This window comes from Ranitomeya variabilis, chromosome 1 (assembly GCF_051348905.1).
Source record: "Ranitomeya variabilis isolate aRanVar5 chromosome 1, aRanVar5.hap1, whole genome shotgun sequence".
NCBI classification, from domain to species: Eukaryota; Metazoa; Chordata; class Amphibia; order Anura; family Dendrobatidae; genus Ranitomeya; species Ranitomeya variabilis.
The window spans coordinates 997,004,655-997,076,743 of NC_135232.1; the positions used below are offsets into that span (position 1 = coordinate 997,004,655).

Genomic DNA, 72,089 nt, shown 5'->3' on the forward strand with positions numbered 1-72,089 from the left:
GCTGCTGGTGTAGCTGCTGCAGGGAGACGACATGGTCATTCTGTGCCTTCTAGGTGCTTAAATGAAACACCTTCCTCTGGTGCACGCAGGTGACAGGACATTCTGCGTAATTCCATAGGCCCGAGTATTGCTGGATGAATGGTGAGGCCAAAACATGTTGTGGCAGTTTTTGATTGGATTGCTGAGTGCATCCAGTTTCTTCGCATTGTCTTCTATCTGGTCCCCTGCTGAAAGTGCAGAGCTGGCACCTCACCCCCTTGCAAATCAGCTAAGCAGCCTCCGTCCCAATTCATTCATCAGTCACTTATGCTTTTTAAGTGAAACAGATGGAGTGCATTGATACCCAAGCACTTGTTCAGTTTGCACTAGTCCTCCAGTCTATTCATTCTCACACAGTCAGCAGACCACCATAGCACATCTCTGATGGCAAAACACAGGTGCCAACTGCTGCGGCTTTCTGCAGTGTGCAGACTGGAAAGTTAGGGTAGTTGTGAGGAGTATGAAAGGAGAAGATGATGCAGGGGATGATGAGGTCATAGGTCCCACAAGGAGTGAAGGCCATCTATGTGACTTTCATTTTGGAGGAAGAGGAGGTGGTCATGCTCTATAGCAAAAGAGGGAGCAGGGTGCCAAAGCATAGCGGGTGGCCCCTAGCCAGTAGGTTTGCGGCTACTGCCCGCCTTATGGATGAACTGAGCACACCAAAGCCAGCTCCATGGGGTGGTATTTCTTCAGGCAATATGCTGATGACAAGAGATGGGTTGTTTGCAAGCTGTGGCGTCAGAACCTAAAGCGAGGCATAAATGTTCTGAACCTGAGCACCACATGCATGATGAGGCATCTGAATTCAAAGCACGAGCTGCAGTAGAATACACCAGAAAAAAACAAGAAATATGAGGCTCCTCCTGCTCCCTCGTCTGCTACCCTCTCAGCCTCTTCTTCCTAATCAACAGGGCCACCTGGCTCACCGCAAAGAGAGAATGTGCCAGCACCACCAAGCAGTTTCACAGAGCATCTCCACACTGCCATGGAAGTGTATATCCCCCAAGCACTCGAGAGAGATAAAGTACCCACCCATGTACTGAGTGACACTATTTCAATATTCCTGGCCTTTGAAGTGCTGCAATTCCAGCTGGAGATGGTCAGTTTTTAAAAAACTGATGGCGGTGGCTGTTCCACAGTATGTGCTTCCCAGCTGCCACTATTCCCCAGGCGAGCCATCCCTGCCCTACATACATGTGGACAAAATCAGGTGTGCACTGTGTAACAATCAGTGGCAAGTTTCACATAACCATTGATATGTGAACCAGTAAGCATGGGCAGGGACGTTATATCTCCCTAACTGCCCACTGGGTAAATGTAGTGGCAGCTAAGGCGGAAGGCAGAGGGTTGCTGGACATTTCTCTGTCCATGTTGCATCCTACTCCTCTTCCTCCACTGCTTCCTCATACTGTTAGTGTAACTCTTGCACCACCAACTTCAACACAGCCAGGGGTAAAAGACAGCAGGCTGTTATGAAATTAATTTGGGGGTAAAATCCTACACAGCGAAGGAGCCGTGTACAGGGATTAAACAGACCAATGAGTGGTTGGTGCTGTAGAACCTCAAGCCTGGCATGGAGCAACTAGTAGCAGCTCTGGGCCTAGCCGGTTTGACGCATATTGCATTGCATGGAGTATGTGCTAAATTTGGTGGTGCAGAGTGTCCTTAAAAATGATCCTGATATATCAGAGCTCCTGGCGAAAATGCGACTGTGTGCACTTTCGGCGTTCTCACGATGCTGCTTGGCGGTCTGCATTGCAGCGTCATTTCTGCCTTCCCGCTCAACACCTCATATGCAACGTACCCACAAGGTGGAACTCCACCAAGTATATGTTGGGGAGACTGAGCAGCAGTACGCACGGGTGGGTCGCTCTTCAGAACACCACTTCACCAACCAGTGGGCCTATATGCGGGATGTGTGTGCCGTGTTGCGCTGCTTCAAGTACCCCACAAACATGGCCAGTGCTGCTGACGCCATCATCAGCATTACTATCCTACTTCTACCCTCCATAATGGAATCCCAACAATTTTCCCCACACATTCCCCATTTTCAGCAACCACTGGAATAAAATTTGTTACCAATTTTACCTTCTGAGTTTTTCCAAATTTTTGTCACCCATGAATTGTCCAACAAATTTATATACAGGCAATAGATTTCCCAAAAACCCATGTCCATCATTTCCCATTCATAGATCCACGCAAATGTGCCTGGAATATTACACTAAACATGGGTTTGATTTAAAAAAAAAAAAAAGAGAGAAAAACTCTCCTGGGCAACATAATCTGTCCACAGTCCCCTTGTATTTGCAGCTGTCATGACCCGATCCTGCTTTGAAGTCCTAATGTGATTTCTTCATTTTAGTGACAATTCGTAACCCCCCCAAATAATTGACCCTAACTATAATGGTCTTAATAAATTAAGACCCTTAATTTCCCTCCTAAAACATTAATTTTTAAATTCGTATACCCCTGACCAAAATGAGCTTCAAGGGCCGTGATTCCTTCCACCAAGTCATTTCCTCCTTGCTCATCAAATATGGAATTAAATTCTACAAAATATGTGTAAAATTGTGAACTAGTGCTATTTTTTGCATTAAGAGGACCGTGAGTACACAGGCAACTATTACACGAGTATCCCCTATATACAATAGTAAATATAGGAAAACTGGCTGAACAGCAATCTAGTCTGAACTGGCGCATAACCAAAAAAGTCTTACATAGCAAATAGATAATGGCTGCACTCAATTTTACTGTGCTAAAGCAAGGAAATGTGCGATAGATGAAATGTGAATAGCATAATGGCTTGCCTATGGCTTTACCATGTTATTAGCCATAGGTAAGTGTTCACACTAGGCAGCCATCCGATCTGAGATTACCTTGACGTTTGGTGGATGGGCTCACAATTTTTGGCCAAATCTTGTGCTAAGCATCTCATGTGTTTTTTCATAGATTTCACAAGCCATTATGCTATTCACATTTCATGTATCGCACATTTCCTTGCTTTAGCACAGTAAAATTGAGTGCAGCCATTTATTTGCTATCCCCTATACAAATCCATCCATGCTTCAAATAAAAGGGCTAGTGGGGCAGTCTTTAAAAAAAAAACAGTGGGTTTTCCATCATAGTTGGTGTCCAGATGTTTGCAGAAGGAGAGCATCTTTTGCATCTGCAAGTGACCAACTTCTTGCAGTAAATTGGAATGACCAAAAAGAAGTCTACATGCTGACCACTCTGTATACAGACACCACTGTGATGGTCAGAGATGGGGGCACCATTAGAGACCGCAACAACCTGTGTAATGGACTACAATAAATTCATGGGAAGTGTAGACCTGTCAAACCAAGTGCTTCAACCATATCTGGTGAAGCGGAAGTCCAGGGCATGGCATAAAAAGGAAGCAATCTACCTAATGCAGATTGCTTCCAACAATAGCTTTGTTCTGTACAAAAAGTCTCTAGGAGCACTTGCTTTTCATAGACTTTCAGAGTGACATTTTATTTACCCCATCTCTGCCACTCCTACCCAAAACCCCCCAAAAGATAGCTGGTTTGTAGGAAGCACGATAGAAGGAGCGATTCCTGGTATTATTGATGACCCATGTGCCCATGACAACCAGGTATTTGTATGTCCCCTGTTTTGAGACCTACCACACGTCTTACAATTATTAAATTGACATGAATGACACCAAGGTATGTTTTTTTTTTTTATAATATATATATTTTGTTTGGTGGGCCCCAGTTGAGAGGACCTTTATAACATACCAAACTATTATTCAGACAAATTCTTGTCCACATGCCCACATCTGTATACTCCAGTATGTGGAGCCCCACAAAGGTTCTTGAAAATTCAGGTGACCTGACAATGCAATCTAGGACTTGATCATCACATACCAAACTATTAGGGTGGTCAAACGGCAATACAAATCAGAACGCAGTGCACAGACTTGGCCGGTGGCTCTCCCTACCCGAACTCAACGGCTTCATGTATTTCTATGGAGCTGTCATGCTTGGATGATTCCACTTTATATTAATTTGTGTGTAGCTCCTGAATAGTTAACAAATTTCCTGACAGCGATTTTGAAGTATTTGAGGGGTGCCGTTTTTAAAAGGGTTTCACTTTTTTAGGGAGTTTCCAATATATAGGTTCCTCAAACTCCATTTAAATCTTAATAGGTCCTTAAGGAAAGAGGCTTGATAAATTTATTGAAACCATAAAATAGCTGCTAAACTTTTAACCCTTCTAACATCCTAATAAAATAAAATTACTTTTGAAAAATAAAGCAGATGTAAAGTAGATGTATAGGAAATGTTATTTGTTAATTTGTACAGCATGACGACCTGAAAAAAATCACAGAAAAAGAAACAGCCATACCATCACCAAGTCAGATGCACTAGCAGAATGCAGTGAAAAACGCGTACCTGTGTGACTGGTGACCCATGCAAGCCTCATCCGAGTGCATTTTTAATACTAGGCTACTACCCACTCCATGAATTGGGGGGTTTGTGAATTGTTACCACATTAGTATTTAGCACCTCTGCTGCCCCTGCTTTTTTCATTCATATTTTGATTTTTCTTCTCTTTACGCTGTGTACTGATCAAATTAATTTATTTTACATTTGATAGATCAGACTTTTGCAAATCCAGTGATACCAAATATGTGTATTTTAATTGTTTTTTTCTTTTTAAAATCGATAAACTTTCATTGAACGCCAAATAACAGTTTAGAGCAGAATAATTATTTTACATGTTGTCATACAGTGTATATATACAGGAATAGTGCCTATGTGAAGGAGAGAATGGCTAATGAAATCAATTATTAAACCTAAGGGTACCGTCTCACTATACGATTTACCAACGATCACGACCTGCGATACGACCTGGCCGTGATCGTTGGTAAGTCGTTGTGTGGTCGCTGGGGAGCTGTCACACAGACCGCTCTCCAGCGACCAACGATGCCGAGGTTCGCTGGTAACCAGGGTAAACATCGGGTTACTAAGCGCAGGGCCGTGCTTAGTAACCCGATGTTTACCGTGGTTACCAGCGTAAAAGTAAAAAAAAAAAAAAACCGTACATACTCACCATCTGATGTCCGTCAGGTCCCTCGCCGTCCGCTTCCTGCTCTGACTGAGATCCGGCCGTACAGTGAGAGCAGAGTGCAGCGGTGACGTCACCGCTGTGATCTGCTCACTTTCCGGCCGGCAGTCAGTCAGAGCGGGAAGCAGACGGCAAGGGACCTGACGGACATCAGATGGTGAGTATGTACGGTTTGTTTGTTTTTTTACTTTTATGCTGGTAACCACGGTAAACATCGGGTTACTAAGCGCGGCCCTGCGCTTAGTAACCCGATGTTTACCCTGGTTACAAGCGAACGCATCGCTGGATCGCTGTCACACACAATGATCCAGCGATGACAGCGGGAGATCCAGCGACGAAAGAAAGTTTCAAACGATCTGCTACGACGTATGATTCTCAGCAGGGTCCCTGATCGCTGCTGCGTGTCAGACACTGCGAGATCGTAACTATATCGCTAGAACGTCACGAATCGTGCCGTCGTAGCGATAAAAATGCCACTGTGTGACGGTACCCTTACTGATCTGCCCTTTCTAACCAAGGACAGGGGTTCGTTTCAAGCATTAAAGTTTCACTACTGTTAGTGTTTTGGTTTTTTGCTGTGTTATAGCACCACCCAGTGGCGGTTAAATTTATTACCTGTGTTTTTCAGTAATAATCAGAGTGTTGCATTCTGGGTTACACCAAGGTATCATGGGATAGGGAATTCCCCATTTTCTCTCTGTGTATTTTCCCTGGACACAAGTTGCATCATCCTGTATGCTTTCCCTGCTAGTTATAAGTATCAGTTGTGCTGTTATTTGCCCAATACTTACCCAAATCATTTGTATTCTTATAGTTTTACCGCGCTCATGTTTACCAATAAACAAGTTAGACTACAGAAAACAGTCTGCTTATTTGGGAGACAGAAGTGGTTTATGCCGTATGTCGGATCACACACCGTATCAACGTGTATGAAGACAGAACAGTAAAACGGATACTAGACGCCGGGATGACAATAAAAGGAGGCTAGACGCCAGCGATAGCAAATAACACTTACGGAGCCGCTTGTACCATACCACACTGCCTGCAGATACAGCAGCGGCCGCCATACAGTCACAAGTACCGAGAGTGCAGCCCCCAACAAGCACGACACGTCTCAGTCCACGCTGAAGTCATCTCTACCCGCTCTGAGACGTCCTATAGCCTGCAAACGGACACAAAATGTCTGCAAGTTGAGCATCTTCACTCAGGACGAGGTCCCAAACAAGCCGCTCTAGCAAGTCTTCATCGAAAAGGTCTGTCACCCTCGCCCGAGCAGAAGCTGAGGCGGCAAAAGTAAGATCCTCCTTCGCAGCACAAGAGATGCAGTTAGTTAAGACAAGCAGAGCAAGAAGCAGAAAGAGCTCACCTGCAAGCAGATAGAGAAGCAGAAAGAGCCTGTCAAGAAGCAGAAAGAGCCCGCCTGCAAGCAGAGCAAGAAGCAGAGCAAGAAGCAGAAAGAGCACGCCTGCAAGCAAAGCAAGCAGCAGAAAGAGCCCGCCAAGAAGCAGAAAGAGCCCGCCAAGAAGCAGAGCAAGAAGCAGAAAGAGCCCGCCTGCAAGCCGATAGAGACGCAGAGGCAGCACGCCTGCGAGCGACCTTAGAAAGGCTTTCCGCTGAAAAAGAAGCAGCAGCCGCAATAGCCAAAGCTGAGTTCTTAGAAGCCGTGAAGTTTCCTGAATCCGAGCGAGGCAGCGACGTACGTGGACCAGACCTTGATCGACAGGACTCAGCCCAACGAATCTCAGAATATGTCCACCAACATCCTAAAATTGACGATAACTCTGATCTGTTACACCAACCAGCCTATACAGATTACCAGAGATCCTTCCTCCAAACACCGTACTGGAAGCAGGAAGGTATACTGCGAAACGACGTCGACCACCAATACCGTCCTACAGAACAGAAGGTACGGCCTCCTCCCAGACTGACAGGGACACCCTTCGCTTCGGAACGGTTTTATACAGACTTTCCTAAGCCAGAAGCTCCTACCAGGTATGAGGATGCACCACACCGCATGACAACAGCACACCAGCTCACGTTGGCACTGACTCAGCCACTATGAACTTTACAAGTCCCTTGGTCACCAGCTCTCGGCGGATAAAGAACCTTGCAAAGTTCACTGATCGAGCTGAAAGCTACAGAGCATGGCGAGCCTCTTTCCAGAACGCCATCAGAGACTTGCATCTTTCCAGTAGTGAAGAGTTAGATCTACTGGTTAAGTGGCTTGGGAGCGAGTCAGCTGAACACGCCAAAAGAATCAGGAACATTAACCTAAAGTACCCACACACTGGACTTCGCATGGTGTGGGAGAGACTCGAAGAATGTTATGGGTCAATAGAAGCTATAGAAAATGCTTTGTATAAAAGAATTGATGATTTCCCCAAGATAGCAAATAAGGGTTATCAAAAGCTCAGGGAACTGAGCGACTTGTTAATGGAGGTACATGCTGCTCAGGCAGAAGGTGACCTACCAGGGGTGGCATTCCTGGACACTGCCAGAGGTGTCAACACGCTTGTCGAAAAGCTCCCTTACAACTTACAAGAAAAGTGGGTCAGTCATGGGTCCCGTTACAAACAGGCTCATAAGGTACCATTTCCTCCTTTCAGAGTGTTTGTAGACTTTGTTGCTCAGCAAGCCAAAGTTAGAAATGACCCCAGTTTCGATTTCACTATGTCATGTACCACTGCCTCTGGTGTAAACACCAGTGGCAGTACACAAAACTAATGTTACCTCCACAGGGTTTCCTTACAGGGCAAGTAAGTCCTCTCCAGAAGAGGACAAACCGCAGGATCTCAGCAAACACTGCCCCCTACACAAGAAACCTCATCCTCTACTAAAATGTAGAGACTTCAGGGAGAAGTCTCTAGAAGACCGTAAGAGTTTCCTAAAAGAAAACAAGATATGCTTCAGATGCTGCGCGACGACCTCACACTTCGCCAAGAACTGTGAAACCAGTGTGAAATGTGCAGAATGTAGTAGTGTGGAGCACAACACGGCTTTACACCCTGGACCACCCTCAGGGGTATCCTCGCGAGTAGAAGAGTCTGCCGAAAAACAGATGGACACTGACATGGACACCCCAGTGGTCACTTCTCAGTGTACAGAGATCTGCAAGGAACTCGTAGCAGGAAGATCCTGCTCGAAGATCTGTCTTGTCAGAGTATTCCCAGCGAGCCAACGGGAAAAGGCAATCAAGGTATATGCGATCTTGGACGATCAGAGCAACAGGTCTCTAGCTAAGTCCTTTTTCTTCAACACCTTCAACATTGCTGGTCCCGGCTCTCCGTACTCCTTGAAGACATGTGCAGGTACTGTCGAGACGGCGGGGAGAAAAGCGACCGGATTCAAAGTAGAGTCTATAGACTGTCAAACCTGCTTATCCTTGCCATCAATACTGGAGTGCAACCAGATTCCCGACAACAGGTCTGAGATACCTACACCAGAGGTAGCAGCTCATCACACCCACTTGAGATGTATAGCTCACCTGATACCGGAACTGGATCAAGGAGCTCCTATCGTCTTACTCCTCGGAAGAGACATACATATACATACATATGGGTCCACAAGGCTAGAGGACAGATTAACGGCCCACAAAACGCCCCATATGCTCAGACTTGACCTAGGATGGGTCATTGTGGGAGACGTGTTTGGGTGGAGCACACAGGCCGACATCAGTCAACAGCATGCTCACCAATACCCTCGAGAATGGACGTCCGTCTCTCTTCCAGCCATGTGAGAGCAGTTTCCTGATTAAAGAATAGCCACACCACACCCCTCCACCTTGTCCGTTAGCTGATCCTTCCTGTGAGGACCATGCATGTGACGGTGAGCAAGATCATATAGGGTGCACAGTTTTCGACAGGACAAGAGAAGACAACCAGGTAGCAACGTCCATAGAGGACAGACTGTTCTTGGGCATTATGGAGCGAGAGATGGTAAGAGATGAATCAGAGAGTTGGGTCGCACCTTTACCATTCAAACCACAGAGGCAACACTTACCCAACAACAGAGAACTTGTCTACAGTCGATTTGTCTCCCTTACACGCAAACTGCAGAAGGCACCAGAAACAAGAGAACACTTCTTTACCTTCATGGAGAGAATATTCCAGAGTGGCCATGCGGAAATTGCACCTGTACTCCAAGATTCCGAGGAATGTTGGTACTTACCTATTTTCGGCGTGTATCATCCGAAGAAACCAGGTCAGATAAGAGTGGTATTTGACTCAAGTGCTAGATACGAAGGTGTTTCTCTAAATGACGTCTTTCTGTCTTGTCCAGACCTCAACAACAGACTTCTGGGAGTACTTCTTCATTTCCGCAAAGATGCAGTAGCATTTATGGCTGACATACAACAGATGTTTCACTGCTTCCTTGTTAAAGAAGAAAAACTACTTGAGGTTTTTCTGGTACCGCGATAATGACCCCTACAAGGACATCGTGGAATATCGTATGAAGGTACACATCTTTGGGAACAGCCCCTCCCCTGCTGTCGCTGTCTATGGCCTCAGACATTCAGCCAGAGAGGGTGAAGCAAAGTATGGATCGGATGTAAGATTGTTTGTAGAAAAGGATTTCTACGTAGATGATTGCCTGAAATCCACATCCACAGATGAGTCGGCAGTCAGTCTCCTGAAAAGGGCACAAGAAATGCTCGCTTCATCAAGTTTGAGGTTGCACAAAATTGCTTCCAACAGCCAAAAACTAATGGCAGCCTTTCCCTCTCAAGATTACTCAACCGATTTAAAAGACTTGGATTTAAGCACGGACTCCCTTCCCATGCAGCGGAGCCTGGGTTTACTCTGGGATTTGAAAAAGGATGTATTCACCTTCCAGATCAGCGAAGAAGAGAAACCCTTCACGCGTAGAGGCGTCCTGTCCGTGGTAAACAGCTTGTACGATCCTTTGGGATTTGTAACCCCTGTAACTATCCAAGGTAAAATGATGAGAGACTTCACCCAAGAGACGTCCAATTGAGATGATCCGCTTCCCAGCGAGAAAAGAGACTTGTGGGTGAGATGGAAGAACTCTTTAGAAGCCCTGTCGTCTCTACGTGGCACGACCATATGCTTCTGTGCCTTCAACAGAAATCAAGATGCAAAGGCTTTGTATCTTCTGCGATGCTTCAACCAAAGCAATTGCAGCAGTGGCGTATTTGAAAACTACCGACATCAATGAACAATGCCACGTAAGGCTTGTTATGAGCCGGACAAAACTGGCCCCACTCCGTGAACACACAGTACCCAGACTGGAACTCTGTGCAGCTGTGCTAGCAGTAGAGTTAGCTGAGCTTATCTCGACAGAGATGGACCTGGAGGTCAAGGAAGTCGAGTTCTACACGGACAGCAAGGTAGTGTTGGGGTACATTGGCAATGAAACTCGTCGCTTTTATGTCTGTCAGCAATCGGGTGCTAAGGATCAGGAGATCCACCGAACCTAAACGCTGCCACTATGTGTCCACAAACCACAATCCTGCGGACCACGCAACCAGATCCGTTGAAGCAAGTCACCTTAAGGACTTGACCTGGTTTACTGGCCCTACATTCTTATACCGTTCGACGCCATACATGGACAAGTCAAACATCTTTGAACTGGTAGATCCAGAGGCAGATGAGGAAATCCGCCCTCAGGTATCCGTTCTACGTACGGTGACTAAAGACAATCACCTCAAATTCCACCTTTTCCACAGGTTCTCAACTTGGAATTTGCTTGTTCGTGCCCTCGTTCGTTTAATTCCTCAGACCAGTTGCAGAACTTGTCTTACTGTTTTCGCCAAAAGAGCTGTGTGTGGCATCGGTTGATGCCAAGCGGGGAGTGTTCTGCCCTTTCTAACCAAGGACAGGGGTTCGTTTCAAGTTACTGTATGTAGTTACATGTAGAAGTTGCATCATCCTGTAGGCTTTCCCTGCTAGTTATAAGTATCAGTTGTGCTGTTATTTGCCCAATACTTACCCAAATCATATAGTTTTACCGCGCTCATGTTTACCAATAAACAAGTTAGACTACAGAGAACAGTCTGCTTATTTGGGAGACAGAAGTGGTTTATGCTGTATGTCGGATCACACACGGTATCAACGTGTATGAAGACAGAACACTTACAAAAGCCAGCTCAGATGTAATGTGGCAAGATGACGTCTATTTCCTGGAGCAACACCCTGGAAGGAATTTTTTGAATGTGATCAGTCATTGAACACTGGACATTGGATTAAATACCATATATGGAGTGGAGTTGGCATCGACCTGTCATAGACTGACACCATAGTTGTTCTGAAGTTGTACAACCCCCTCTTCCTGCTTGTTACACGATTCTTTGTTGTAAGACTAAAGTTCAGATGTGTGCTAGCCTTCGCCGAGGAAAGAGCATACATCCGACTCTGGTGTCTCTTTCTTTATGTGCGCACTTGGCTCATATTTTGGTCAGGAACAGGCAATCACAAAAGGTCTCACCTTAGGAGATCACCCCGACACCTATATAATCCAATTATTCATTCAAATAACCACCATACAGTTCTCCCCTTCACAAACCCAGAACTAACATCCCCTCTCTTCCACAGCGTGCATTATAATAAAACCAGACCCATTCTCAAATAGGTGTTTCTATTAGGCAATTAGACAAATGCATTATCCTACACCCAGACAGGTGCTAATCATAATTTACAGGATCAGTAAATTTAAATAAAACCTCTCTAGCCAGCTCCTCTGAAACCGCAGCTGCGCAGCTAATCCAGTCTCCCCATACTTCACCAAATTTACCAACTGTCCCCCTCTAGATATCAACCTTTTTTTTTCCCATTAAGATACACTAAATTACTTACCGGTAATGTGATTTTCCTGAAGCTATGACAACAGCACCACCTGGGAGAGGGGATCTGCCCTTCAAGGACAGGAAACCTACAGAATAAAAAGGCGGCGCCTCTCCACCACCATCTCAGAGCATGAGAGGACACCACATAATAGTAATATACACAATAAAAAGAACTTTGTTTTTTTTCTTCTACCCACTGCGTAAATCCAACACCACAAAAGCCGCTAAGTAATTTTGTGTTTTTCTATCCCCCATGACCAAACCACCAGACAGATTTACAGAGGAACTTTAAATTTAGGGTGGGACCAACATCTATAGAACCCATCTCCTTAAGGAAAGGTCAGCAGAAGATTATTGCTATCTCAGATCACGCCTATAGCGTCTATAGAACGTGCAAGGTGAAAATCGCAACCTTATATATTGCTTGATGGGGACATCTGCTTTTGTATTATACGTCCCTTGGATTCCCCATATTAGCACCGAAAGAAAGGTGCCCAATCTCCCAACTTTTAAGGAACTAAAGGCCCCGTCTCACATAGCGAGATCGCTAGCGAGATCGCTGCTGAGTCACAAGTTTTGTGACGCAACAGCGACCTCCATAGCGATCTCGCTATGTGTGACACGTACCAGCGATCAGGCCCCTGCTGCGAGATCGCTGGTCGTGTCGGAATGGCCTGGACCTTTTTTTGGTCGTTGAGGCCCCGCTGACATCGCTGAATCGGTGTGTGTGACACCGATCCAGCGATGTCTTCACTGGTAACCAGGGTAAACATCGGGTTACTAAGCGCAGGGCCGCGCTTAGTAACCCGATGTTTACCCTGGTTACCAAAAAAAAAAAACAGTACATACTCGCCTTTCGGTGTCCAGGTCCCTTGCCGTCTGCTTCCTGCTCTCACTGACTGCCGGCCGTACAGTGAGGAGTGAGAGCACAGCGGTGACGTCACTGCTGCGCTCTGCTCTCACTGTACGGCGGCTCAGTCAGAGCAGGAAGCAGACGGCAAGGGACCTGGACACCGAAAGGCGAGTATGTACTGTTTGTTTTTTTTGGTAACCAGGGTAAACATCGGGTTACTAAGCGCGGCCCTGCGCTTAGTAACCCGATGTTTACCCTGGTTACCCGGGTGCTGCAGGGGGACTTCGGCATCGTTGAAGACAGTTTCAACGATGCCGAAGTCGTTCCCCTGATCGTTGGTCGCTGGAGAGAGCTGTCTGTGTGACAGCTCCCCAGCGACCACACAGCGACTTACCAACGATCACGGCCAGGTCATATCGCTGGTCGTGATCGTTGGTAAATCGCTTAGTGAGACGGGGCCTTTAGAAGCCACTTAGGCTCCTTCCTGAACTACCCTATCTTCACGGATCTGTGTAAACAATGGATTAACCGACAAAGCTAGAATGTCACCAACTCGCCATGCCGAAGTCAGGGCCACCAGGATGATAGTCTTTAGTGTAAAGACATTGAATACATTGATTCAAATGAAGGATCGATAGTCATAAGCACTGGATTGGAAATAGATCTAGATCCAAAGTTCACTTTTCAAATTCCATGCTTATTAAATGCATGTTGGACAGTTTCAAGTGTATGCAGTTCACAATGGTCTGCTTGCAATTCTCTTCCCCCTTTATATGAGGTGCTGTTAAAAATAAAAGGTGAGAGTGAGACTCTTCCACCTGAAAAATCTGAGCAGTGTGTGTCATTAAGGATCTTGGCAGAGTTCCCCCTAATGGTTTATGTAAGGTAGTTATCCTGTTGTATGACAAGACCTTTACATGGTGACCTTGTATAGATAGATGAAGGTAGCCTTGTTATATACAGCCTAAAGCTTCTTTAGGTTAGAGGAACATGATCTTTTATTGCAATAACCGTGTGTTTATCTGTGACTATGCTACTACTGCAATGCTAGAGATCAGAGTTTCTAACCGCAATATTGCCTTCCTTAGAGTTGTGGCCCGACTGCTTATTAATTTTGACACTTACGACACTTAGCAGGACACCTTCTCCTCTGGGAGACAACTTTGACTCAGAGTGTATGGGAAGACCTGCACTCTTAGGTTCTAATCTAAACAATTTTTTTTAACTAGACAACCTAACCCTGTCAAAGTTGTCCCCAACTCCAGCTCTGCCAACTGAGTTCTGCAGCGCTTGATACATCTGCCCATAATCCGGAAATCGTCGAGGTAAGGTATCATCAATGATTTTTCTTTACATAGGGAGACTTGCCATTACTACTATAATCTCCCTAAAGCTTTAAGTGCCCTTTGAAAACTGAAGGAAAATGCTGAAAGCCTGATTTCTCATTTTATGCTGAGAACTGCCCTCTGGAATTTGGGCATTTCATGTTAATTGGAACATGATCGTACACATACTTTTAACTCCTAGACTGCCATATAGAGATGAAACCAGAGGTTTACATAGTTGATCTAATAGACTCCATTTTAAATAATCTAACTCTCAGGAATCTTTACAGGCCCTTCAGGTTGTAGCAACTCCAGGTGAGCATGGGTTAAATCTTGGCTCAACATAGTGATGAGCGAGTGTACTCTTGCTCGGGTTTTCCTGAGCACAATCGGGTGGACCTCCAAGTATTTGTTAGTGTTCGGAGATTAAGTTTTCATAGCGGCAGCTGAATGATTTACAGCTATTAGCCAGCTTGATTACATGTTGGGATTCCCTAGCAACCCCCACATGTACTTAGGCTGGCTACTAGCTGTAAATCATTCAGCTGAGGCGATGAGAACTTAATCTCCGAACACTAACAAACACCCGTAGATCACCCGAGCGTGCTCGGGAAAACCCGAGCAATGAGTATATTTGCTCATCACTAGCTCAACAAGTTTTGATTAGGGCACCTGGGGAGCTATGCACATGAGCAGGCTAGGTATTCACCTGTCAGCCTGCTGGAAAGTAGAGCAGACTGGATGTGTCTTGGAGCTAAACAGAGTATAAACACTACCTAATGTCTTCTGCCTTTGAGAGTGAAAAACTAGGGAAGCTCTTAGGCTCTGTGCACACGATGCGGATTTATCAAATCTGCTGCGGAAAAATCCGCAGTGGACCATTCTACGTGTGCACATACCCTTAGGGTATGTTTCCACGTTCAGTTTTGCTTCAGGCTTTGGTCAGGATTTTATGCAGGTAAAATCCTGACCAAAACTGCACCTGAGGTCACTGGCAGGTCACCTGCGGTGTACCTGCGTGTTTTGCTCATAGTAGCAACATGCTGCGTTTCAAAAAAATGCACCACGCATGCGTTTTCGCGGCAAAAACGCATGCGTTTTTTAACGCATAGTGGAGTCTGGATTTCATGAAATCCCATCCACTATGCTGTAACATCTGGACGCTGCGTTTTTGACGCTGCGGAAAAACAGCGTCAAAAACGCAGCGTTTCCTGAACGTGGAAACATACCCTTAGAGGTACCTGCCTTTCCCAAGATATTAAATACTGGTTCAACAGGCATTTCACGGAGTCAGCTGATCATCAGTCAGGAATACTGTCACCCTCTGTCTCATACTAATAGCCCCTGAATTTGGTAACCTTGCCTTAAAGTGATCAGTTGCTGAACTTGGTCTTGTCATGCATTAACTAGTTATGTAATCTGTACTTTTACAATGAGGCAGTAAGAGGCCTCAAGGCACATGAGGCGTTATTAGGCACAGAGGCACTATAAGGCGCTATGAGACACAGCGGCACCATGAAGTAGCGTTATGCGGTACTGAGACAACCAGACACAATGAAGCACTTTTTTTTTTTTTTTTTTTTAAAGCGAGTCCTGCAGATAGAAGTCTGCATACGCCCACAGTGTCAGCAGCATTGTGCTTCCGGGAGATGATGCGCAGGACAGTGTGCTATGTGTTACACAGAGCTGTCATGCCTAATAGATCCACCAGGATGGAGGCGTCAGGATCCTAGTTAATGACTGGAACATGAGTTGGGCTATTGCTGCAGTGGGTGCTCTGCTCTCCTGGGTTGCCATAGCCAGGACTGGATCTTGTCCACTCATTCATCCACATTTTCCAACAAACTAATGCCTTGTTTGCCTGTATGACTCCAGCCCAAACTCTGACATTCATTTAAAAGAGTAAGCCATCTGAATTAAGGATAAACCTTCACTTTGAGTGATAAACCTCAATTCTCAGACTAGCCCCACCTGAAGGGGCCAACTAATGAGGCGCAGCTGGAGAGCAGACTTTCACAGACACCATGTACTGTATAAACACCATGTGCCATCTTATGGATGGAGTAAATAGACTGGACGACAACTACACACACAAAAAAAAGATAAACATGTTCTGCTGTGTTAAACTCTGAAGCCCAGTCATGCTTTAGCCTAGAGGTATAGGGCCCCAGCTTACATACCTGAAGCCAAATTTAAGCACCTGAGAAAGCGGACACTCCTTGTGTTCAGATTTGACATACATTTTTCACGGACAATAATTGACAGGTAACAAAAGAAACCTCATTACCAAGTGAACTTTCACAAAGTTCACTTACAACTATGAGGCAATCAAATGGTACTGGAATAAGGAGGACACATCTCCACAGAGGCTGAAGAATAGTCCATTTTACCAGAGGTCCGTTGACTGGACCTGCTAATCTTTGCAGTACTCAGTTTCTCACTGACACGGCTGCTCCATCATCTTCTGGGGCTTCCCATCAGGCTATGGCTGCACATGCTGCTGCTCGGTGTGTAGCTCCATCCTTCCTGGAGAGGACAGCTGGAGCATGGAAGCGCTCACCCGGTGGACTTTCCGCACCTAAATGCAGGACCTGCGCTACTGCCAGCTCCTACAGGTCTCGTCCGGTACATCCCGGAAGATCCGGGTCACTTGGCTCCTGCGTTGCATTATCCAGTGTGCCTCCTGACATGCACACATATCAAACCCACCAGAGCTGGCCATCACTGCCCGAGGAATGCCGCTCATGTGCGCCCGCACACAAGCTTAAGTCCCCTGGACCCACTATGGTGCTGACAGGGACCCTGCACTGGCCGAGGAAGAGAGGGGACCGCTGCCCAAGGCAGCCCGTCAGGCCTGGGAAAGGATCAAATTCTTCCATCATCTATCTTCAGGTGCACCAACCCTTCTAAGAAGTTCCCCTGTAAAGAATATTAAACCAACCGAGGTGGTGGAGAGGCGCCGCTTTTATTCTCTAGATTTCCTGTTCGTGAAGGGCAGATTCCCTCTCTAAGGTGGTGCTGTCATGAGAGGTTTGGTTGCCAGTCAGTGTGTGGCTTTAGATCTTCTAGTCGGGTAGAGTATTTTAGCAATAGCTAACTTCGCCTGGGGAGATCCTCCCACCTTGCTTGTCAATCCTAACGCACAGGTTTTTGCACCAAATGTGATTTGAGTATTTAACACTTCTGCTATTAATCTTCCAACCCCCCCAGCTCCACCAGTCATGCTCATAACATGTAACTCAGGGCCCCTGCAAAGCGGATGACAGTCATCCGTTAGTCGCATTCTATACAATACTTTGGGGGTCCTATAAACTCTTAACTAAAAACGGTTGAGACCTTCTCTGTGACATCCAAAACCAAGAAAATACGAATGGCACTTGGAAGCGCACTTTACTCACAGGTATCACAGGGTGGACTCTGAATCATGGACACGTTGCAGTGATATGATCACACTGTTGAAGGTGCTTGCTGAAGAAAACACATGGAAAAAGTCCCATTGAGAAGAAAAATAGCAGCAACACTGCAGATGTTTGTGATAAATATCCTTAGTCCTTTCTCAACGAGTTTCATGGACAAGGTGATACGGGCAGGACAAGTGCAGGAAAGACAGACAGGACGACGGCCATTTCCCGTTATTCACGCTCCCACAGGTCCAGAACCTTCTCCGTGTCATGTTTATTAAAAGCAACAGGAGATTCTCGTATCTATTCCCATTCCTCTGTACAGGAAAGATATATATCTTGGTTCCGTGTTAGACAATAGATAAAAAAAATATTTAGAATTGAGAGTCCTCAGTGGTTGATACCTTTTAATGGCTAACTAAAAAGCTGGTAATAAATTGCAAGCTTTCCAGACTACTCCAGTCTCTTCATCAGGCACAGACTAAAGCAAATTCTGAAGAATCACATATTTTATACACAATACAGAACTTTCATTATGGGAGAGTGATAAATAGTTGTGTCCATAAATATTGGAAAGTTCCTAGATTAGGAGTGAATGTTTTGTTGTCTTATGATTGGGGTCTGGTTCTGTTATGATGTGTTATGCAGTGACGCTCAGGTCAGAGGGAGCGATGACGTTGTTAGTCCGCATCCTCTGCCTGAATGTTAGTGCAGGGGACGTGGAAGACACAGCGGCATCGGTGAGAATTGCAAGTGCCGGGGGCCTGAGCGACGAGAGGTATGTCTTTTTTTTTTTTTTTTTTTTTTAATCGCAGCAACAGCATATGGGGCAAATATCTTTATGGAGCATCTTATGGGGCCATATTCAACATTTGTGCAGCACTATATGGGGCAAATATCTTATGGGGCCATATTCAACGTTTATGCAGCATTATGACAATAATACGACATGGAACAGAAAGGAGTTAAAGGACAGAGTAATAGACAAATTTTGTCGTACTCCACATTTAAAAAAAAAATGATTATTTTTAGCATTTTATGCTGAATATTTGTAAATTGTCTTGTCGAAAATATTTCAGAGTAGAAAAATGACGACATTTGCACTCATCCTGCAGGGGCTGAATATACCAGATATATAGTATGTGCTGCTAGTAAGAGAAAGGGGAAACAGATTTACCGTACATTCTAAATCAAGACTTCCTACAGAACAGTTTCTTTTGATGACCTAATTTTTCTTGTCTGAGTAACCTTTCTTTGCAGCATCCAGAAAAATAAGTAATTAACTCCTAGGATTTTTAGAGCAGCATGTGTTGAAGTCCATGGTCATTTTTGCATCAATTTGTATGGTATTTTCTTCCTAAACTCAAACATACGCAACTTACTAAATCTTTTTTATAAATATCATGACATTTAGATCTATCAGAGTATAGCGTGTTGCTCTGCTAATGCTGGCAAATTTGTCAGCTCTCCCGTTCCTTAATGTTAGAAATTGCAGATGAGATGATTGGAAGTAGGGGTATAGAAGGGAGAAAGAACATAAATGCTAAGGGAGGGCAGAGAAAAGACTGTAGAGAGGAAGACAACACACATTAGGGGGATATAAATGCAGAATTTGAAGAAAAAAAAAAAAGGGGGGGGCGGCGGCGGCGTTACTAGGTACTAAAAATACAGAGTGCCCAAACTTTTGCATTGGTCCATTTTCCCTTTTTTAATTTTTAAAATGTCTATATTTTTGGCCAAAATACAAAAGGAGACATGTCAACTTTAGGCCTTTTAGAGATCAACTTACTTACGGTAATTGTTCACAGCAGTAAGTTTGACTAGGGATGCCCACATTTTTACATGCCACTGAAGCACCAGTCTTGTGCTGATAAATGAGATCAAGAACAGAAGCAACCAGGTCACGCAGACCTCACATCCAGCATATAGCAAGTACAAGAAAAACTATATGGCTCAGTTTTTAAGGTGGTTTCATCACTAGGCTAAATGTTGTGCAGCTAGGACACTTCTAACCCATCAAGAAATTTCTGAAGGTGTCCTTTGGTACTAAGACATTAGCAGTGAGTTGCCAGTTGGGCTTCACCAGTTACATATTAATAAGCCTTGGGCAACTAAGACCCTGCCACCACTGTTCTTCCTTAAACCACTTTTGCTATACTGAAGACCTGCTGCTTTGAAGATGCTGTGGCCCATTTATCTAGCCTCACTGGCCCGTCTCATAATTACTCTGATACTTACCCTTTCCGGCTTCCAATAGACTGGGATGGCTTGTAATCTGTATAGATCGTATGCAATCCGGGTGTAACCTGTAGAAAAGGGTCTGCCATCCCATGTACAAAATGGTCAGACCGCAGGTTATTGCAAATGCTATTCATTTTTAATTTGGCTGCAAAAAAAAAAATAAAAAATAGTTTTTACATTCCTAAATTTTCAGTCAAGGTCATCTTGTAAGTAGTAAGCGCAGCAGTACACTTCTTTCTCAGGTCAGAATGTCACCGAATCATTACACTTACAGACTTCAGACACAAGGTGACAATTTTATTACAAAACTATTTTATAGCATAATTCAGATCACAATTAATGTTGCATATTTGTTCTCGGTGTTCTCATGCATTATGTGGCTAGACGGTTGACATTCTCTTTACTTCGGTTTGCCAGGTGAGATTCAATTATTTCTGCAAATAAATCCCGTTTCAGAAGCTTGTATGCAAGGGGCAAAAGTTGGCCAGCAACTTTGTGAAAGTACTGAAAAACAAAAGCAGAAGAAAATGAGGTTTTGAAACCAGCACTCCCATCGTGGTAATAAAGTAGTAACAGCCCATCACTGCTTATTATATTCTACTAGATGGTGGCCCGATTCTAACGCATCGGGGATTCCAGAATATGTATGTAGTTTATGTATGAAGATTTAAGAATAATGCAATGAATACACAGGATTTTCCAGGTAAAATATATACATTATCAGTGAAGCGGTGTTTTAATCCCGCGCCAATATCACTGATTGGTCACGGCCAATCAGCGAAGCGTGGTTCAAATCCCACGCCAATTCGCAGCCGGACTGCGCCTGTCACTGATTGTCGCGGGCAGCTGGCGAGACCAATCAGCGACATGGGATTTCCGTTACAGACAAAATTAGACGATTATATAGTAGATACCCGATGCGTTAGAATCAGGTCACCATCTAGTATTCGTATAAACATTGGTGCTTACATTTATGTTTTAACCCATTGGACACTGCCATTTTTTTTTTCTCCTGTCTTTAATAAAGTTTTGACTCTTAGAAGTCATCCATCGCTGTATGACAGCTTGTTTTCTACAGGATGACTTAGTCTTCAGATACGCCATTTATTTTACCATATGATAAACGGGAAAATTTTTATTCTCTCCCTCACACACTGTCCACCATGTTATCCTCGTTCTAGTATATGCATATAGTTTATTTATAAACGCTGATTGGTCGAGGCCGGGCACGACCAATCAGCAACGCGGGATTTCAGTTACAAACAGAGATAGATATTTTATTATATGTCTGTCTAAGGTCCACTTCCGTCTGTTTGTTTCTCTGTCACAGAAATCGTGCGTTGCTGATTTGTTGCGGTTGGCTGGGCGCAACCAATCGGCGACAGGCACAGTCCGGCCATGAATTGGCCCCTCCCTACTCCCCTCCAGTTAGTGCCCCCTCCATACTCCCCCCAAACATACAATCGGCATGAACATAGTACGAATATGCCAAATTAGGATTTGGCGATCATTTTCCGAACAATCGCTCATCTCTAGTTAATACCACTGATTAGCTGGCTTACTTTGTGCCAGAAAATTGTGCCAACATTTTCATATATCAGGCAATGCCTCCTAATTACTGATGAGCGAGTGTACTCGTTGCTCGGGTTTTCTCGAGCATGCTAGGGTGATCTCAGAGTATTTGTGACTGCTTGGAGACTTAGTTTTTTTGATGCAGCTGCATGATTTATGGCTGCTAGCCAGCCTGAGTACATGTGGGGGTTGCCTGGTTGTTAGGGAATCCCCACATGTATTCAGGCTATTCAAATTATGCAGCTGTGGTGAGAAAACAATCTCCAAGCACTCACAAATACTCGGAGACCACCGAAGCAACGAGTATACTCGCTCATCACTACTATATAACAAACACAATGTGGTGCAAAGCACATTAAACAGATTTTTGGCACACATTGCTCCTCAGCCATTTAGCTTAGTATCAAATTGTGTTGAGTTTGCTTACTTACATGTGATCCATAACAAAACAGGTCGATTCCCAGCTCGTACCCCATACCGTAATCGCACTCATCATTTGCAAACTGAACAAACGTGATCATTTCCTGAATGGGAGCAAAAGCTTTCATTCGCTTCTCATCATCAGAGGCTTCTACTATGGCTTTACAAATCTTCTTTAGGTTTCCTTTAAGCAATAAAAATAAAATTATTCACTACATTCAACCCTTATAATAAAGGGGTTGTTCAGCCCAGTGAAAATTGTAGGCAACTACGGTAGCTTGCCGAATCCTAACCATATGTATTTGGCACACAACTAGAAGTTGGCTCCACTCACCATTTTGAGTGGTCATCCCATGACCCCAAGTATGTAACTGCAGTAACGGGTCGATTAGCTTCTTCACTTCTCTCACTCATCTACTCCAGTGGCAGCAAACCTATAGCACACGTGCCAGAGGGGGCACGCAATCTCCTCGGGACTATGCCACCACCATTCTGCTCAGCCCCCCTCATAACTAGCACTCTGACCACTCTCCTCTGCACGCACGCAGTCCCATCAGGTCACGCATCCTCCCATCAGTCTGAGCGCAGGATGAGGAGAGTGGCAGCGCTAGTGCCCACAGGTAGGATTAAGAAACCAAATTAGCATTGGAACGGGCAGAAGTGAGTAGTTACCATATATACTCATGCATAAGCAGAGTTTTTCACCACGTTACTTTGTGCTGAAAACGCCCCCGCTTGGCTTATACACGAGTCATTGTCCCAGAAGATGGCAGGGGAGGGGGAGCGGCAGAGCAGCGGGTCACAGGAGTCGGCAGCTGTGCCTGCTGCTAAAGAGAAATTAATTTTCTCTGCACTGGCAGCGAATATTCATTTCTCTTATAGGGATCAACCTTAAACCCGTATGACGTACTATCCCGTCGAGGTGGGCCCGTGTGACCACCGATGGTGTAGTATGTCATAGCGATCGGCCGTGCTCACGGGGGGGGAGCGCGGCCGGGTGTCAGCTGACTATCGCATCTGACATCCGGCACTATGTGCCAGGAGCGGTCACGGAATACCCTCGGCACATTGTGCTCAAACATGATCGCAGTGTTCCGGCGGCATAGGGAAGCATCGCGCAGGGAGGGGGCTCCCTGCGTGCTTCCCTGAGACCCTCGGTACAAGGCGATGTTGCTCACCTTGTACTGAGCGTCTCCTCCCTGCAAGCCCCGGATCCAAAATGGCCCAGGGCTGCATCCGGGTCCTGCAGGGAGGTTACATAGTTACATAGTTATTAACCCCTTCCCGACATGTGACGGTATAGTACGTCACATGTCGGGACCCCCGCTTTGATGTGCGCTCCGGCGGTGAGCGCACATCAAAGTCGCGACATGTCAGCTGTTTTTTACAGCTGACATGTGCGCGCAATAGCGGCGGGTGAAATCGCGATCACCCGCCGCTATTAACTAGTTAAATGCCGCTGTCAAACTCAGACAGCGGCATTTAACTACCGCATCCGGCCGTGCGGCCGGATATGAGCGCATCGCCGACCCCCGTCACATGATCGGGGGTCGGCGATGTGTCAGGAAGGTAACCATAGAGGTCCTTGAGACCTCTATGGTTACTGATTGCCGGTGGCTGTGAGCGCCCCCCTGTGGTCGGCGCTCACAGCACACCTGCAAATCTGCTGTGTAGCAGCGATCTTATGATCACTGCTGCATAGCAGAGCCGATCGGGCTGTGCCTGCTTCTAGCCTCCCATGGAGGCTATAGAAGCATGGCAAAAGTAAAAAAAAAAAGTTTTTAAAAATGTGAAAAAAATAAAAAAAATATAAAAGTTTAAATCACCCCCCTTTCGCCCCAATCAAAATAAATCAATAAAAAAAAAACCCAACCTACACATATTTGGTATCGCCGCGTTCAGAATCGCCCGATCTATCAATAAAAAAAAGCATTAACCTGATCGCTAAATGGCGTAATGAGAAAAAAATTCGAAACGCCAGATTTACGTTTTTTTGGTCGCCACGACATTGCATTAAAATGCAATAACGGGCGATCAAAAGAACGTATCTACACCAAAATGCTATCATTAAAAACGCCAGCTCGGCACGCAAAAAATAAGCCCTCACCTGACCCCAGATCACGAAAAATGGAGACGCTACGAGTATCGGAAAATGGCGCAATTTTGTTTTGTTTTGTTTTTTGCAAAGTTTGGAATTTTTTTTCACCACTTAGGTGAAAAATAACCTAGTCATGTTAGGTGTCTATAAACTCGTAGTGACCTGGAGAATCATAATGGCAGGTCAGTTTTAGCATTTAGTGAACCTAGCAAAATAGGCAAGCAAAAAACAAGTGTGGGATTGCACTTTTTTTGCAATTTCACTGCACTTGGAATTTTTTTCCCGTTTTCTAGTACACGACATGCTAAAACCAATGATGTTGTTCAAAAGTACAACTCGTCCCGCAAAAAATAAGCCCTCACATGGCCAAATTGACGGAAAAATAAAAAAGTTATGGCTCTGGGAAGGAGGGTAGCGAAAAACGAAAATGGAAAAACGGAAAAAGCTCCGGGGGTGAAGGGGTTAAGGTTGAAGGAAGACTTTAAGTCCATCTAGTTCAACCCATAGCCTAACATGCCCTAACATGTTGATCCAGGGGAAGGCAAAAAAACCCCATGTGGTAAGAGTAAGCTCCACCATGGGGAAAAAAATTCCTTCCCGACCCCACATACGGCAATCAGACTAGTTCCCTGGATCAACGCCTTATCAAGGAATCTAATATATATACCCTGTAACATTATACTTTTCAAGAAAGGTATCCAGTCCCCTCTTAAATTTAAGTAATGAATCACTCATTACAACATCATACGGCAGAGAGTTCCATAGTCTCACTGCTCTCACAGTAAAGAATCCGCGTCTGTTATTATGCTTAAACCTTCTTTCCTCCAGACGTAGAGGATGCCCCCTTGTCCCTGGCACCGGTCTATGATTAAAAAGATCATCAGAAAGTTCTTTGTACTGTCCCCTCATATTTATACATTAACATAAGATCACCCCTTAGCCTTCGTTTTTCCAAACTAAATAGCCCCAAGTGTAATAACCTATCTTGGTATTGCAGACCCCCCAGTCCTCTAATAACCTTGGTCGCTCTTCTCTGCACCCGCTCCAGTTCAGCTATGTCTTTCTTAGAATACTGTGCACAGTTCTGGTCTCCTATATATAAGTGTGGTCGCACTAGTGACTTGTATAGAGATAAAATTATGTTCTCCTCATGAGCATCTATGCCTCTTTTAATGCATCCCATTATTTTATTTGCCTTTGTAGCAGCTGCCTGACTCTGGCCACTGAATATGAGTTTGTCATCCACCCATACACCCAGGTCTTTCATTGACGGTTTTGCCCAGAGTTTTAGAATTAAGCACATAGTTATACATCTTATTATTTCTACCCAAGTGCATGACCTTACATTTATCCCCATTAAAGCTCATTTGCCATTTATCAGCCCGAGCTTCTAGTTTACATAAATCATCCTGTAATATAAAATTGTCCTCCTCTGTATTGATTACCCTGCAGAGTTTAGTGTCATCTGCAAATATTGAAATTCTACTCTGAATGCCCCCTACAAGGTCATTAATAAATATGTTAAAAAGAAGAGGGCCCAATACTGACCCCTGTGGTACCCCACTACTAACCGCGACCCAGTCCGAGTGTGCTCCATTAATAACCACCCTTTGTTTCCTATCCCTGAGCCAGCTCTCAACCCACTTGCACATATTTTCCCCTATCCCCATTATTCTCATTTTATGCATCAACCTTTTGTGTGGCACCGTATCAAAAGCTTCTGAAAAGTCCATATACACTACATCTACTGGGTTCCCTTGGTCCAGTCCGGAACTTGCCTCTTCATAGAAGCTGATCAAATTAGTCTGACATGAACGGTCCCTAGTAAACCCGTGCTGATACTGGGTCATGAGGTTATTCCTCTTCAGATACTCCAGTATAGCATCCCTTAGGATGCCCTCCAGGATTTTACCCACAGTAGAGGTTAAGCTTACTGGCCTATAAGTTCCGAGTTCAGTTTTTGTCCCCTTTTTGAATATTGGCACCACATTTGCTATACGCCAGTCCTGTGGTACAGACCCTGTTATTATGGACTCTTTAAAGATTAAAAATAATGGTCTATCAATGACTGTACTTAATTCCTGCAGTACTCGGGGGTGTATCCCATCCGGGCCCGGAGATTTGTCAATTTTTGTGATTTTTAGACGCCACCGTACTTCCTGCTGGGTTAAGCAGGTAACATTTAATTGGGAATTTTTATCACTAGTCATATTGGCTGCCATGGGATTTTCTTTTGTAAATACTGATGAAAAAAAGTAATTTAGCATATTGGCTTTTTCCTCATCCTCCATTTCCCCCAGACTATTTTTAAGGGGGCCAACACTTTCATTTTTTAGTTTCTTACTGTTTATGTAGTTAAAGAATATTTTGGGATTATTTTTATTCTCTCTGGCAATGAGTCTCTCTGTCTCAATCTTTGCTACCTTGATTTGCTTTTTACAGAATTTAATTTTTTGTATTTAATGCCTCCTCACTACCTAGTTCCTTTAATTCTCTAAATGCTTTCTTTGTCACTTATTGCGCCCCTTACAGCTCTATTTAGCCATATTGGTTTCCTCCTATTTCTAGTATGTTTATTCCCATACGGTATATACTGTGCACAGGTCTTATCCAGGATGCTAATAAACGTCTCCCATTTTCTTTGTGTATTTTTAGGTCTCAGGATATCGTCCCAGTTAATTGCACCAAGATCCTCTCTCATCCGTTGGAAATTTGCCCTCCTGAAGTTTAGTGTCCTTGTCACCCCTCTACTACACATCTTATTAAAGGAGACATGAAAACTTATTATTTTGTGATCACTATTCCCCAAGTGACCCCCAACCCTTATATTTGATATGCGGTCTGGCCTGTTGGTTAATATTAGGTCTAGCAGTGCCCCCTTTCTTGTTGGGTCCTGAACCAGTTGTGAAAGGTAATTGTCTCTCAGTTGTCAAAAACCGATTACCTTTACTGGAACTGCAGGTTTCTGTTCCCCAATCTATTTCAGGGTAGTTGAAGTCCCCCATAATAATGACTTCTCCCTGAGTCGCAGCTTCATCTATTTGCTTTACGAGAATGTTCTCCATTGCTTCCATTATTTTTGGAGATTTATAACAAACCCCTATCAGTAATTTATTATTTTTTCCCCCTCCCCTTATCTCCACCCACAGGGACTCTACATTTTCATTAGATTCACCTATATTATCACGCAGGATGGGTTTTAAGGTCGATTTTACATACAGACACACCCCACCCCCTCACTTATCTGTACGGTCATTTCTGAACAGGCTATAGCCCTGCAAGTTAACAGCCCAGTCATGGCTCTCATCCAGCCATGTTTCAGATATCCCCACCATGTCATAATTATGTTCCAACAACATTAGTTCTAATTCGTCCATTTTGTTGGCGAGGCTTCTGGCATTAGTATACATGCACTTGATGTTCCTCTCTGTACCTCTATTCTTTCTTAAATTACTAACTGTTCTAACCCCACCCCCCATGCCACCCCCAACTTCCTTATTCGTGCCCAGGTCTCTATCTGCACTATCTTCCCCTCCTATAAAATGAATACCCTCCCCCCCCCAATCCCTAGTTTAAACACTCCTCCAACCTTCTAGCCATTTTCTCCCCCAGCACAGCTGCACCTTCCCCATTGAGGTGCAGCCCGTCCCTAGCGTAGAGCCTGTAGCCAACTGAGAAGTCGGCCCAGTTCTGCAGGAACCCAAACCCCTCCTTCCTACACCAATTCTTGAGCCACTTATTAACCTCCCTAATCTCCCGTTGCCTCTCTGGCGTGGCACGTGGTACAGGCAGTATTTCGGAAAATACCACGTTGGAGGTCCTTGCTTTCAGCTTGCAGCCTAATTCCCTGAAATCATCTTTAAGGACCTTCCACCTACCTCTAACTTTGTCATTTGTGCCAATGTGCACCATGACCGCTGGGTCCTCACCAGCCCCTCCCAGTAATCTGTTCACCCGATCAGCAATGTGTTGGACTCGAGCGCCAGGTAGGCAGCACACCGTTCGACGATCCCTGTCTTTGTGACAGATTGCCCTATCTGTTCCCCTAATAATTGAGTCCCCCACTACCAGCACCTGTCTGGCCTGCCCTGCTCTCCTATTTCCCTCCTTACTGGAGCAGTCACTCCTCCGGCTTTCAGAGGACGTGCCTGGCTGCAGCAGTGCTACCCCTGTACTGGTACCCCCCTCATCTGCCAACTTAGCAAACTTATTGGGGTGAGCCAGATCAGGACTAGCCTCCCTGGCACTCTTCCCTCTACCCCGCTTTCTGAATGTCACCCAGCTACCTACTTCACTGTCCTGCAGCTCCATCCTACCATCCCCCTCCTCATCTATCCCATTGAGCGTCTGCTCAGTGAGCAGAAGACTCCTCTCCATATTGTCTATGGATCTCAGTGTTGCCAGCTGCACATTTAGATCCAGAATCTGGGATTCCAAATGCACAACGTGCTCACATCTCGCACAGCAGTATGCACCCTCAACCGGCTGATCAAGGACTGCATACATGTGGCAAGATGTGCACTGGATGGCATTAACAATAGTGGAGCACATTTCCTAATGGGGATTGCACCACACAGAAACGTTAAATAAAAAATAAATACAAGTATTAATTAAAAACAGACAGCAATTCCTCCCTTGGAAACTCCCTGATTCCAAAGTCACTGAATCACAAGTCACACTTACTGCCGTCCACACTTACGCTCAGGTCACACTCAGCTCGCTCACACTCAGCTCGCTCACACTCGCTATGCTGAAGATTTATAGATATTTTTTTTTCTCTCTATTTCCCTTCAACAACAAGCCACCTTGCTGTTCAAATGCACTTCCAAAAAGGCTCAGAGCAGGCGCTGGTAAACCAGGAGTAGGGCACCTCAGATCGCTGATCTGACACAGTGCTCTGCAAAGTGTCAGATCAGCGATCTGACCCTATAGTGTGATGTCCCCCCTGGGGCAACGTTATAAAGTTAAAAAAAAAACAAACACTTAGATGTGTAGAAAATAAAAAAAATAAATATTCCTAAATAAAGAAAAAAAAAAAAAGTATTATATATATATATATATATATATATATATATATATATATATATATATATATATATATATATATATATATATATATATATATATATATATATATATATATATTTCCCATGAATACATTCCTTTATCTAAATAATAATAATATAAGTCAAATGGCGCTCCTTCCCCTCCGAGCTCTGCAATGCGCCCAAACAGTGGTTTACCCCCACATATGGGGTATCGGGGTACTCGGGACAAGTTGTACAACAACTTTTGTTGTCCATTTTCTCCTGTTACCCTTGGTAAAATAAAACAAAATTGGAGCTGAAGTAAATTTTGCGCGAATAAAAAAAAAAAAGAAAAAGAAAATGAACATTTAATTTTTTTAACATTCAAAAAATTCCTGTGAAACATCTGAAGGGTTAATAAACTTCTTGAATGTGGTTTTGGGCACCTTGAGGGGGTGCAGTTTTTAGAATGGTGTCACACTTGGTTATTTTCTATCATATAGACCCCTCAAAATGACTTCAAATGTGATGTGGTCCCTAAAAAAAACCAAAAAAAAAAACCAAAGTGTTGTAAAAATGAGATTGCTGGTCAACTTTTAACTCTTAGGGCTTGTGCACACGCTGCGGATTCCATTGCAGAATTTTCCGCAGCAGATTTGATAAATCCGCAGTGCAAAACCGAGAAATTGCTGGTCAACTTTTAACCCTTATAACTCCCTAACAAAAAATTTTGTTTCCAAAATTGTGCTGATGTAAAGTAGACATGTGGGAAATGTTATTTATTAAGTATTTTGTGTGACATACCGTATTTTTCTGACCATAAGACATTTTTTTTCCTCCAAATTTGGGAGGAAACTGTGGGTGCGTCTTATGGTAGGGATGTAGCATGTAGGGAGGGGGGCAGCAGTGAGTGGGATTGCACTGTTATCCCACTTCAGGAGGCAGAAAAATGTCCCCACTGCTGGGAATCAGCGCTGGGGAAATCATGTGGTCCCGATGATTAAGTGCAGTGAATATTCATTAGCTACTCCCTGTCCACCTATCAGCTGAGCGGTGAGCCGGGAGCAGCAAATGAATACTGCACTTAAGCAGGGACACACATGGTTTCCTCAGCGCTGATTCCTGCAGCAGCTGGGGAGATCTGTGTGTCCGGGGGAGGAGGAGGAGGCAGCAGCAGGGTCCGGGGGAGAGGAGATCGCTGCGTATCTTCCTGGGCTGGAGCTGAGTGCTGTGCAGTGTGCACAAGGAGGACCTGTGATGATGTCAGAAGTGGGCTGGAGCATCACATGGCAGCACAGAGCCCTCCCTCTTCTTGACATCATCACAGGTCCTTCAGACTCCAACACTAGAATCTGCTGGCTTCCATTACCTGTGCTGTGGAAAGGCAACAAGAGGGAGGGCTCTGTGTGTGCAGTCATGGGATGCTTTTACCTCACCACAGGCTGGCTGCCACAATTAAGAGGTTAGTCTTTCCAAAACACAATAAAGCACTCCGCCACTCCTTTAGTGAACTATAACTCCCAGCATGTCATACGATCTGCAGGACATGCTGGGAGTTATAGTTCTCCCATGGGATTTTAAAGCAGCACTCGTGTGTTATTTTGCAGTGCTGGAGTGGTGGAGTGGTGCTTTCAATATAAGCCCTGTGCCCCCATTCTTATACTCACCCTCCAGCATCTTCATATAGTACTTCACAGACACCCCACTGGTCCCGCAGCTTCCAACATAATATACTATTATATATAGTAACACCACATATAATAGTATGTTATTAAATATTTTACCAAATTTTTTTGCTTCAAATATTTTTTTCCACCTCTAAAACCTAGGTGCGCCTTATAGTCCGGTGCGTCTTATAGTCCGAAAAATACGGTAGTTCTGTGATTTAAGGGCATAAAAATTCAAAGTTGGAAAATTTTCAAAATTTTAGCCAAATTTCCTTTTTTTCGCAAATAAACGCAGGTAATATCAAAGAAATTTTACCACTATCATGAAGTACAATATGTCTCGAGAAAACAATGTCAGAATCACCGGGATTCGTTGAAGCGTTCCAGAGTTAAAACATCAAAAGGACAGTGGTCAGAATTGTAAAAATTGGCCTGGTCATTAACGTGCAAATCACCCTCGGGGCTTAAGGGGTTCAGTAGTAAATTTTATTAAACGTGGTAATACAAAAAGGCAAAGCAAGACACAGTTAAAACCATTTAATAACACCAATATGGCTAGATGGGCCATTAGAAAGTCTCCTCAAGGCAATGAAAGGAACAAGTAATTCATAAGACCCAAGGGACAGGACATGGTAACCCACTATTGCATTTCGACCATCTTGATATACCTTCTCATGATCTTACTTTTTTCCCCCATGCGTTAGGACACCAGGCTCAGACTCTTTGATTGGGATATGGTTATCGCATGCACGTTTGTTACGTAATATGATGGCTGTAAGGCACCTGATCATTTGGCTAGCAGTGTATAGGTGTTGGATTTAACCTTTGGCCTTTCAGGTGTGCATGCACCATGTTGTATTGGATGAGTTCCATTACAATCATTTTCTGTGTGCCTGGCTGCAACATGTGGGTCACTTCAGTATAGGATGTACTCTTTCATGGTGTCCACTGGGTCAGTTGGCAGCAAATTGGAGGTGTTCATTTTCATCTGACCGGGGAATTCCACGTGTACACTCATTTTTTGTCCTGTACAAGTTATGAATTACTTGTTCCTTTCATTGCCTTGAGGAGACTTTCTAATGGCCCATCTAGCCATATTGGTGTTTTAAATGGTTTTAACTGACTTGCTTTGCCATTTTGTATTACCACGTTTAATAAAATTTACTATTTAAGGTTGATCCCAGTAGTTTGCATATCTTTTCTCTTGCCTTTTTTTTTTTTTTTTTTTTTACTACCTATTTATAAGCATATGGTTGATCCCTAATCTGTATATTTGTGCGATGCCCGCTATTCTCTTTTTTGCACATTTCTCCCATAGGGCACACAGTTACAGCCCCTGGCGTCAAGCAGTTGCCAGGCTAACATGGGTGCCCGCTCAGTAAGGTAATGAATATTCACCTCTCCACTCCTATAGGCATGGAGAGAGGGGATATTCATTACCGTAATGACCAGGAACACGTAATCGCTTGGCCACAGATGCTGATGGCAAAGGAACAAGATGCTGCAAGGGCACGCAGGGAAAGTAAGTAGGATTTTTTTTTGGTTGTTTTTAAATGCTTTTCTCATGGTGGCCACGCAGGCAAGGACGGGGACGAGGAGCCACACATACTAGAATAGGTATTAGGGGACAATGCATACACTGCTTATACTCGAGTCAATAAGTTTTCCATTACTGCTGTTACATATCATATTATTCCACTATCATTCCAAAAGTTAAGAGTTTTGATAAGGAAAAACTTCCTCAATTGTACATTTTTTTTTTTTTTTTTTTTTTTAACAAATATCAAGGCTGGCCTGCATCTTTCTGCAAGCTTTTAACTTTGGCCCTCTATGTGCAAGTTTGAAATCCCGGCCTTAAAGGGTTTGTTCTATGATAATGGGTTACAATTGCAAAGAGGTTGTAGAAAAAAAAAAAAAAAAAACCTTAGCAATTTTACTTTTGATTAACTCCTTTCTGCCAGCTGACGGAATAGTACGTCAGCTGGCAGATTCCCTGCTTTGAGGTGGGCTCCGGCAGTGAACCCACCTCAAAGCCGCGACATGTCAGCTGTACAAAACAGCTGACGTGCGCGCAGTGAGCGCGAGTGGAATTGCGATTCGCCCGCGCCCATTAACTAGTTAAATGCCGCTGTCAAGCGCTGACAGCGGCATTTAACTAGCGCTCCCGGCCGCGCGGCCAGAAGTGCTCGCACCGCTGACCCCTGTCACATGATCGGGGGTCAGCGGTGCATTGCCATAACAACCAGAGGTCTCCTTGAGACCTCTATGGTTGTTGATGGCCGATTGCTTTGAGCTCCACCCTGTGGTTGGCGCTCAAAGTACACCACCATTTCTACTACATAGAGGTGATCTGTACTTCACCTCTATGTAGCAGAGGCGATCGAGTTGTGCATGCTTCTAGCCTCCTATGGAGGCTATTGAAGCATGCCAAAATAAAAAAAAAAAAAAGTTTAAAAATATAAAAAAAATACATAAAAGTTCAAATCACCCCCCTTTCGCCCCAATCAAAATAAAACAATTAAAAAAAAAATCAAACATACACATATTTGGTATTGCCGCGTTCAGAATCGACCGATCTATCAATAAAAACAAAGGATTAACCTGACCGCTAAATGGCGTAGCGAGAAAAAAAATCAAAACACCAAAATTACGTTTTTTTGGTCGCCGCGACATTGCACTAAAATGCAATAACGGGCGATCAAAAGAACGTATCTACACCAAAATGGTATCATTAAAAACGCCAGCTTGGCACGCAAAAAATAAGCCCTCACCTGACCCCAGATCACGAATCGCGCAAATTTTTTTTTTTACCAAACTTTAGGTTATTTTTTATCTAAGTGGTGAAAAAAAATTCCAGACATGTTAGGTGTCTATATATTGGCAGGTCAGTTTTAACATTTATTGAACCTAGCAAAAAAGCCAAACAAAAAACAAGTGAGATTGCACTTTTTTTGCAATTTCATCACACTTGGAATTTTTTTCCTGTTTTCCGTTACACGGCATGGTAAAACCAATGGTATCGTTCAAAACTACATCTCGTCCTGCAAAAAATAAGCCCTCACATGGCCATATTGACGGAAAAATTAAAAAAGTTATGGCTCTGGGAAGGATGGGAGCGAAAAACGAAAACCGCTCCGGGGATGAAGGGGTTAAAAATCCTCTCCATTCTCAACAGACCTTCACTACAATTGGTGGCTAGTATCTTCGGTTTGGAATGCAGCACTTACAAGCTCTTTGTTATTGACTATAGCGCGCTAAGGCTGGTTTCACACTAGCGTTCGGCAGGGTTGCGGATGGCAGCCTTCTTCCTCCGTTAAGCCCCGCCCACTGCCGCACCTCTTCCTTCAGCTCTGCCTACGTCTGAATGCGTCCTGCATACCCCATCTTTAACATTGGGTACACAGGCCATGCGGATGTATGCCGATTCCATTCCAGAATGCTGTAGATAAGCCCCTGATGCCGGTGGGCTTAGCTCCCCTTCGATTTTGGGGGTGACAGGTTCTCTAAGTCTTTCATTGTTTCCAAACCCTGAAGCAGTAAACAGCAGCTTCTACGTCGTCTGAAAAAGACATGTGCACATAGCCTAATTGGGTTCTGTAATAAAACTAATAAATGTGACAAAGCAAATAAGACTCCTCTGCGGTACCCATATATGTATTAGTAGAAAAAGATTGGTCATTTTAAATTACAGTTTCTATTATGGATGCAGGTACCAATAACCAAGGAATTAGAGGTCTTCCCAACACCTAAAAGATTTGAGTAGTTCAGTAGAATTTTAACACACCCATCATGGCAATCTCAAGTCAAAGGCTGTTGTGCTGCTCCTGTGACCCTACACAACCTGTCATGGGTATGAAGAGAGACTGCGGGGGGGGGGGGGGGGGGACCATTTACCATCCGTCTCAGACAATTCTCTGTATCCAACATCAGTCTTCTTATCCACAGGGACAACCAAACCGGCACCGTGGAATGACTTTGTCACCACCTAATACAAATAGGGGAAACATCAGATACCCACTTTCACTGATACATGGAGTACATCAATGCCAAGTTAAATAACTATTTTTTAAGCCAGTGGTGTCTCATTTTCATTGAGTGTCACATCAGCATTTTGTTTGCCTTCAAAAGGGCCATTTGTTTTTAACTGTAAGACTGTATACATGTAACAACTTCTTAACATACTGTTATATATAACCTGAGACACCATCCGTATTTACTGACCTATTGTAAATAACACAGAACGCCAGCAGCCGATTGTCTTCTCCGATTCGGTTCTAGGATGTATTAAGAGAAGCATAGAGTCCAGATCACATGAAGTAATTACCCCCCTTTGTTCCTCCTTGGTCAGAGCTCATTGGGAATACTGTGTCCAGTTCTGGACACATGAAAAAAAACCCCAAAAAAAACAAAACCTTTTTTGCGAGGTGATAAATGAATGGCACTGACTGCCACGAGAGGTGAGGAGCTCTCCTTCAATGGAAGTCTTCGAAACAGGCTGGAAAGACATCTGTCTGAGATGGTTTAGTGAGTCCTGCATTGAGCAGAGGGTTGGACACGATGACCCCGTAGGTCCCTTCCAACTCTAACATTCTATAATTTTATGCAATGCAGATGTTGTATTTTGATGTAAGTGATGTGAAAAGGTACCAAGGCAGTCATTTAACTTTTTAAGTCTAATTGCTTAAAATGAATAAAATAGCATTTTAGTGATTACACAGTACTTATAAACAGGTCCAGTCCCGCACCTCAGGTCGGGATCTGCCAAATGCCAAAGTAGGATAACAATGTTTGTCAAATAAATCACGGCCATCTATGGACTTCTAAAGTTAGGGATTATAGAGAATCTGTCAGTAGGATCAACTATCCTAAGCAGTTTATATGGGCATGCAGGTCATAGGAAGCCTGCATAAAATCTCTCTCCATCTGCAATCAGATGTCGTATTACATATAAGAAAAACGTGGATTTCTGTGCAAGTGAGCTGTTTAGGACTATGGGCCAGACTGATCTGCATGAGAATCTGCCTCCAGAGCTTGTTTTTAATAAAAGGGAGAGTTACCAGTGTAAGACATGTAACAGTATAGTATAATTAAACTTTGTCTCCTTACAAACATTTGCTGCAGCTCTCACAGCTCTGCTGTATTACAACCCTGTCTGCATGTGAGATTGAAGCTGAAGATGAGAGGAGCCTGTAGATGTGTCAGTTATAATCACACACAGCTCTACAGTGAGATCAGCCATTACATAACATGCTGGTAATGGCCCCTTTTATTAAAAATAATATCTGGAGGCAGATTCTCATGCAGATCAGCGTCCAGACCATAGCTTGGAACAGCTCATTTACATATGTGATAAACATGTACATCTCTGAAACAACATCAGATCACAGATATGTATCATTTTATTCAGCTTCCCATGACCTACATGGCCATATAAATGGGTTGGGGACATTGATTTTACTGACAGATTCCCTTTAGCAGTAAGGCGAGTATGAACCATTAACGATGAAGCGTAGAAGACCAACCTTCTTGTCCCTCTGTTTCATGGATGCAGTCTTCTGTTCCAGCGAGTACCCCAGATCACTTGCCGCTGCTATCAGTTTCTCCACCAAATCTTTCACCAGGTTTGCGGTCTTTTTATCAGAAATTTCCTTCAGCTTTTTCACTGCAAACTGACTGAGTAATAAAAGGTAGTTATTTATATAGATTCCATAATGTAAAGGCAGTAAGACCATGTCCTGTGTAAAATGGAAAGGGTTTTGGGTACATACTATACTAATACAAGTTTTTTCCTGTCCCCCACAACAAAAAGGGTGGAAAGGGGGACTTCTTAGTGGTCTACAAGATAAATAAAGTACCATATATACTTGAGTATAAGCCAACCCCCCTAATTTTGTCACAAAAAACTGGGAAAACTTAACTCGAGTATAAGCCTAGGGTGGGAAATGCAGCAGCTACCGGTAAATGTCAAAAGTAAAAATAGATACCAATAAAAGTAAAATTGAGACATCAGTAAGTTAAGTGTTTATGAATATCCATATTGAATCAGGAGCCCCATATAATGCGCCATAGTTTATGATGGCCCCATAAGATGCTCCACATTAAAATATGCCCCATATAATCCTGCATAAAGGTTAATAATGGCCCTATAAGATGCTCCATAGACACATTTGCCCAATATAATGCTGCAGAAATGTTGATTATGGCCCCATAAGATGCTCCATAAAGATATTTGGCCCATATAGTGCTGCACAAACGTTAATGATGATCCATAAAGATATTTGCCCCATATAATGCACCACAAACATTGATTATGGCCCCATAAGATGCTCCATACAGACACTTGCCCCATTTGCTGTTGCTGCGATAAAAAAAATAGATTACATACTCACCTATCAGTCGCTCAGGCCCCCGGCACTTTCAATATTCACCTGACTTCGTTCCAGCGCTGCTCCATCTTCAGCACTGACGTTCAGGCAGAGGGCGCGCACTAACCACACCGCACCCTCTGACCTGTGCGTCACTGCAGAAGACGGAGCGGTGCCTGGAACGGGAAGCAGGTGAATATCGCGCAGCGCTCCCCCTCCCCATTATACTCACCTGCTCCTGGCGCGGTGCAGTCCCTGCTTCCCCGGCGCCGCAGCTTCTTCCTGTACTGAGCGGTCACCGCTACCTATGGGAGGTGGAGCTGCATATTCATTACTGTAATGAGCGGTACCATGTGACCGCTCAGTACAGGAAGAAGCTGGGGAGCCAGGGACCGCGCCAGGATTAGGTGAGTATTATTAGACAGCCCCCACTCCCCCTCCCCTGCCGACTCCTGGGTATGATTCGAGTATAAGCTGAGAGGGGCACTTTCAGCAGAAAAAAAAAAAAAAATGGGCTGAAAAATCGGCTTATACGCAAGTATATACGGTAGGAATATTTTGCTCTGTAACCAATGAATAATAGAGGTAGACACTTACTTGACGGCAGAGAACACATTATCTCCAGTCGCAGTGATCAGGCATCCTTTAACAGCATCATTGGAGCCCAGGAACGCAGGCAATTCTTCTGGAGAGTCTCTGGAATGAGACAGGACTTCATTTACACAGTATGCTTTACATACAGTGTGTCCATACAGTAAGCCGACATCCCTCATATTATACCATAAAGGGGTCTCTTGATGTAGCTTCAGGAGCAGCCTGCTCCCAGGTTACGGCTTTGCATGGGTTGGCATGTTCCTAACTGGAGAGTGGCACGGTCACGCTGTTGGTCCAAATTGTGCCCTCTACCAGATTGATGAAGGCAGCTTTACTTCAGCAGCATGGCAGAAGTGCAGGGAGGCAGAGGCACATCAGATCCAGAAAGCTTGGCTGCAGCTCCTGTAACGAGCTCCATCCCTGGGTAAGTGGCCAGGCCAGTGGCTAGTAAGCCAGCAGTGACCGTACACTATAAGGGTATGTGTCCACATTCAGGATTGCATCAGGATTTGGTCAGGATTTTATGCAGGTAAAATCCTGACCAAATCTGCACCTGAGGTCACTGGCCTTTCACCTGCGTTGTCCTTGCGTTGTTTCAGCAATGTAAGGACATGCTGCGTTCTGAAAAGACGTGCCGCATGTCCGTTTCCGCGGGTCTGCCGCATGCATCTTAATGCATAGTGGAGACGGGATTTCATGAAATCCACTCCACTATGCTGTAACATCTGGACACTGCGTATTTGACGCTGCGGCTCTACGCATCGTCAAACACGCAGTGTTTCCTGAACGTGGAAACATACCCTTAGATTAAAAATCCCTTTGTATTCTAAAACACAGGATTTCCAATAAGAGATACATTTCTAAATAGCTTGTTTTAACAAGTACTTAGGAATTTAAGACAAGCCCTTTAATGCCTTCATAACCAGGAAAGTTCCATTTTGCCCCCCATCTTCCAAGAGTCAACTTTATTTTGTTCATTTATCAACCCAGCTGTATAAAGGCGGTGGGCAGAGTTGTAGCTTGGAATTACAACATTCACCTTTATCATAAGTGGATTTTTTTTCCCCATTTTTTCATTACACGTGTTAAAATAGTGAGAAAAAAAGAAATACTAAAAATTCACCCTCTGTTTTTTTAGGTTTTCCTTTTACAGTATTCATAACATTACCCAGCAGTATGATTCTTCAACAGTACAAGCTGTCTTTAAAATGTTATACTTCTATATACATCTAATATATAATTGCCTAGAATACTACTTCCTGCAATTTGTGGCAATGTCCGGAGCTAAGTGACGTCACCAGTGTCCTACCCCCAGGCAGAGCACAGGGGCCCCAGGCAGAGCACACACCACAGCGGAGGCCGAGGGTCCCGGCCCCGCCCACCACAGCGGAGGCCGAGGGTCCCGGCCCCGCCCACCACAGCGGAGGCCGAGGGTCCCGGCCCCGCCCACCACAGCGGAGGCCGAGGGTCCCCGCCCACCACAGCGGAGGCCGAGGGTCCCCGCCCACCACAGCGGAGGCCGAGGGTCCCCGCCCACCACAGCGGAGGCCGAGGGTCCCCGCCCACCACAGCGGAGGCCGAGGGTCCCCGCCCACCACAGCGGAGGCCGAGGGTCCCCGCCCACCACAGCGGAGGCCGAGGGTCCCCGCCCACCACATCGGAGGCCGAGCGGTGCGGCCCCAAAAGTAAGCGCGCCCCCGGGTGCAAAAGTAAGCGCGCCCCCGGGTGCAAAAGTAAGCGCGCCCCCGGGTGCAAAAGTAAGCGCGCCCCCGGGTGCAAAAGTAAGCGCGCCCCCGGGTGCAAAAGTAAGCGCGCCCCCGGGTGCAAAAGTAAGCGCGCCCCCGGGTGCAAAAGTAAGCGCGCCCCCGGGTGCAAAAGTAAGCGCGCCCCCGGGTGCAAAAGTAAGCGCGCCCCCGGGTGCAAAAGTAAGCGCGCCCCCGGCCCCGGGTGCAAAAGTAAGCGCGCCCCCGGCCCCGGGTGCAAAAGTAAGCGCGCCCCCGGCCCCGGGTGCAAAAGTAAGCGCGCCCCCGGCCCCAGGTGCAAAAGTAAGCGCGCCCCCGGGTGCAAAAGTAAGCGCGCCCCCGGCCCCGGGTGCAAAAGTAAGCGCGCCCCCGGCCCCGGGTGCAAAAGTAAGCGCGCCCCCGGCCCCGGGTGCAAAAGTAAGCGCGCCCCCCAGTCCCGTGTGTGAAAAGTGCTGCTGTAAAGCTGGTAGCGCTGTTCAAGCACCATGTATTTCCTTCAGGAAATGCCCATCTAATATACAATTGCCTAGAATACTACTTCCTGCAATTTGTGCCAACTTCCGTGGCTTTGTCCGGAGCTAATGTCCGGAGCTAAGTGACGTCACCAGTGTCCTACACCCAGGCAGAGCACAGGGGCCCCAGGCAGAGCACAGTGGCCCCAGGCAGCATATGGGGCCCCAGGCAGAGCACAGTGGCCCCAGGCAGAGCACAGTGGCCCCAGGCAGAGCACAGTGGCCCCAGGCAGAGCACAGTGGCCCCAGGCAGAGCACAGTGGCCCCAGGCAGAGCACAGTGGCCCCAGGCAGAGCACAGTGGCCCCAGGCAGAGCACAGTGGCCCCAGGCAGAGCAACGGGGCCACAGGCAGAACACGGGGCCACAGGCAGAACACGGGGCCCCAGGCAGAACACGGGGCCCCAGGCAGAACACGGGGCCCCAGGCAGAGCACAGGGGCCCCAGGCAGCATATGGGGCCCCAGGCAGAGCACAGCGATATTTTGGACCACTGTGCGGTGTTTCAGACCCCCTGTGTGATGTCTGGGGCCCTGTTCTTAAGTATATTAAAGATTAAAGTAACATATATTAAAGTATATTATAGATCAAATTTGACACGTTTATGAGCACCATTGAGTGATATACTCAAGAATGACATAATTTTTCAACATTTTATGGTTTCAAACTGTAAACACTCAGAGTTTTTTTACTTCAACCAGAAAACCTTAACGGTTCATAAAAAACTTGACTGTTCAGGATATGATAAAAGTCATAGTATTCTGAATCTTTAACTTATAAAGATACCTTTACATGGGGTGATTATTGGTTCCAGAGAGGCTTTCGGCCGATAATCGTACACAAGGCTGGTGACAGGACAATACAATATAAACGTTCAAAGGTAAACACTGATAACATTAAAATCTAATATATAATTGCCTAGAATACTACTTCCGGCAATTTGTGCCAACTTCCGTGGCTTTGTCCGGAGATAAGTGACGTCACCAGCGTCCTACACCCGCTCAGGGTGGACAAAGATATATGCCTTCGTGGTGCGCGGCACTTTTCTGATTGGTTGCCGCCTGCCGCGAGCGACCAATCAGAAATGTGCCGTACTGTCAAGAATTGTCAAGAGCTGGTGAGTGCAGCCATTTTTTGTTCTTTCTTACTATTATTTATTAATTGTATTATTCTTACATTTGAATAAATAAAGTATATATGGATTCTAGACTCCCGATTCTTTAGAATCGGGCTGCCATCTAGTTATATATATTTACGATCTTAAAAATTTTAACCCCAGTGTGGTCAACAACCTGTGGCACTCCAGCTCGGTATACTACAACTCCCATCATGCCCTGACCTCCACAGGCTGTGACTACTAATTACAAGATGCAAGCAGACTCATCTGCCAATCAGGTAAGTGAAAATGTCAACTAGCAGCGTCTACATAACATGGTCTACACAACAACGGTGCATGGAGAGGTAATGGACAACAACATTTCTGCAAGTTGAAAGAAAATGATGCTTAATTGCAGACATTTGCCAAGAATACCAAATGAGCCATCACCCAGAATATAACCTGAGTACAGGGAACTGCCAGTACGATCGTGGAAGTCTAATGCTCACCTGTAATAGCCGATGTGATACTGGGTCTTGCTGTCCCCTACGATAATGGTCTGGAACTCAGGGGGGTCGTAGAAGTACCTCCAGTGCAAATTGTAATTAATGGCAGACTTCACCCCCTTGTGTTTGCTGGAAAGAATATCATACGGGCCGACAAGCTGGAGGCCGAGGCTGGAGTGAAGGGCATCTGAGGTAAAAGAAAAAAAAAGTCCAACTCTAAGTAATGGTGTAATATACACAGACTCCTTAAAGGGAACCTGTCACCCCGTTTTTTCCGTATGAGATAAAACTACTGTTAAATAGGGCCTGAGCTGTGCATTGCAATAGTGTATTTTGTGGACCCCGATTCCCCACCTATGCTGCCGAAATACGTTACCAAAGTAGTCGTTTTCGCCTGTCAATCAGGCTGGTCTGGTCAGATGGGCGTGGTGTCTTCCCCAGATCTTGCTTAGTTTTCCGTTGGTGGCGTAGTGGTGTGCGCATGTCCAAGGTCCCGAATCCACTGCACAGGGGAGTGAAAAGAGCGCAATGTGCACTATTTCATTGGTGATCGGTGGGGGCGGCCATCTTCCTTTGGCCGCGCGTGCGCAGAAGCGGCGTCCTGCTGGCCGCGGCTTCAGGAAAATGGTCGCGGGATGCCGCGCGTGCGCAGATGGAGATCGCGGCGGCCATTTTCCTGAAGCCGAGATGCGAACTCTGCTTCAGGAAAATGGCCGCCGCAATCTCCATCTGCGCACGCGCGGCATCCCGCGGCCATTTTCCTGAAGCCGCGGCCAGCAGAGCGCCGCTTCTGCGCACGCGCGGCCAAAGGAAGATGGCCGCCCCCACCGATCACCAATGAAATAGTGCACATTGCGCTCTGTTCACTCCCCTGTGCAGTGGATTCGGGACCTTGGACATGCGCACACCACTACGCCACCAACGGAAAACTAAGCAAGATCTGGGGAAGACACCACGCCCATCTGACCAGACCAGCCTGATTGACAGGCGAAAATGACTACTTTGGTAACGTATTTCGGCAGCATAGGTGGGGAATCGGGGTCCACAAAATACACTATTGTAATGCACAGCTCAGGCCCTATTTAACAGTAGTTTTCTCTCATACGGAAAAAACGGGGTGACAGGTTCCCTTTAAAGGGAACCTGTCACCCCGTTTTTTGAAGATGAGCTACAAATAGCGTTAAATAGGGGCAGAGCTGGGCGTTACATTAGTGTCTTTGTGTGCCTTTATTACCCACCTATGCTGCCGAAATACCTTTGTAAAGTCGCCGTTTTCTGCTGTCACTCACGCTGTTCTGGTCCTATGGGCGTGGTGACAGCGCTGTTTCTCCCCCAGAATCCTGCTCATCATTACGTTGGTGGCGTAGTGGTGTGCGCATGTCCAAAAGGCGAATCCACTGCCCAGGTGATGAAAAACAGCGCGATCTGCGCTATTCAGCCGTTTACCGGTGGGCGCGGCCATCTTTCCTGCGCAGATGGAGCGCTCTGCTGCCCGGGGCTTCAGGAAAATGGCCGCCGCGATCTCCATCTGCGCGCGTGCGGAATTCCGCGGCCATTTTCCTGAAGCCCCGGGCAGCAGAGCGCTCCATCTGCGCACGCGCGGCCACAGGAAAGATGGCCGCGCCCACCGGTAAATGGCTGAATAGCGCTGTATTTCATCACCTGGGCAGTGGATTCGCCTTTTGGACATGCGCACACCACTACGCCACCAACGGAATGATGAGCAGGATTCTGGGGGAGAAACAGCGCTGTCACCACGCCCATAGGACCAGACCAGCGTGAGTGACAGCAGAAAACGGCGACTTTACAAAGGTATTTCGGCAGCATAGGTGGGTAATAAAGGCACACAAAGACACTAATGTAACGCCCAGCTCTGCCCCTATTTAACGCTATTTTTAGCTCATCTTCAAAAAAACGGGGTGAAGGTTCCCTTTAATAAAAAGTTGTATACAATTTTGGCTTTTTATGGCCCAGATACAAATTTCTGGGGTGTAAGAAAATTGTGTTGTGTAACAGTTTCCCTAAGTTTGCAACTTTCTGCATTTTCAAGATAGATTTGCTCAGCTAATCAAATGGGGCGCAATGGAGGAGTGACCACACAGCTCGTCTAATTCATGACAAGTTGTGGCATACCTTCTACTAGAAAGCCTAAGATTAAGGCCATGTTCACACCTTCAGTATATAACATCGGTATTTGTATGCAGGAGTGATTGAAAAATACAGGAGTGGTGACGTGTTTCCATTATAATGCCCCCCCCCCCCCCCGGTGGTTCCACTCCTGGTTTTGCCTTACAGATACTGATGTGAAATACTGACCACATACTCAATGTGTGAACGTGGCCTAAGAGTATTAAGGGCAAGTTTACACAGGGCGTTTTTTTTTCTGCAGCAAAATCTGATCTTCATGGCAGGAAAGAAGCTGCGTCAAAAACGCAGGTTTAGGTGCGTTTTTTGGTGCGTTTTTTTTTCCTTTGTCCATGCATTTTCAGCAGCAAAAACGCAGCAAATAATGAAACCTGAGTTTTTCCTCAACACCCATTCAAGTCAATGGGTGAAAAAATGCAGCAAAACACTGAAAGAAGTGACATGCTCTATGTCCAAAAAATACTGAAAACAAACAATGTGTGGGCATGAGATTTCGGAAATCTCCTAGGCTTTGCTGGTACTGTAAAAAGCAGCTGAAAAGTAGCATTAAAAAACCCAGCAAAAACGCCGTGTGAACTTACCCGAAGACTTGTGGCGAGACACGCTAGTTGTCAGATGCTCCCGATTCATTAAGCGGCACGCACCTATAATGAATCGGGCGTGACTCACTCCAACATGCCCCCTCATCAAGACCACCGTTGACCACCGTTATTCATGGCAATCTTGATGAATCACGGCCTTTATATTTAATTCCATATTTTATTGAAATTGTAAGAAAACACATTAAAAATATATAACACCATATGGACAGCTTGAATAAGGCTGTCAGTATTGGGTTTGGAGACAAAACATCACTGTTCTTCAACTATATCAATAGTAAAAGAATAAAAATTGAAAATGTAGGCCCCTTAAAAAATAGTGAGGAAAGAATGGTTGTAGATGACGAGGAAAAAGCTAACATATTAAACACCACCTTCTCCACGGTATTCACGGTGGAAAATGAAATGCTAGGTGAAATCCCAAGAAACAATGAAAACCCTATATTAAGGGTCACCAGTCTAACCCAAGAAGAGGTGCGAAACCGGCTAAATAAGATTAAAATAGATAAATCTCCGGGTCCGGATGGCATACACCCACAAGTACTAAGAGAACTAAGTAATGTAATAGATAAACCATTATTTCTTATTTTTAGGGACTCTATAGCGACAGGGTCTGTTCCGCAGGACTGGCGCATAGCAAATGTGGTGCCAATATTCAAAAAGGGCTCTAAAAGTGAACCTGGAAATTATAGGCCAGTAAGTCTAACCTCTACTGTTGGTAAAATATTTGAAGGGTTTCTGAAGGATGTTATTTTGGATTATCTCAATGAGAATAACTGTTTAACTCCATATCAGCATGGGTTTATGAGAAATCGCTCCTGTCAAACCAATCTAATCAGTTTTTATGAAGAGGTAAGCTATAGGCTGGACCACGGTGAGTCATTGGACGTGGTATATCTCGATTTTTCCAAAGCATTTGATACCGTGCCACACAAGAGGTTGGTACACAAAATGAGAATGCTTGGTCTGGGGGAAAATGTGTGTAAATGGGTTAGTAACTGGCTTAGTGATAGAAAGCAGAGGGTGGTTATAAATGGTATAGTCTCCAACTGGGTCACTGTGACCAGTGGGGTACCGCAGGGGTCGGTATTGGGACCTGTTCTCTTCAACATATTCATTAATGATCTGGTAGAAGGTTTACACAGTAAAATATTGATATTTGCAGATGATACAAAACTATGTAAAGCAGTTAATACAAGAGAAGATAGTATTCTGCTACAGATGGATCTGGATAAGTTGGAAACTTGGGCTGAAAGGTGGCAGATGAGGTTTAACAATGATAAATGTAAGGTTATACACATGGGAAGAAGGAATCAATGTCACCATTACACACTGAATGGGAAACCACTGGGTAAATCTGACATGGAGAAGGACTTGGGGATCCTAGTTAATGATAAACTTACCTGGAGCAGCCAGTGCCAGGCAGCAGCTGCCAAGGCAAACAGGATCATGGGGTGCATTAAAAGAGGTCTGGATACACATGATGAGAGCATTATACTGCCTCTGTACAAATCCCTAGTTAGACCGCACATGGAGTACTGTGTCCAGTTTTGGGCACCGGTGCTCAAGAAGGATATAATGGAACTAGAGAGAGTACAAAGGAGGGCAACAAAATTAATAAAGGGGATGGGAGAACTACAATACCCAGATAGATTAGCGAAATTAGGATTATTTAGTCTAGAAAAAAGACGACTGAGGGGGCGATCTAATAACCATGTATAAGTATATAAGGGGACAATACAAATATCTCGCTGAGGATCTGTTTATACCAAGGAAGGTGACGGGCACAAGGGGGCATTCTTTGCGTCTGGAGGAGAGAAGGTTTTTCCACCAAAATAGAAGAGGATTCTTTACTGTTAGGGCAGTGAGAATCTGGAATTGCTTGCCTGAGGAGGTGGTGATGGCGAACTCAGTTGAGGGGTTCAAGAGAGGCCTGGATGTCTTCCTGGAGCAGAACAATATTGTATCATACAATTATTAGGTTCTGTAGAAGGACGTAGATCTGGGGATTTATTATGATGGAATATAGGCTGAACTGGATGGACAAATGTCTTTTTTCGGCCTTACTAACTATGTAACTATGTAACTATATCAATAACTGATGAATAAACAAGTTTTTTTCCCTACACTTCCAAAAGCCATAACTATACTATCAATAAAGTAGTATGAGGTTTTGGTTTTTTTAGGACGAGATAGAATGAATGGTGCCATTCAAAACTACCGTATCATGTACTGAAAATTCCACCAGTTTTTCGGGTTTTGTTTTTATGGCACCAAAAATGACCTGGTTGCTGTAATTGTACTGACCTGGAGGTATAGGTGTATATATACCGTATATACTCATGTATAAGCAGACCCGAGTATAAGCCAAGAAAAACTGAGAAAACTTATTGACTCAAGTATAAGCCAGGTATGCATGGCTCCTTATCCCCCGTCCTTGTATGCACGGCTCATACTGAAACTGAAACTTAACATGGACAAAACAGAATTCATCATCTTTCCCCCATCTCACGCGACCCCCCCCCCCCCCCCCCCCCCCAACGAACCTATCCATTACAGTAAATGGCTGCCCACTCTCCCCAGTCCCACAAGCTCGCTGTCTCGGGGTAATCCTTGACGCTGATCTCTCCTTCAAACCACATATCCAAGCCCTTTCCACTTCCTGCCGACTTCAACTCAAAAATATTTCCCGAATCCGTACATTCCTCAACCAAGAATCTGCAAAAACCCTAGTCCATGCCCTCATCATCTCCTGCCTCGACTACTGTAACCTCCTGCTCTGTGGCCTCCCCTCTAACACTCTCGCACCCCTCTAATCTATTCTAAACTCTGCTGCCCGACTAATCCACCTGTCCCCCAGCTATTCCCCGGCCTCTCCCCTCTGTCAATCCCTTCACTGGCTCCCCATTGCCCAGAGACTCCAGTACAAAACCCTAACCATGACGTACAAAGCCATCCACAACCTGTCTCCTCCATACATCTGTGACCTCGTCTCCCGGTACTTACCTACACGCAACCTCCAATCCTCACAAGATCTCCTTCTCTACTCCCCTCTTATCTCCTCTCCCCACAATCGTACACAAGATTTCTCTCGCGTATCACCCCTACTCTGGAACTCTCTACCACAACCAGGGTGGAGTGGATTTGATTTAAATCTAACTGATTTAAATCACGATTTAAATCACTAGTCAGTAAGGCTTGATTTAAATCAGTGATTTAAATCAAAGTTTCTACCTAAACTAGTTCTTGCTACTTTAACATGCAAGTAGATGAAGATTTTTAGAATCATTTTTTATATTACTTTTTTCTCCCCAGTTTAATGGGTTAATCATTCATATTTAGACACCACTGTTCTGTTGTACTTAGGAAGGAGAAAAATAATCCTGACCTTAACAACAATTTAAAATAGATTTATTCAACTGAAACAACAACAACATTACAGCATAAGTTATTTGCTTAAACAAACATCCAAATTTGTTAACTAATTTGGCTAAACAAAATATATATATATTTTAAGAAACTTAGACTGTCAGCCCAGCCGACACATGAAAAACTTAAATACTACTATCCCTGCTGTCCTCTGTAGCTCACTTGTCGTCATCTTCATCATCATCATCTTCTTTGTTCCTATTCATAATCTGGAAAAGAAAAACAAGCTTTCCTGCTTTATTGGGTCACAACCGATTTCTCAATTTAGAATGAATGAGTCCAAAGGAAGAGAATATTCTTTCAACGCCTGCAGAAGAAGCTACTGCTGTTAAAAGTGAAATCATTACTTGAACAGTCTCTAAATCCAAGCGCTTAAGTGACTTCCACCAGTTTACTGGTGTGACCTTCCTTAAAATATCTTCAGCAAACATATTTCTTGAATGGTTCCCCCTTAGCTCTGAAGTTTATTATAGTTGGCATTAAAGATGGATGATTGCTGGATACCCATGTCATAGCTAACTCCTCTTCCTCAGCACTTAGGTTTTGACCCTGATATTGGATATTGACAATATTTGCCAAAAAATGAGCTGGAGTCAGTGCTTGTCCCATTCGTTTGTTTACTGCTTTTAATTTAATTCTGTCCATGTGTAGTTCTGTTTTTAAGTGTTCACTCAGTTCCTTCCAAATTTCAACAGCATCCGCAATAAAACAGCTATTTTTCTGTATTTTGTTTAAATCTTGAGAGATGGGTTTCAGGAAGCTCAGCATATGTTCAACATTTCTCTTAAGCCCAATGTTGAGGATTTTGGCCGTGACAGTGCCATCTATTTTATCTCGATTTTCTTCACAAAGTGTCATCAGAATAGGCCAGTTTTTGATATACTGCTCAAAACAGTCCACCACAGAGTTCCATCTAACATCTTGTGGGAGCGTTAGCTTGGTTCCACCCATCCTTTTCAGAGCTGCTGCAGCAAAATGATTATTACGGAAGTATTTAGCAATTTCAACAACATTAGCCTTTATTTCTGGAACACTTAAGTCTTTGGCTAAGAGGTGCAGCAAATGAGCACTGCAACCATATGTTATTAGCAGCTTTGTATTCCCTCCCTGCTCTTCTAAATCTCTTCTCATCTTGGATACGTTTGCAGCATTGTCAGTGACCAAACTGCGTACTAGACATTTGAATTTTTGTTCACATGTCGTTATAGCTTTTACTGCCACTTCTTGTAAGTATTCTGCTGTGTGTGCATTTCCTGACGTATCAGTTGTTTGTACAAGGAAGACTTTACCTTCTTCTGTTGTTATACAAGCACATACAATAGGATCATTGTGGACATTACTCCACCCATCAATACTTAGGTTAACAATTTTACCCTCCAGAGCTGTTGCACATTGCTCCATTTCTCTGTCATACACTTGATCCAGCAGTTTCCCTGCAACATCAGCTCTGCTGGGTGGACTGTATCCTGGTCTCAGTGACTGAACCATATTCATGAAATGTGGGTTCTCAGTCAGACGGAAAGAAGAGTTTGTTGCATAAATAAACTGGGCAATTTTTTCATCAATCAACTCTTTTTCTAATCTGCTAGTTCTTATCACAAACCTATCTATGGTGGTTCCAGGAGGTAAAGGTTTTTTCTTCCTTTTGGGTGATGGTGATATGTGGCTGTGGGTGTCTGATGATGCTGCTGCTAATGAAGCACTATCCTGGATGGATAACTCTGAAACTGTAGAACAGGATGATGGTGATCTTGGAGGTGGATAGTTTCCAGAATCCATGAATTCCCCTAAACAAAAAAAGTCAATGCTGTTATTTTATTGTTTATACAATTTCTGCTTATTGTACACAACACATCACTGCCCCTGCCCCAAAAGGAAATTTGTTTTTCTTCATAACTGTACCAAATGACAGTAACATGCAGTAATAATAAGAAATATAATTTTTCTCACACATGACAGTTCAGTCTTTAGAAATAGGATTCAATAAAAATGTTTACCAACCTGAAGATCCTGCCTGTTCAGAAGTGTTTCTTTGGTCATCTTCATCACCGCACTTCTCATGATGTTGCCTTATTTGCGCCACCAGGCCTTGCATCTCTTTGTTGCATCGTTTGCATTTTGCACGCATGCCTGCCTTACCGATAGGCGAAGGAGCTTCATTAAAATATTCCCAAACTGGGTCTCTTTTACGGCCTGCTGCCATTATAAGGAAAGAATGTAATAAACCTCAGATCGTATCGTACACACAAACAGATCCAGACTTGTCTGTCTGTGGCTATGCTGCAGTATTGTGCTCAAAGTTTCACTTTCATTTTCTTGTCTGCTTGCCCTTCCTCCTCCTCACACTTAGATTCACATTCTTCTTGTGTTGTGCAGATCTATTCCACTCCAAACAATCAGAAACATATTGTCTAACTTCTTGGACTTGGCACTGAAGGGGTTGATTCTGTATTCATAGGTTTGTAGAATAGGATTAAGGTCTTTTTCTCAACTCTATTCATGTTGTAACTTTTGCCGTGAAGAAGAGGCTGGGACCTCTGCAGAGTCAAATTCATTTTGAGAACTGCGTAAGTAAAGCGAGCGTCTGTGATAATATAGGAGAGAAACTGCCCACTAATCCTACAGAAACCTCTGGAAGAGCATGGCATTGTGAATGTTACACATATACAGCCTTTATTCTACTGAGTTAAACAACTCAGCTTTATCTCATGATGGAAGAACCTTTGGATGGTAAAATATTTTCCTCAAAAAGCAGTTTATTGAAAAAAATCCGATTTAAATCCAAAAAACCCGATTTTTTTTTTTTTAAAAAAAAAAAACATTGATTTTTATCCACCCTGACCACAACACATCAGACTCTCGCCTACCATCGAAACCTTCAAAAAGAGCCTGAAGACCCATCTCTTCCGACAAGCCTACAACCTGCAGTAACCACCGATCAACCAAACCGCTGCAAGACCAGCTCACTATCCTCACCCATCCCTTGTAGATTGTGAGCCTTCGCGGGCAGGGTCCTCACTCCTCCTGTACCAGTTATGACTTGTATTGTTTAAGAATATTGTACTTGTTTTTATTATGTATACCCCTCCTCACATGTAAAGCGCCATGGAATAAACGGCGCTATAACAATAAATAATAATAATAATAATATATATAAACACACATCCTACTTACCTTCCCTGTGCGCCATCGATGCATCTTGTTCCGGTGCCAGCAATTCAGGCCAAGCGATCATGGGTACCACTCATTAAGGTAATGAATATTCAATCCATGCCTATGGGAGTGGAGAGGGGTGAATATTCATCAAAATGAGCGGGCACCCGTGCTAGCCCGGTAGCTGCTGGACACCAGCGGCTGTAACTGTGCGCGCTATAAGAAATGAATATTCATTGCCAGCGCAGTGAATATTCATTTCTCTTTAGCAGGGGAGCACAGGCTTTAGCTGTAGCTGCCGGCTCCTGCCTGTCACCCACTGCCCCTCCTACCCGCCGTCTTTCTGGGACAATGACTTGCGTATAAGCAGAGGGGGACCTTTTCAGCACAAAAAAAAAAAAAAAGGGCTGAAAAACTCGGCTTATACGGCATTTGTGTTGCCATCTTGTGAGACCCATAACTTATTTTGATGTGTGAGTGCTTGTTTTTTTTGTGGGCCCCCCTGACATTTTTGTGTGATCGATTTAGATTTATTTTAAAACATATCTTTTCATTTTTTGCCCCTTTAACACCTTCCCGACATTTGAGGTATATATTTACCCATCATGGTCCAGAAGTAATAACCGACCGGTAGAGTGTGTGCGGGTGATCACAGCCTGGTGTCAGCTGATTCTGATAGTGCCAGGAGAGGGGCCCACACTGCTCCAGGCACTTTAACTCAGTAAATGCTGCAATCGATATCAATAGCAGCAATTAGCAGGCATGCAGACGGAGGGAGCCCCTCTGCCCTCCAATCAGCACCCTCGGAGGCTCAATCGTTGCCAAGATAACCAGATGTGGTCATGACGACATCCGGGTCACCAGAGCTAGCAAACTTACTACAGCATTCTCAAATCATGGTGTAGCAAGTTTGTCTATCAGTGCAGCGCTGACAGTTTGTAAAGCATAGCAGTGCTCCCAGATAAGTATGCTTTATAAGCGATCAGACTGCAATAAAGTCCCATAGCGGAACAGAGTGAAAAATTTATATATATATATATATATATATATATATATATATATATATATATATATATATATATATATATATATATTTTTTTTTTTTTTTATACAGTACAGACCAAAAGTTTGGACACACCTTCTCATTTAAAGATTTTTCTGTATTTTCATGACTATGAAAATTTGTACATTCACACTGAAGGCATCAAAACTATGAATTAACACGTGTGGAATTATATACTTAACAAATAAGTGTGAAACAAATGAAAATATGTCTTATATTCTAGGTTCTTCAAAGTAGCCACCTTTTGCTTTGATGACTGCTTTGCACACTCTTGGCATTCTCTTGATGAGCTTCAAGAGGTAGTCACCGGGATTGGTCTTCCAACAATCTTGAAGGAGTTCCCAGAGAACTGTGTGGCATTGACCTGGTCTCTAATCTGAGCTGCTGTTAACCTGCGATTTCTGAGGCTGGTAACTCGGATAAACTTATCCTCAGAAGCAGAGGTGACTCTTGGTCTTCCTTTCCTGGGGCGGTCCTCATGGGAGCCAGTTTCTTTGTAGCACTTGATGGTTGTTGCCACTGCATTTGGGGACACTTTCAAAGTTTGCCCAATTTTTCAGACTGACTGACCTTCATTTCTTAAAGTAATGATGGCCACTCTTTTTTACTTAGAATTTGTATTATGGCAAGAAAAAAGCAGCTAACAGTCTATTCAGTAGCACAACACAACTGATGGTCCCAACACCGTTTATAAGGCAAGAAATCCCACTTATTAAACCTGACAGGGCACACCTGTGAAGTGAAAACCATTCCCGGTGACTACCTCTTGAAGCTCATCAAGAGAATGCCAAGAGTGTGCAAAGCAGTCATCAAAGCAAAAGGTGGCTACAATATAAGACATATTTTCAGTTGTTTCACACTTTTTTGTTAAGTATATAATTCCACATGTGTTAATTCATAGTTTTGATGCCCTCAGTGTGAATGTACAATTTTCATAGTCATGAAAATACAGAAAAATCTGAGAAGGTGTGTCCAAACTTTTGGTCTGTACTGTATATCTCCCATGAATAAATATTTTTATGGAAAAAAAGTACACATTTGGCATCAGAATGACCCGACCTATAAAAAACAGTCCCACTAGTTTAACCCCTTAAGGCTATGTCTCCACGTTCAGGATGGCCGGCGGTATCGCCGCAGCGGCGAAGCCGCTCGGCGCTAAGCCCCGCCCCTTCTGGGACGCGATCATGCCGGATGTGTTAACTCTTCACATCAGGGATGATCGCTCTGTCCCATAGGGCCCTGTGATATGCCTTGCGGGGACGCTGCGTCCCCGCAAGGTGTACGGACATGCTGCGATCTGAAAAGACGCGCAGCATGTCCGGAGTCGCAGGGCCGCCGCGTGCGGGTTTCCACGCATAGTGGAGACGGGATTTCATAAAATCCCCTCCACTATGCTGGAACATCTGGACGCTGCTTGTTTGACGCTGCAGCTCTGCGCAGCGTCAAACAAGCAGCGTTTTCTGACCGTGGAAACATACCCTTAGTGAGGCAAAAAAAAATAAATAAATAAAAAAATAAAAAAAAAAAAAACACAATGCTTTTATCGGCATACTGCCTAACGAAAAGTTGAATAAAACACAAACAAAAAGACAAATGTAAATATGGCATCTCTGAATAAGTCATCTTGCACCAGAGCCCACATCAAAGGGAGGGAGTTTGACATCAGCGTACATTTACGCCCGACGTCGGAAAGTAGTTAATGTATTAATAATTTTAAATTCCGATTACGTGTATGACACAAGGTTGTGGAGTCAATAAGCCAAACCTCCAACTCCACAGCACTGGTCACCACTAAGCAAGTACATAAAGTGCAGCACAGATTCATCTCATGTAAAAGCAGAGATCCTTAGATCAGGAACTGACATTTAGGGTATGTGCACACGCTGTGGATTCTCTGCGGATCCGCAGCGTTTTTTGCAGTGCAGAAACGCTGCAGATCCGCAATTTACAGTACAATGTAAATCAGTAAGAAAAAAAAAATGCTGTGCACACTTTGCGGAAAATCCGCTGCGGAAACGCTGCGGTTTTAAAGAAATAGCATGTCAATTATTTTTTGTGAATCTGCAGCGTTTTTGTACGCATTCCATTATAGAAAACCGCAGGGGTAAAAAACCGCAGCAAATCCGCAAGAAAACCGCACAAAAAAAGGCTGCGGAACTGCACAAAAAACCGCAGGTGCGTTTTCTGCCAGGAGAGACAGAATCCGCACCAGAAATTCCTAAGCCGAATCTGCAACGTGTGCACATAGCCTTATAGGACATTTCATAACTTTCCCAAATTATTAGGAAAACATTTACTGCACATCCTGCATTGTACTACTGAACCCAATTATATAGAGATAGAGCTATTGACTGCACCAAAGTGGACACCTACTCCACAGCCTTGGTATTAAATATCTTTATGAATATGTTTTGTTTTTTTAAACTCCGCATCTTGGTGCTGCCACTTTTATATGCCAATGTGTAAGGCTAAGTGCACACGTTGCAGAAATTTCCGCTGCAATTCTGCAACTCCTGCCGCGGATATATCGCATGCGGAATTGGCATGCATCTTCCTGCTGAACACTAGCGTTTTGCAAGCATAATTAGCCTGCAGAATGCTAGCGTTTTCCAAGCGATCTGTAGCATTGCTTGGAAAACTGATTGACAGGTTGGTCACACTTGTCAAGCATAGTGTTTGACAAGTGTGACCAACTTTTTACTATTGATACTGCCTATGCAGCATCAATAGTAAAAAGATGTTAAAAAAAAAAAAATGGTTATACTCACCTTCTGATGGCCCTCAATCTCCTCAGCGGTGCACGCGGCGGCTTCCGTTCCTATAGATGCTTTGTGTGCAGGACCTGCAATGACGTCATACAAAGCATCCATGGGAACGGAAGCGGCCGCGTGCACCGCTGAGAGGCGGGAGGACTCCGGGGGCCATCAGAAGGTGAGTATATCACTTTTTTTTTTTTTAACAATTATATGGTGCCCAGTCTGTGGAGGAGAGTTTCCTCTCCTCCACCCTGGGTACCAACCGCACATGATCCGCTTACTTCCCACATAGCCACATGTGGGAAGTAAGCAGATCAAAGCATTCCTATGTGTGCGGAATCCCCACGATTCCGCAAATTAATGAACATGCTGCGTTTTTTCCTGGAATGCGTTTCCGCTCAGGAAAACAACGCAGCATGTGCACAAAAAATGTGGATTGCATTCTATTAAATAGGATGCTTAATGTGAGCGGGTTTTTTTTCGCGGTTTTATAGCGAAAAAAAAACACGACGTGTGCACACAGCCTAAGAGTGAGATCACAACACCAGCAAGGGAAAAACAGTACCCCAAGCTATGGGAGACTGCGGACAGTATCTGACCCCACCTCCAATGCCTGCACCTACCTCAGCGGGGAATTGGGCACACTGTCAGGATTCACAATTGTGTAGTCACACAGTCACTGCAGACTTGTATCCAATCGCTGGACAACTCCTTTAAGCATCATTAGATTGAGAAGTAGGGTGGGAGAGGATACACCAATATAATTAGAACTGCTCCCACAGAAGTGAATGGCGACACACTGAGCATTTACCACACAAGGAACCAACAATAAATAACATAATGAACATATTACGCCTTGGTGTCCTACCACAGGGCTCATCTGGACTGATCCCAGCACAAAATGTCCAGAACTGATAGAAGTCATCCGGCATAGTGAGTTTATACAAGGTCTCCACCTCCTGCCGCAGGCCGAGCGGTACGTCCGACTGATCAGAGCGCCTTTTCTTAACATCTTCAGTTACTTTATCATGAGTCTGCAGATAAAGGTACAAGACATTAGCTGGAAACCACTGTGGGCCAGTGCTCAGTGTGTGATCGGGGAACAACAGTCTCGGAAACTGCACTGTAGCTGCCCAAGCCTTCTCCCTGGAGACAATTATGTGCCATAAATAGCAAAAAGGGCGGTGAGGACCCAACCCACCCCCCACGGGGCAGAGCAGAGCCAACACGACCCGTCCCGTCCCCCGCGGGGCACAATACACGACGCGACGCGTCCCCCGCGGGGCACGGCGGACCCGACCCGTCCCCCGCGGGGCACGGCGGACCCGACCCGTCCCCCGCGGGGCACGGCGGACCCGACCCGTCCCCCGCGGGGCACGGCGGACCCGACCCGTCCCCCGCGGGGCACGGCGGACCCGACCCGTCCCCCGCGGGGCACGGCGGACCCGACCCGTCCCCCGCGGGGCACGGCGGACCCGACCCGTCCCCCGCGGGGCACGGCGGACCCGACCCGTCCCCCGCGGGGCACGGCGGACCCGACCCGTCCCCCGCGGGGCACGGCGGACCCGACCCGTCCCCCGCGGGGCACGGCGGACCCGACCCGTCCCCCGCGGGGCACGGCGGACCCGACCCGTCCCCCGCGGGGCACGGCGGACCCGACCCGTCCCCCGCGGGGCACGGCGGACCCGACCCGTCCCCCGCGGGGCACGGCGGACCCGACCCGTCCCCCGCGGGGCACGGCGGACCCGACCCGTCCCCCGCGGGGCACGGCGGACCCGACCCGTCCCCCACGGGGCACGGCGGACCCGACCCGTCCTCCACGGGGCACGGCGGACCCGACCCGTCCTCCACGGGGCACGGCGGACCCGACCCGTCCTCCACGGGGCACGGCGGACCCGACCCGTCCTCCACGGGGCACAGCGGACCCGACCCGTCCCCCACGGGGCACAGCGGACCCGACCCGTCCCCCGCAGGGCACAACACACGACCTGTCCTCCACAGGGCACAGCGGACCCGACCTGTCCTCCACAGGGCACAGCGGACCCGACCCGTCCCCCGCGGGCACAGCAAGGATCTATCACATGTACAAGCTGCAGGTGTAAGACACAGGAGCTCATATATGATCAGCCAATCAGATCACTTGGCCCACTCCCTAAATCACCCTGAACACATAAAATCTGAGTGCTGATTGGCTGCTAGACGTAATAATAGTCTTTATTTTTTATATAGCGATAACATATTCCGCAGCGCTTTACAGTTTGCACACATTCTCATACATACATAACTGAGGAATTCAGCGGCGATACTACACCGGGGCCACCGTACATGCGTCCTCCCTGTCCAGCTGCTGGGGAACAACAAGTCCCAGCATAACCTGCCTGTACCGCACAGTCGCACGGCGCATCCCCCTCACCTGTTGCTCGGCTTGCGGTGCTCTTTTCCCGCCTCCCGCCATGTCAGACTCTTTGCTTGGCGCGCCTGGTTGTCTTGACGTCATCACTGTCGTCCTGTGTGTTCCCGCCTCTATCCGGAGCGAGCACGCACTGCGCTTATATGTATACCGACAGACTGCTAGGACGGGGGACATATTGGTTGGGGCAAAGGGATATTACATTGCATACACGGAGACCAGACGCGTTATTACGGTACATGGAGCAGATGACTTCAGCAATACGCTCGGTCTTGATATAATCGCCACTGCTGCCACTAGAGAGCGATAGAGTGACATACGTTTTCATTGGCGCATAATGCATACACCGTGACTATGGTGGAGCAGTGTGTACAGAACCCTGTGCTGTGTAGTGTCTACCTGAGCTTATGTGAGGATTCTACACCAGCACACATGGGCACAGCCGCCAGCACACATGGGCACAGCCTCCAGCATACATGGGCACAGCCTCCAGCATACATGGGCACAGCCGCCAGCACACATGGGCACAGCCGCCAGCACACATGGGCACAGCCGCCAGCACACATGGGCACAGCCTCCAGCATACATGGGCACAGCCTCCAGCATACATGGGCACAGCCGCCAGCACACATGGGCACAGCCGCCAGCACACATGGGTACAGCCTCCAGCATATATGGGCACAGCCGCCAGCACACATGGGCACAGCCTCCAGCATACATGGGCACAGCCGCCAGCACACATGGGCACAGCCTCCAGCATACATGGGCACAGCCGCCAGCACACATGGGCACAGCCTCCAGCATACATGGGCACAGCCGCCAGCATACATGGGCACAGCCGCCAGCACACATGGGCACAGCCTCCAGCATACATGGGCACAGCCGCCAGCACACATGGGCACAGCCGCCAGCATACATGGGCACAGCCGCCAGCACACATGGGCACAGCCTCCAGCATACATGGGCACAGCCGCCAGCACACATGGGCACAGCCGCCAGCACACATGGGCACAGCCGCCAGCATACATGGGCACAGCCTCCAGCACACATGGGCACAGCCGCCAGCACACATGGGCACAGCCTCCAGCATACATGGGCACAGCCGCCAGCACACATGGGCAGAGCCTCCAGCATACATGGGCACAGCCTCCAGCATACATGGGCACAGCCTCCAGCATACATGGGCACAGCCGCCAGCACACATGGGCACAGCCTCCAGCATACATGGGCACAGCCGCCAGCACACATGGGCACAGCCTCCAGCATACATGGGCACAGCCGCCAGCACACATGGGCACAGCCTCCAGCACACATTGGCACAGCTATCCGCACACATGGGCACAGCCTCCAGCACACATGAGCACAGCCGCCAGCATACATGGGCACAGCCTCCAGCACACATGGGCACAGCCTCCAGCATACATGGGTACAGCCACCAGCACACATGGGCACAGCCTCCAGCACACATGGGCACAGCTACCAGCACACATGGGCACAGCCTCCAGCACACATGAGCACAGCCTCCAGCACACATGGGCACAGCCGCCAGCACACATGGGCACAGCCTCCAGCACACATTGGCACAGCTATCCGCACACATGGGCACAGCCTCCAGCACACATGGGCACAGCCGCCAGCATACATGGGCACAGCCTCCAGCACACATGGGCACAGCCACCAGCACACATGGGCACAGACTCCAGCATACATGGGTACAGCCACCAGCACACATGGGCACAGCCTCCAGCACACATGGGCACAGCTACCAGCACACATGGGCACAGCCTCCAGCACACATGAGCACAGCCTCGAGCACACATGGGCACAGCCGCCAGCACACATGGGCACAGCCTCCAGCACACATGAGCACAGCCTCCAGCACACATGGGCACAGCCGCCAGCACACATGGGCACAGCCTCCAGCACACATTGGCACAGCTATCCGCACACATGGGCACAGCCTCCAGCACACATGGGCACAGCCGCCAGCATACATGGGCACAGCCTCCAGCACACATGGGCACAGCCACCAGCACACATGGGCACAGACTCCAGCATACATGGGTACAGCCACCAGCACACATGGGCACAGCCTCCAGCACACATGGGCACAGCTACCAGCACACATGGGCACAGCCTCCAGCACACATGAGCACAGCCTCCAGCACACATGGGCACAGCCGCCAGCACACATAGGCACAGCCTCCAGCACACATGGGCACAGCCGCCAGAACACATGGGAACAGCCTCCAGCACATATGGGCACAGCCTCCAGCATACATGGGCACAGACGCCAGCAGATATGGGCACAGACGCCAGCACACATAGGCACAGGCTTCCACACTCATGGGCACAGCCTCCAGCATACATGGGCACAGCCACCAGCACACATAGGCACAGCCTCCAGCACACATGAGCACAACCACCAGCACATATGGGCACAGCCTCCAGCACACATGGGCACAGCCTCCAGCACACATGGGCACAGCTGCCAGCACATATGGGCACAGCCGCCAGCACACATAGGCACAGCCTCCAGCATACATGGGCACAGCCACCAGCACACATGGGCACAGTCTCCAGCACACATGGGCACAGCTGCCAGCACACATGGGCACAGCTGCCAGCACATATGGGCACAGCTGCCAGCACACATAGGCACAGCCTCCAGCATACATGGGCACAGCCACCAGCACACATGGGCACAGTCTCCAGCACACATGGGCACAGCCTCCAGCACACATGGGCACAGCCGCCAGCACACATGGGAACAGCCTCCAGCATACATGGGCACACAGCCGCGAGCACACATGGGCACACAGCCTCCAGCATACATGGGCACATCCACCAGTGATGGCCACGGTCTGACACCGTGTGCAGCCTTAGCACTTGCTTCATGTGTTTACAGGATGCACTTGGTGAGGCAAATTCCAGGATCGCCGAGCGGAGATGGAAGCGATCCCGCTCTGCTGACCACTTCACTGCATATTATTATTATTTATTATTATTATTTATTTATACATACAATTATGCATACAAGCAGTCCCTCGCCAGCTTCAAGTCCACGCTCACTGCCGCAAAACAAACTTCTCATATCCTCCCTTTCTCACAACCCTAAACAGCTTTTCAACACTTTCAATTCTCTACTCCGTCCCCCAGTACCTCCTCCCTCCCCTCTCATTTCTGCTGAAGACTTTGCCTCTTTCTTTAATCTGAAGATCGATACAATCAGAGAAAGCCTTGGCCCACAGCGCCCAATGCCCCTCTTAGCTACTCAACCCTGTTCCTCCAAAACCAGCTTCTCCACCATGGCAGAAGACCAGCTCTCCACCCTCCTGTCAAGATCACACCTCACCACCTGCACGCTCAACCCGCTCCTGTCCCACCTCATCCCTAAGCTTACCACGATCTTCATCCCAACCCTAACTCACCTCTTCAACCTCTCACTCACAACAGGTGTCTTCCCCTCATCCTTTAAGCATGCCAAGATCACACCCTTCCTCAAAAAGCCTCCCTTGACCCATCCTCTCTGTCTAGCTATCGCCTGATATCTCTCCTCCCTTATGCCTCCAAATTACTGGAACAACACGTCCATCTTGAACTGTCCTCCCACCTCTCCTCCTGATCCCTCTTTGACCGGTTACAATCTGGCTTCCGACCCCATCACTCAACTGAAACTGCCCTAACTAAAGTCACCAATGACCTGCTAACTGCCAAGAGCAAGCGACACTACTCTGTCCTCCTTCTCCTGGACCCGCCTTCTGCCTTCGACATCTGCTACAGATTCTCTCATCTCTTGGCATCACAGACTTGGCCCTATCCTGCATCTCGTCATATCTGACAGACCGAACATTCAGTGTCTCCCTTCCCCATGCCACCTCCTCTCTTCGCCCCTTGTCTGTCGGTGTTCCTCAAGGCTCTGTTCTAGGACCCCTACTCTTCTCCATCTACACCTTCGGCCTGGGACAACTCATAGAATCCCACGGTATGCAGTACCATCTCTACGCCGATGGCATGCAGATCTACCTATCCGGACCTGACCTCACCTCCTTACCAAAATCCCACACTGTCTGCTATCTCAGCCTTCTTCTCCGCTCGCTTTCTAAAACTGAACATGAACAAAACAGAATTCATCATCTTTTCCCCATCTCACTCTACCTCTCCACCAGACCTATCAATGTCAATGGCTGCTCACTTTCCCCAGTCCCACATGCTTGGTGCCTCGGGGTGATCCTAGACTCTGCCCTCTCTTTCAAGCCTCATACCCAAGCCCATGCCTCCTCCTGCAGTCTCAAACTCAAAAATATTTCCCGGATCCGCGCATTCCTTGACCGCGACACCACAAAAACACTAGTGCATGCTCTTATCATCTCCCGCCTCGACTACTGCAACCTCCTACTCTCTGGCCTCCCCTCATGCACTCTGGCACCACTCAATCCATCCTACACTCTGCTGCCTGACTAATCTACCTGTTCCCCACTACTCCCCAGCCTCTCCCCTTTGCCAAGCCCTTCACTGGCTTCCTATCGCCCAGAGACTCCAGTTCAAAACCCTCACAATGGCATACAAAGCCATCCACAACCTATCTCCTCCATACATCTGTGACATGGTCTCCCAGTACCTACCTTCACGCAACCTCCGATCCTCTCAAGATCTCCTTCTCTACTCCCCTCTCATCTCTTCTGCCCACAACCGCATCCAAGACTTGTCAGGCAAAAGAAAGGAAAAAAAAAAAAATGAAACCAGCTCACCTGCTAGGCATGTGCTGTGGGGAAGCTCGGATACCGTGCAGTCATCACGTAAATAGTAGAGCAAAACAAGAAAAAAATCCAGCTTCCAAAAATAATCCAATTTATTGAGAGTAAAATCCAAAAAACGTGGTGAACAAGAGAGTGAGTAGCAGTAGGCTACGCGTTTCGAACAGTGTGTTCTTTTTCAAAGCAGCTTTGAAAAAGAACACACTGTTCGAAACGCGTAGCCTACTGCTACTCACTCTCTTGTTCACCACGTTTTTTGGACTTTGCATTTTACTCTCAATAAATTGGATTATTTTTGGAAGCTGGATTTTTTTCTTGTTTTGCATCCAAGACTTCTCCCGTGCTTCCACCCATACTCTGGAACTCTCTACCCCAACACATCAGACTCTCGCCTACCATAGAAATCTTCAAAAAGAACCTGAAGACTCACCTCTACCGACAAAGCCTACAGCCTGCAGTGATCCTCAGTCTGCTGAACCGCTGCACAACCAGGTGTATCCTCACCCATCCCCTGCAGACTGAGCCCTCGCGGGCAGGGTCCTCCCTCTTTATGTACCTCTGTGTGCCTTTTTTTGCTCATGTTTAATGTACTTGTCTATATTTGCCCCCTATTCACATGTAAAGCGCTATGGAATAAATGGCGCTATATAAATGTATAATTATAATAATTTCCATAAGGGCTCCACTGCAGTTATTGAACGCGTCCCGGAGGCCATGTGAGATCACATGGAATGTATTTACTCCTGTGGTATCACCTCAGAATGCAAAACTTTGTATGACAGTAACCCACACAGTCCTTTTTGTGCCCCTCACAGAAATATTGTCCCAGTGAAGACCCCGATACACACGAAACTGATGATCCAAATGTGTTATATTCTGTCCCCAAATCCAGGACTGTCCCACAGGATTCTGGGAGGTTTGTCACTCGTGTACCTTGGATGATATGTGTTCCCATCACTACTGTCGCAGGTTGCATATTGCACGTAGGCTTACACCTGTAGGTCATCTGTACTATATGACAACAGTAAAGTTGTCGAGTGACCTGCAGAAAACAGTGGATCGTATAAAAGTAATCCGCTAAACTCCTTTCCCCTGCACTCACATGGCAGCACTTCTCTTATGAGGTCTGTACACCTGGACTTACAGTGATCTGGAGGAAAACATGATTGCTGTCAGGAACGTGAACCCCAATTGCTCTAAAATGCTTAATGTAACCAGCGGACCAGGTATTCACCTTCTCTGCGTCCAGCGCTGGCTCCTTGCCGCTGCTCGGGTCTGTGTTTTGGTTGCAGCTGTAGAGCGTATAGAAGGCTAGCACTCGACTGTTGAGGATGTGACGGTGCAAGTGAATGGAACCAATGGTCCCATCAATCATAGAAGTTCATAATCACTGCACTCGTACTAGGAGGGAGGCTTGATTCAAGTGAAAAAGTTTATTGAGACAAAAATGTTGTGGTAGAGCGATAGGCAACGTTTCGGCCAACCCGTGACCTTGATCACAATATCGCTGGAACAAATAAGAAAAAAACAACAGTAATAAATACCGTAACTATACACAAACAAGAAAAAAACATACAAGCAAGAATAATTTACATATGTACAATCTAGAAAACATGTTAAGATTGTAGCCGAAGTGGAATTATTTTACAGGAACTGCCAGTGCATATCGGTACGATCCACATGTTATAAGGATGAAAAATGGAGCGAGGGGTTTCAGAGATGCACAATACATGGTACAGTAATATTTATAGCGAGACGGTAAAGAACAGTGTAGCATACCTTTGTGTGAAGTTCTTCCTCATAATATATCTATGGTGCTGCTAGAGGTATCAGCCAGATATATAGAAATATGAGGTCCTGCAGAGGATAATGGGACATAAATGAGCCATGTAATTGTAGATACAAGAAGGTTGAGACAAGGTTTTGATCCCTTACAAGGTGTGGGACGGGCAGGCATTGGTGTACATGTGTCTGAGGGCCCAATACCACCAGTGGGTTAAAAATTACAGTATGACCTGACCTGTATAAAAGTAGTTCTATAGACAAAAATGATACGCCCTCAATAGTGAGAGATGTGAACAGACAGGATAAACCCCTATTGTGTCTCCTCAAGAGGTCAAAATATATCACCAATGGGTGGAGTCAAAACGCTATAGTATACTTGCCAACTTATTGTTTATGTTGTTACAGCCGAACGTATTGCCGCCGTAATGTGGGGTTGGACAGTGTATATAAGTATAGCTGTAAAAAATAGATGTAAGCAAAGTAGGTAAGTTGTCTGATAGGTACATGGTGAGTAATTGAGTGACAAATGTACTACCTGCCAGTCTGCAGCAACAGCCAAGGCCCAACTATGATATTCTTGTATTGTTTGTCGAGCAGAGATAAAGTGAAAATGAACTCAGCTGCAAGAGAGAAGGACAGCATGAAGATAGAATGTAGCCAGAGTTATCTACATTGGTAACTTATCTGGTGAATGGTGGTATCTCACATCCGTCATCTGCTGGTAGCGATCATAGTGGCAGGGGCCAGCGTTGGTGGCCAAGTGGAGAAAGCAGACACAGGCCGTGTCTATGCAGAGGGAAGGCTGGCAATGAATGCCATACTGGCGGTATATAAAACCCGGCCGGCCGCAACACCGGATGTGGTGTAAGACGCCAGCTCATGCGCAGTATGTGTAGCAAAAAGGGGGCAGTGAGCAGTACGACGGTGCCCGCGCATGCGCAGTATGTGTAGAAAAAAGGGGGCAGTGACCAGTACGACGGTGCCCGCGCATGCGCAGTATGTGTTAAGAGTGGATGCGCCCACGCCTGTGTAGTCTGCGCTGAATGGATAAGACACAGCTATGTTGTGTCTAGGACGAGTCGGCGCATGCGCAGTGCTTACAGATAATGGGGAAACAGAGCAGCCGCTCTGAAGAGCAGACACCAAGTGCAGCGCTGTTGAATGTAGATAAGTTGATTTGCTGTATAATCCTACTGTGTTATTTAGGAGTGGGCTTGCTGAGACATAATAAAACACAATAGATATACATTCATGCATACATGGTGGGGGACAAACATCAGGTCCTTGTTTTTTAGGACAAAGCGCACGCCAACCCGGAGGTCAAGGAAGAAAGAACGGGGATCGCCACATGACGTTCAGATCACCGGTAGGAGTCCAAACTCGGTAGTTAACATCTCTAACTATACTCTTTCTCCCCTAGAACTGAACTTGAATATGAGTCTATCATTTTGCCCCACTCCCAAATAGGATTCCTTTCAACTTGAAAGTGATTTACAGCGCTTTTATAGAAACATTAGACTCCAATTACACTTTGAGGAATCTACCAATCCCATTAGACCAGCTGTAACACTGACCCAAACCGAGGGACCTAGAATCTCAATTGACCAACTTGGTCTAAGGAATCAGAGCACTTTTATCCCACCTAAGTCCAACCATGCCGTGGAGACCTTTATCAACCTACTTGATAGAGACATCAAGAGAACCCTCCATGACCAACGATTGGGCTTCCTCCCTGTTCGCCACAATCTTGATCCCCTTGAGAAACAGGCTCTGGACTCACTCCGTGAGAATAAAAACATTATTATTAAGCCAGCAGACAAGGGGGTGCCATCGTGGTCATGGATAAAAGCTACTATGTGACAGAAGTGAGAAGGCAGCTCTCTGGCACGACTACATATAAAAAGATCCAGACTGACCCGACCCACTCCATACGACAAAAAATCAACACGGTGGTCAACAAACACCTACAACTTAAGACCATTGATAACAAAACAAAAACATACCTTACCAATTACCATCCAGTGATCCCTGTAATGTATATTCTTCCCAAGATCCATAAGAATCTCCAAAATCCACCCGGTCGCCCCATAGTGGCATCGACTGACTCCATACTAAATTCATTATCTATATTTCTGGAGAAAATCCTTACACCCTACACCAGATTAACCAAATCGTTCATACTGGATACCGGGGATTTTCTTGGGAAAATTCGTAACATTAACCACATCCCACACGACAGTCTCTTATGTACATTAGATGTGAACAGTCTATATACGTCTATCACTCACGATAAGGGTATTGAAGCTGTGTCCCTAACACTCAATGAGGCCAATGTTGACAAGGGTTCCCAGGAACTCTGTATAAATCTACTGAACCTAGTACTTAGAGAGAATTTCTTCCTGTTTGAGGAGGATTTCTTCATGCAGACATGCGGGACTGCTATGGGGTCCAACGTGGCCCTGGCCTATGCCAACTTATATATGGACCACTTCGAACAAGAATACATGTACTCCAACCCCACCTTTCAACAGCATGCACTTACCTGGTATAGGTACATAGACGACATTTTTTGTATATGGCAGGGGGACCAAACAAGTCTTTTGGAGTTCCATGATACCATTAACACTGTCAGACCAGAGCTGTCATTCACATTAGTGCATCACAAGGATGAGGTAACATTCCTAGACACTAAAGTACTCAAAGATGTCAATGGTGATCTCAGCACAGATATTTATACAAAACCGACCGATTGCAATAGCCTCTTGCTATACAACAGTTGTCATCCCAAATCTATCAAAAATAGCCTTCCCAGATCACAGTTCAAAAGGGTAACCAGAATCGTTTCCAACCCCTCCACCAGGGAGACCAGGATACAGGAAATGTCCGATAAATTCAAAGCCCGTAATTATCCGAATAATCTTCTCAACATTGAATCCTCCAGAGCCCTTAATGATCCAAACAATATGGCGGTCAATGTACAAAAGAACCCGAGGCTTCCATTTGTGCATAACCACCATCCTACCATGCGTAGAATACACAATCTGATTCGGGGACATTGGCCTCTTCTGTATAAGGCCTATCCTAATATCCCCACTTTCAAGGATCCGCCATTAATGTGCACCAGACGACCCAAGAACATATGGGATAAAGTAGTTCGAGCTGACTTAGGATCACACAAACCACCAATAACAAGGACATTGACTGGTCTGAACAGAACAGGCACTTTTCCCTGCCTAAATTGTAGGAGTTGCTCAAATATCATTAAGGGTAATGAAATAGTCCACCCCCGGACTGGTAAGTCATATCCTATCAGGGAGTACTACACCTGTGAGACAAATTTTGTGGTCTACATTATTAAATGCCCATGCGGGTTATTGTACGTGGGGGAGACCACCCAGGCGATAAGGGATCGAATATCAAGCCATAAATCTACAATCAGGTGCGAGAAACTATGGCTACCTTTGTCATTACATTTTAAAGAAGCAAGACACAACGTTGCCCAACTCAGGTTTCAGGTTGTAGAAAGAGTCCCACGCCCAAGAAGGGGAGGTAATCATATCCAACTATTAAAACAGAGGGAGACCTTCTGGATCTACACCCTAGACACTCTCCATCCAAGGGGATTGAACCGTGAAATAGATTGGCTAATATGATCAACCTTATTTTTTCTAGATGAATTGACCTACTGCACTAGTAGCCTCAACCATATGCACATTCGAGACGGTAAGACCCATACCCCCTGAACCAGTGCCCTTTTTATTTTTATTTTTTCTTATTTTTTATTTTTTCATTTATATATTTTTATTAATTTTTTATTTTTTATTATTTTTCCAATTTTTTCAGTTTTGTTCCATTTATTTTTTCCATCCATTCATCTCTCCCATTTATTTCATTTATGATTATTTTTTCCATCTGATTCCCGTTTCCATTTATTCCATTTCATTTATTCCCTCCATCCTGTTTTCTATTTTCTTTAGTTTGGACTCCTACCATGAATTTATATTTATATGTATGCATGAATGTATATCTATTGTGTTTTATTATGTCTCAGCAAGCCCACTCCTAAATAACACCGTAGGATTATACAGCAAATCAACTTATCTACATTCAACAGCGCTGCACTTGGTGTCTGCTCTTCAGAGCGGCTGCTCTGTTTCCCCATTATCTGTAAGCAGTGCGCATGCGCCGACGCGTCCTAGACACAACATAGCTGTGTCTTATCCATTCAGCGCAGACTACACAGGCGCATCCACTCTTAACACATACTGTGCATGCGCGGGCACCGTCGTACTGGTCACTGCCCCCTTTTTTCTACACATACTGCGCATGCGCGGGCACCGTCGTACTGCTCACTGCCCCCTTTTTGCTACACATACTGCGCATGCGCTGGCGTCTTACACCACATCCGGTGTTGCGACCGGCCGGGCTTTATATAGCGCCAGTATGGCATTCATTGCCAGCCTTCCCTATGCATAGACACGGTCTGTGTCTGCTTTCTCCACTTGGCCACCAACGCTGGCCCCTGCCACTATGATCGCTACCAGCAGATGACGGATGTGAGATACCACCATTCACCAGATAAGTTACCAATGTAGATAACTCTGGCTACATTCTATCTTCATGCTGTCCTCTCTTACAGCTGAGTTCATTTTCACTTTATCTCTGCTCGACAAACAATACAAGAATATCATAGTTGGGCCTTGGCTGTTGCTGCAGACTGGCAGGTAGTACATTTGTAACTCAATTACTCACCATGTACCTATCAGACAACTTACCTACTTTGCTTACATCTATTTTTTACAGCTATACTGATATACACTGTCCAACCCCACATTACGGCGGCAATACGTTCGGCTGTAACAACATAAACAATAAGTTGGCAAGTATACTATAGCGTTTTGACTCCACCCATTGGTGATATATTTTGACCTCTTGAGGAGACACAATAGGGGTTTATCCTGTCTGTTCACATCTCTCACTATTGAGGGCGTATCATTTTTGTCTATAGAACTACTTTTCTACAGGTCAGGTCATACTGTAATTTGTTAACCCACTGGTGGTATTGGGCCCTCAGACACATGTACACCAAAGCCTGCCCGTCCCACACCTTGTAAGGGATCAAAACCTTGTCTCAACCTTCTTATATCTACAATTGGATGGCTCACTTATGTCCTATTATCCTCTGCAGGACCGCATATTTCTATATACTGTATCTGGCTGATACCTCTAGCAGCACCATAGATATATTATAAGGAAGAACTTCACACAAGGGTATGCTACACTGTTCTTTACCGTCTCGCTATAAATATTGCTGTACCATGTATTGTGCATCTCTGAAACCCCTCGCTCCATTTTTCATCCTTATAACATGTGGATCGTACCGATATGCACTGGCAGTTCCTGTAAAATAATTCCACTTCGGCTACAATCTTGACATGTTTTCTAGATTGTACATATGTAAATTATTCTTGCTTGTATGTTTCTTGTTTGTGTATAGTTATTTATTACTGTTGTTTTTTTCTTATTTGTTCCAGCGATATTGTGATCAAGGCCACGGGTTGGCTGAAATGTTGCCTATCGCTCTACCACAACATTTTTGTCTCAATAAACTTTTTCACTTGAATCAAGCCTCCGTCATAGTACGAGTGCAGTGATTATGAACTTCTATCTTTGGTTGCAGCTGTGACAGCCCCGATAGGAGGTGAGCAGTGTGTTTATCCTTCACCGAGACTAATGTGGCAACACCAGTCAACAATACGCAGATGGTGGTCAGCCCTGTAGTTTATGGTTAAGGTTTGTTCACACTGCATCCTTTTCCGTCATCTCTGCACCCATCAGTGTTCCTGTGACGTGATCGTGGGTCACCAATGGGTTGCTATGACAGCCGGGGGTCTGTTGAAGACTTTTGTGCCTATCATCCCGGAGTTCCCTTTATACCCAGCCTGTGGCAGGGTTTCAAAGCAAATCATTATTTTATTATCTTATTTTATGTTTTATTACATGCAGCAATACTGTGGCATTACTATGTACAGTACAAGTGATCAGACGATCGCAAGTTCAAGTCCCCTAAGGGGACTAATATGTATGATGAAAAGTAAAAAAAAAAGTTTAAAACAACCCAGAAAAGTTAAAATCACCCCCTTTTCGCCCATTAAAAATAATTAAAAAAGGCATGTATGTTGTTATGTCGAATCGCCAAGCCAATATGAAAAGATTAACCAGATCGGTAACCACAAATGTAAAAAAAATCAAAATGCCAAAATTGTGGGTCGTTTTGGTCACTGCAGTACCGCAAAAAATGCTCTAAGAAGTGTCAAAATATAATATCTATCCCAAGATGATATCAGTAAAACATCTCCCAAAAGATAAGCCTTCACGTAGATCTATTGACCAAAAAATAGGTCTTGGAAAATGGCAGCAAGTTTTTTTCATCACTAAAATAAAAGAACTGGACAAGTTTGGTATTGCCGTAATCATACTGATGAGGAGAATCATATTCCCAGGTTGTTTATACCACACAATAAAAAAATATATTAAGACTTTTTAATAGCTAACTGAAAAGATGGTAAAGCTTCCGAGTCTACTCAGGTCTCCATCAGGCATAGAATAACAAAATCTGAAGAGTCACATATATACACAACAAGGCACAGGAATAGTGCAATAGATAAGACAAGCGATGTAAAGCAGAACTATCAATATGTGGGAGGGAGAAACAGATGTGTCCGTAAATATTGTAACAGTTCATAGATAAGGAGTGTGAAAGTTTTATTGTCCTGTGATTGACATCTGGTCCATGGTTGAGGGGGGGCATCACAACTGTAGACCAGACCTCAATCAGCCACTGGGGATTCTCAAATCTTAATATTTTTCTATCTACTGGCTAACATGGTATAAAGATATATATTTTTCCTGTATCAAAATGTATACCGTAAAAATTCCAAAAACCAATGTCAGAATTGTGAGGGGGGTTCACAATTTTACTGCACTTGGAATTTCTTTTCCTGTTTTCCAGTACAAATGAATTATTATTATTATTTATTATTATAGCGCCATTTATTCCATGGCGCTTTACATGTGAGGAGGGGTTTACATAATAAAAACAAGTACAGTAATCTTGAACAATACAAGTCACGACTGGTACAGTAGGAGAGAGGACCCTGCCCGCGAAGGCTCTCAATCTACAGGGGATGGGTGAGAATACAGTAGGTGAGGGTAGAGGTGGTCGTGCAGCGGTTTGGTCGATCGGTGGTTACTACAGGCTGTAGGCTTGTCGGAAGAGGTAGGTCTTCAGGTTCTTTTTGAAGGTTTCCTCAGTAGGCGAGAGTCTGATATGTTGGGGTAGAGAGTTCCAGAGTACGGGAGATGCGCATGAATGATTTTTTTTGTAAAGTGAACTCAAATGTACAACTCATCCACGCCCAAAAATCAGAGTAGAAAGCGATAACTACAAAAGGCATGTGACTGAAAACTATACCAATAAAAACGTTAACTCGTCCCCAAAAAAACAAGCCCTCACATGACTCTGTCAGACGAAATATGGAAAAATTATGGCTCCCAAAATGTGCCAAATTGCCAATGCAAAAACTTGTTTTTGCGATAAAAAGCTTCTTTTAGTGCATGACAGCAGCCAAACATAAAAATCCAATATAAATCTGGTATCGCTGTAATCACACCGACCTGAAGAATAAAGTCGCCTAATCACTTATACCGCATGAGGAACGGCGTAAAAAATAAGTAAAACCAATTCTTCACATGCTGTTGAGTTTTCATTCTGCCTCTCAAAGATAGCAGTAAGTCTCGGCGCACATTTATCCTGCATTCTGCACTGAGCGCTTACACTGGGGTTTCTTTGTAAATCTCTGAAATACGTGATTCAGGCGGACGCCCTGGCAGAAGATTCCCTATAATGAGGCAGATGGAGGCACTGTGGATGCCTTCTGACCTGTCATCCGGCAGTGTCCGTCTTTTTAGGCGAGCATAAAAGCGAGGGCGACCACAGTTTTGTGCACTTCTGAAAAGGACACTGCTGAACAGAGGCCAGACGGAGTCCAGAGTAACATCTGAATCACGTCACTTAAATGATTTAGATGGAAACCCAAAGTAAGTGCTCAGCGTAGAGCGTCGGATAAATGTGATCCCAAACGTTATGTAAAATGTTCCCAATAAATTAATCCTACAAAGAGATTTGGAGTGTAGTGCCCCAAAGACTGTGTAAATAAGGATTTAAATCAATTTATATAAAAATTACAACATTTTATTAATCATGCAAAAACATATGGAACGCCCACCAGGGCCTGGGGAATTCGGTACCGGGTCCGGTCCCACTTAAGGGGGATGTCACAATGGCTGCGACCCGGTCGGTGGCCCTGGGCACCCAGTTAAAGTGGGAAAGCTCATTTAAAGGGATTTGTACTAAAGTTTGTGTTCGTGACGCCACCTGTGGTTCTCGGTCAGAAGGGACTGATGCTGCTTAAAGGGGTCCTCTGGGGTGATGTTACTGCAGCAAAGATGGTAAAGTGGGGTCCCCAGGGCTCCCGATGTAGTGGGCAAGGATGGTGGGTTCAGGCAAATAAACGGAGGACACAGGGTTGTAACGTCTTTACTTGGTTTACTGAAGTTGTAAACAGCCGCATTCCAG

The 72,089-nt window shown here is 45.5% G+C and overlaps 1 protein-coding gene across 1 annotated transcript; it reads right to left on the reverse strand.

Moving 5' to 3' along the window:
- Window positions 1-20,040: 20,040 nt before the first annotated feature.
- Window positions 20,041-57,066, reverse strand: HPF1 (histone PARylation factor 1). The gene is made up of 8 exons (XM_077279498.1): window positions 56,913-57,066; window positions 55,368-55,533; window positions 41,358-41,541; window positions 37,505-37,603; window positions 36,065-36,215; window positions 34,437-34,527; window positions 21,762-21,934; window positions 20,041-20,262 (listed from the first exon to the last, which is right to left on the reverse strand). Exons 1-8 carry the CDS (start codon window positions 56,994-56,996, stop codon window positions 20,131-20,133), a joined length of 1,080 nt encoding a protein of 359 aa, XP_077135613.1. The 5' UTR covers window positions 56,997-57,066; the 3' UTR covers window positions 20,041-20,130.
- Between the last annotated feature and the right edge of the window lie 15,023 nt (window positions 57,067-72,089).

Bases quoted from the DNA above. Each gene is read 5' to 3' on its own strand.
- HPF1 (XM_077279498.1), bottom strand. From the start codon at position 56,996: ATGACGTCAAGACAACCAGGCGCGCCAAGCAAAGAGTCTGACATGGCG. The intron at 34,528-36,064 runs GTTGGTCTTCTA...TATTTGTATTAG, and splicing joins TGAAACAGAGGGACAAGAAG to GTGGTGACAAAGTCATTCCA. The intron at 20,263-21,761 runs GTAAGTAAGCAA...TTTGTTTTTCAG, and splicing joins TGTTTTGTTATGGATCACAT to TACTTTCACAAAGTTGCTGG.